A 70,152-nucleotide genomic window follows, 5' to 3' on the forward strand; every position below is an offset into this window, starting at 1 on the left:
TTGAAGGGTGTTCTTTTAATTTGAAAATACATTAAAATATGACGTATATATGAAAACAATTTTAAACATTTTAGGCACGTTTGATATACATAATAAACCATTTAGAATAATCATTCATTTTGTTTGGTGCACATAATTCTTTGAAATAGTCTTCCCCAAAATAAAGGAATATACTATGTTTTCCAAAAAAAAAATACCCACGTTATTATTATTTTTTTCCTTTTTTAAAAAAGCTAGTTGATCCATCCACCTAGGTGGTCTGCCATCCACACACACACACATATCTATATATAGGGTAAAGATCAACAGCACGCGGCGTGCATTGCACGCCCGTGCTGTTGATCTTAAAAAAAAAAAAAAAAAAAAAAAAAAAAAAATATTTTTGCACTGGGCGTGCCACGCCCGCGCGTGCTGCCAATCAGTGCTCCTATATATATATATATATATATATATATATATATATAGAGGGTTTTGTTAGGGTGGTTTTCCTTTTTTGAAAAAGCTAGTTGATCCATTCATCCTAAGAGCATTCTCAACGCTTAAAGCTGCTTCCCTTTCTTACACAGAAAAAATTTCAAAAAAAAAAAAACAAAAACTCACCTAGAGCAACTTCCTTAAATATTCTTCTCTATAGATTAGGATTGCTTTACATTAGGTTTAACTGTAGCAATCCGTGTTGTTTATTATAATCATAAAAGGACATTCTCTTTCCTCTCACACTTTCCTATGCAAAATAAATGAATATAAAAACAAAAAGAAAGTAAACAAAATAATATTTTAATGTTATAGGGAAATATAAAGAGAAGCTATTGTGGAGCATATTTGAATAAAGAAGCAAAAAGTAGTTTTTGTTCCTTAAATTTAAGGAAAATAAGAGAGAAGCTGCTGTAAATAGGGCTGGGCGTCCATGTCGGTAGAAAAAATTTGGGGAAACTTCACTAATCCCCCTTGAACTTCCGGCTGATTTTGCAGACCCCCCTAAACCTTCAAATCTCTCATTTTGAACCCCTAAACTTCTATTTTCTCTCACTTTATACGCCTCTGTTAGTTTTCAACGTTAAATGCCCATTATACCCTTACCCAGCCCACTTGAAATTTTGAAAATGCCCCAGCCCAGCCCATTATACGGCCGGTATGGGGTGGTCCGGCCACCCCATTTTGGCCAAGGGGTGGATGGAGCCACCCCGATCCTTCTCCCCCCCCCCCCCCCCTTTTTTTTTTCTTTGCTTAAAAAAAAATTAATGCCCAAAACGACGTCATTTTGGGCTGGGTGAGTTTTGTAATTTTGAAATCCAAAACGGTGTAGTTTTAACGAGGGGTATAATGTGTATAAAAAAGTCAAACCGTTAAATCTAACGTTGAAAACTGACGGAGGGGTCCAAAGTGAGAGCAAATGGAAGTTCAGGGGTTCAAAATGAGAGATTTGGAAGTTCAGGAAGGTCTGCAAAATCGGTCGGAAGTTCAGAGGAGCTTAGTAAAGTTTCCCCAAAAAATTTTGTTTCGCCAAAATGTCGGTAAAGTCGGAAATTTCACCGACTTATTCCTCCATTTTTTTGTCCTGACACCGATAGGCGGTCGGTAAAGTCGGTATGTGAAAAAATTGAAAATTATCGGCGAAGTCGGTCGGTAGGCGGTTGGTAAAGCCAGTTCCGTTATCAAATTTTATTTCACATACCGAATCGAATTTGTCGAAAGAAAAAAAAAAATGTTTTGCCTACTGCCCATTGGTTAATCGGTGTCGATAGAAGTTGGTCGACTATCGGTCAGTACGCAGTGAATTTGTCCATGCCTAGCTGTGAATGCTCTTAGATGGCTTGCCATCCATCGGATTCAATATTTTTCAAAAATATCCATCTTTTTTTTCATCCAAATTTTCTTCACGGCTTGTGGAAAGCTGCTTTTACCAATAGATAGGCTATATGCCATATTTGATTCCCTCCTAGTATGCAACACTTCACATGATTGGAGAGCAGAGACTATGCATAACTAGCTTTGAATCATCTATCAAATTCTCATACTTGTTCCATAATTGATATTATTTACGCAATGCATGTATTATCTCCAATACATTATACAATAACATTGTGAAAACACATATCTCTGCCAAAAATCACAACCTTTCTTGCTGCATAAGCCTTCGCCACGGTTGGATAAGTGATGAACCTAGATCCTGGAAGAACACATATATAGTTGCTATCACCTTTCTCTCATAGTCTTTAACAATAACACTCACGCTCATCAATTTCTTTTTCCGGTCAAGAGTCGGATCCCATTTAATTTTGAAAGCACCATAGAGATGGACTCGGATCCTCTCCATTTCAAGGGAAATGGAGAGGATCTGTCTCCTATATGAAGGAGCCACCTAATGTACATCATTTCGATCTAGTTGTCGTATTTTCTTCTTTTTTTTTTCTTTTACAGAACTCCTCCATAGCCTCCCTCACATTTTTGATAATTTAATTAAGGTGTTGGAACTCTCTACCAAATACCACTATGTTTCTACGTAGCAATATCTTTCTTGCCATTGTGGCCTTCAAACTCTTCCTTCTCCTGTTTACCCATTGTTACTCATTCTTTTTCTAAATGAATGACCATTTTATTTACCAAATTTAATCTTTGTGTTTTAATTATTTCTTAATATTTTTTATTTTGAAAACATTATAATTTAACAAAGAAAGCCGGATCTAATTTTGACCCTTTGATTCAATAAAGTGAGCCTTTTACAATACCCCACAGCCACGTATAATAAAACCCCTGCAGCAAGCTGCCACCTCTTCACTCACTCTGCCCGCCAATTCTCCCCACGTCAACCCCGAAACTCTTCATGCAGCCACCGGCCCACTGCGACATAAATTACCCTCACAGTCCCAAAATACTCTCCTTTGGGGTCCCTAATTTCAGGGGTGTTTAAACAGTTATAACTCTCAATTATTGGCTATAACCGCAATCGACTTAGATGGTTATTGGTTTTTAATAATCACAACCGCCGATATGGTTATCGGTTATTTTATAACCGCGGCAGTTATTCAATCTAATAACTGCGTGGTTATAACAACTTTTTTTTAAATAAAAAAATAGGCTTTTGGGCTTGTTAAGTGTTTTGGGCATTTAATTGCTATTTTTTTGTCTTATTTTAAAGGTTTAAGGCCAAAATGTTCCAAAAAATATGAAAAAACATGGCCAAATAAATTCTAACCAAAAAACATGGCTAAAAAAATATAGCCGAAATCCATTAATTCAAATTCAAATGAAAAAATTAAAAAAACATACATATTACAACATACAAACCAAATGGAAGCAAAGCAAATATAAAAACAATAAATATTTAATATATATATTTATATTATTATATATAAATAAAGGCGCCTTTTCCTACCCCTAAAAAATCAGACCGTAAACGACCTAGTCAGTTAGCGATTCTTAATAACCGACTACCGAATGGGTTAGTTAGAGCATTTTCAATGGAAGAGCCAAATGTTACTTTTATCTAAAATGACTCTTCAAATGTTTAAAAACCCTACATTAGATTAGCCAAAAGAAAATGTAAAATAGATATTTGATTAGAAGAGCTAAAAAAAAAAAAAGCTAAATGTAGCAGTACTTTTTAAGGGAGCCATTTTATTTTTTATTGTTTCTCTTACTTGTTTCTCTTTTTTTCAAATCTTTTCCTACTTTTTTCTGGTATGTTCTATTTTTCCCAAAACTTTTCTCACTTTTAATAATATTTAAATAATATAAATACAAATATAACTAATTGGATGTATAAGACCTTTAAAAATACATTAGCTAAACTAAATAAAATACGCATTAAGAAGCTATTTTGCATAAAAATTTAACTCATTCATTAAGAATGTTCTTAACGATTATCAATTTACGGTTATAATTAGTTATCGGTTAGCGGGTCAGATAGGAAGACCCCTACCTAATTCACCCCGAGGACCAACGGTACCCACGTAAATATCATCTAATTCAGTCCCACTTTTTTAAACTCAACCGCCCATCCCGCTCTAGAAACGAAATGATCAAACACTCCAGAACCCTCCAGCACACTCTCCTACTTGTCACTCACTCTCTTTCTATTCTTCTAGTCCTCACTCGAATTTGCCTGAAATTTCTCAAATCTCTCTCTCAGAATCACTATAAATTCTAGCTTCCTCATCCAAACCCATCTCAGATTTACATTCCCTTACCGCTCAAACAGTTATTTCACAAGCTCTAGGAAAAAGCTTTTGTTTTTTTTTTGTCCGAATTCTGAGGAAATGGCGACCAAGATCGAAAAGGCTATCGGCATCGACCTGGGCACGACCTACAGCTGCGTAGGGGCGTGGGTAAACGACCGTGTTGAGATCATCCCGAACGACCAAGGCAACCGCACCACCCCGTCCTACGTGGCATTCACCGACACGGAGCGCCTGATCGGCGACGCGGCAAAGAACCAGGTGGCAATGAACCCGGAGAACACGGTGTTCGACGCCAAGCGACTCATCGGCAGGAGATTCACCGACCCTTCGGTGCAGAACGACATGAAGCTCTGGCCTTTCAAGGTGATCCCCGGCCCCGGCGACAAGCCGATGATCGTGGTCAGGTACAAGGGCGAAGAGAAACAGTTCTCGCCGGAGGAGATATCCGCCATGATTTTGACGAAGATGAGGGAGATCGCCGAGGCTTTTCTGGGTCAGACCATAAACAACGCGGTGGTCACGGTCCCGGCTTACTTCAACGACTCGCAGAGGCAGGCTACGAAGGACGCCGGAGTCATTGCCGGGCTCAACGTGTTGAGGATCATCAACGAGCCCACCGCTGCGGCCATCGCTTATGGGCTCGACAAGAAGGCGTCGAGGAAAGGCGAGCACAACGTGCTCATCTTCGACCTTGGCGGTGGAACTTTCGACGTCTCTCTGTTGACGATCGAGGAGGGTATCTTTGAGGTGAAGGCCACGGCCGGTGACACCCATCTCGGCGGTGAAGATTTTGATAACAGGCTAGTGAACCACTTTGTGGCGGAGTTTCGTAGGAAGCACAAGAAGGATATAAGCGGCAATGCGAGGGCGCTGAGGCGGGTGAGGACGGCGTGCGAGAGAGCCAAGAGGGCTCTGTCTTCCACCTCCCAGACGACGATCGAGATTGATTCTCTCTACGAAGGGATTGACTTTTACGCGACTATTACCAGGGCGAGATTCGAGGAATTGAATATGGATTTGTTCAAGAAGTGTACGGAGACGGTGGAGAAGTGCCTGCGCGACGCCAGGATCGATAAAGGCGGGGTCGATGAGGTCGTTCTCGTGGGCGGGTCGACCCGGATTCCCAAAATCCAGCAGCTTTTGCAGGATTTCTTCAACGGCAAAGAGCTTTGCAAGAGTATTAACCCTGATGAAGCTGTCGCTTACGGCGCTGCGGTTCAGGCTGCTATTTTAAGCGGCGAGGGGAGCGAGAAAGTGCAGGACTTATTGTTGCTCGACGTCACGCCGTTAAGTCTTGGGCTTGAGACTGCTGGCGGCGTTATGACGACGTTGATTCCGAGGAACACGACGATTCCGACGAAGAAAGAGCAGATTTTCTCGACTTATTCCGACAATCAGCCTGGGGTTTTGATCCAAGTGTACGAGGGGGAGCGAGCCAGGACAAAGGACAACAACCTTCTCGGAAAGTTCGAGCTCACCGGCATTCCTCCTGCGCCGAGAGGTGTCCCTCAGATCAACGTTTGCTTCGATATTGACGCCAATGGGATTTTGAATGTCTCGGCGGAGGATAAAACCGCCGGGGTGAAGAACAGGATTACTATAACCAACGACAAGGGGAGGTTGAGCAAAGAAGAGATTGAGAAGATGGTTCACGAGGCGGAGAAGTACAAGCAAGAGGACGAGGAGGTGAAAAAGAAGGTGGACGCGAAGAACGCGCTGGAGAACTACGCGTACAACATGAGGAACACTGTGCGGGACGAGAAGATCGCCGGGAAGTTGGACCCGGCGGACAAGGAGAAGATCGAGAAGGCGGTGAACGATGCGATAGAGTGGCTGGACAGGAACCAGTTGGCGGAGGTTGACGAGCTCGAGGACAAGATGAAGGAGTTGGAGGGGCTTTGCGGTCCGATTATTGCGAAGATGTATCAGGGCGGCGGCGGAGGCGGAGATGTGCCTATGGGTGGCGGCATGCCTGATGGTGGCTATGGTGGTGGGTCTACTGGGCCTGCTTCTGAATCTGGGCCTAAGATTGAGGAGGTTGACTGAGGTTGAAGAAACGGTGTATTGGGTTGTTTTTGTTTTTGGTAATCTTTTGTGGGCTTTGTAAGTGTAGTTGTGTTTTTGGAGTCTTGAAGTTTGGATGTCTAGCTAGTTTTGTTCATGTTTTTTTTGTTTTGTTTTTTTAAATACCTTTTGTAAGCTGGGGTTTTCAGGTTATATAGCCCCCTTGTAATAAATAAAACTGTTTAGTTTCGATACCCAATTCCAATTGGTTCAAGTATTAGCTTCTTTCAATTTTTACAACCAAGCTAATGAATATTAATATTTATTTCATTTTCAATAATAACTATTATGTTTTCAATGAAATAGTTCTTTCAATTATTAAACATGTCTTTTGGATAAGCGATGCTTGAGTTGTAATTGTCTTATTGCATTTCAATGACATGAACTTTACCTTGAGGAACATCATGTTTATCTTCAACATCAACCTTCAGATTGCAGATCACCATTTGTAAGAACTAAAGAACTCACATTTCCTATAAATTATGGCCAGAAAAAGGAAAAAGAAAAGCTTGTACATACAAAGAGAAGTTCAATAATCAATTGTTATCTCCAAGGTTGGAACATAAGCAACCTATGTGTAGAGCATATTCTTGAGGTGGAGAGACAGAGACAGAGACAGAGAGGAAGCAAATGTAGTCAGATTTAGGGATAAAGTTCCTCTGCTTTCACTCTAAAGTGATAGATTACACACCACCGAGTAAGCAGATTCATTAAGGTAATAGATTGCATAGCTCCTTGTCATATTGCTACTTTTGTATACTCTGTACTTGCAGTAACAGAGGAAAAACAGCTATTTTAGAGGAGTTAAATAAAATGTAGTTTACTTTACAAAAATAAAATAAAATAAATAAATGTAGTTTGAGCAGTTCCCCTTGCTATACCGTACATTCAAAACAACCACCTTGTTGCAGTCTGTACAATTATGTCCACAAATCCATTACATGTATTTCACAAGCTCATAAATCAAAATTACTTTGAAGATAAATATATCAAAATCTTGAACAAATCCCAGCTCCATTGTAATTGGTTCACTTATCAGACAGCATAAAGCCTCACAACCTGATTTATTTTGGCTCGGCATACAGGGCAAACACCTTTCTTGGCTTTGATCTCATTCAAACAAGACATGCAACCAGCCATATGACCACAGGGAATGCATGCTCCCTCTATTGGAGCTTCCCAACATATCACACATGAGGAAGAGCTGTTTTCATCTTTCACATCATTTGTTACAGAACCTCCATCCTCTCTGGCTGGAATGGACCATTCCACTGGGCTGAAATCAATGGATGGGTAGTGGATTGGCCCTTCGTCCAAAACTTCATCAGGAATAGGTGGAACAAATGGAACCGAAGCTGACAAAACGGGTGTAGAAACGTCATTGTTTGTGGGAACAACAGGGGAAACATTATCGTTGGTCCGTGCAGAAACTCCCCAACCATTTGTGCTAATTGGTTCAGAGCTCTGGTGAGTATTTGGAGGAAGTGGTCTATCCGCTGCAGCAGACTGAATCGAGGCATTTAACGCCATAGCCAATTCAACAGCTTCTGCATCAGTTTGAGTTGCAGCTCCTGGAGTTGAGGTTAAGGTATTGTAAGGCACTGGACGAGGCATAACCTGAAAAGGAAAGAGCTTATAACATACACTAAGTAGTAATCTCGTGAGATCTTTAGGCTCCAATTGGATCTTGAAAAGAATGAAGCAAAAGAAATCATTAAATTGCTTAAGGTTCCTTCTCCAAGTACTTCTACACTTCCATTTACTTCCTTCAATCTTCTAAATATCCAACCCCAGGCTCAATTACAAAAAAGGATAGTATCGCTGCCAATTCTTTTGCAAAAATACACTAAGAAAGCACAACATACAAAACCTTTCTGAAGCATAAGCTTCCCCGGTTCCACAGGTCTAAACCAAGAAAACTCTGGATTTCTTTTAGAACAAATTGTAAACCAAAGATGAATTTCATAATCCATCAGTGCTTTCAGATTTCTATTTACAGGAAGATGCTCACGGAGCAAACAAAAAATAAGAGTTCAGATTTGGGTATAACCAACTAGGGGTGAGCAAGCCCCCACGCCCCATTGTTTGGTTCAGAAGAGATTGGACTAAGCTTACTGTTATTTTTCACACTGGGCTGATCTTGGTAAAAGAATGAGCTAGAACTCGAGTTCATTCCAAACCTGGGCTGGGGTTAACTCACCCAAGAGGAAGCCCACCCGACTTATCAAGGATATCTATGTATGGTATCCTTATAGATATCTAATGAACAAAAATTGTTTTCGCTGGCTGGTCACGAAACATAATCTATGTATGGTATCCTTACAGATATCTAATGAACAAAAATTGTTTTCGCTGGCTTGGGAGTCAAAACACTTTGCTAACCTTCATGAAAATCTAAAACACTTTGATAGCATTACTTCATAATTAAATCTATCTTAACTTTTAGTTGTATTAATTACAGACCAGCCCAAACTTGGCCCGAAGCATTTCCAAACACAACGGGCTGAGCTCAGGCTGTACACTTCAGAACTTATTTTGGGTGGGGATGAGCTTGATGATGAAGATTTCCAAACACAAGTAAGTTTCCCCTGCACACATCAGAAGGCTGAACTGAGGAGAGCCACCAGCCAGCCCAGTTGACTGATCTATAACCAACCCATCATCCTTCCATAAAATTAGCTACTGTTAATGTGGAAGCAGATTATCCCATAATTTAAGCTATCAGCAATTTCTAGTATTCAAATTAATTTGTCATTACCACGTATCAGAAGAATGTTTTAAAACGTACTCCATTTCCTATCATTTTAACTTCAAAATCCACATCATCATGCAATATATGCTTTTTTTTTTTTTTGATAACGCAAGAGAACTTTACTCAGATTAATTGCACGTATATGATCATGCAATATATGCTTATCTTGGTTAAACAAGTGCCTGAAAGAAATAACAATATTTTTTAAACCATACAGGACAAATTATCCTTAACAAGCCACTATGTTAAGGACAGTACACATTAAACATTTTACCGTGAGCAGGCAAATGGTTTCCATTTCTCTAAGTACTCACCCATACCAACAAATTTTTTTAAAAAATTGCTTCCTATCTTGTATGACATGTGAATAGTGGCAAAATGAACAGACCATAGAGTTGATCAACAATCTGTGAACACTTTTTGATGGCGTACCTGAGGAATTCCTATGCATGCATTATATGACTGTTGCAGTTGCTCTTTATCACCCTCGATGGCAGATGCAAGTTTATACCGAGTTCCTGATAAGAAAGATAGGATCATTAGACATAAACAGCTCAACAAGACAAAAAGGAAAACAGACATTAAATATATAGTATTACAAAACAAGAAGAGTAAAATGGTGTTCAGTAGAACATGTCTCTTTACTATTTATATTTTAATTGTTGCAGACTCAACTAACAATGATCTAGGACATCCACCTCAAACAAGTAAAAACCCTGTTCTATCAATTTAAAGTTGCTAAATGAGCTTATCATGATACCCCCCTTTTCCACTTAAGAAACCCAATGATAAAAGGAGACTGTAAAATCAGGAGTCAACAAAGAGAACATTAAAACATAGTATAAAATTGTTCATGAACTCTTTGCACGCTTGTTCATGAACAATTAAAAACATAGTTCACCAGAAATAATTCCACGACTATTCCTAATGCTTGCAGTAGCACCTGGACGCAATCCAAGATTTTTCTCGGCTTCTGAGTGCATCTCAGTGATGGTTTTGGCTTTCACCTACAAAAACCAATATCATAGAGAGATGATTAGAAATTACAAGTCAACACCAAATTTATATTTATATTAAAATTAGTTGATGATCCATCTAAAATAAAGATGAAATTAGGATGTCTACCTCTTCACGGCTAGGAACCCAATTGTTTGACCTCAAATCAAGAACATTGCGAAGCATGAACCTTACATGTGGGGCCAGTTGAGGGTTTATGCTCAGATCCTTCAATCGACTAAAATAAATATCATTTATACGCCGTGATTTTGGGCTCTCATCAAGCTGTTCACCAATAGTGTTAAAAAATAGGCATACGGGTTCAACATTTTCTTCATCAGGACAAGACTTACTATCAGGCCCTCCTAGAAGCTCCTGTTGCACATATACAAGTAACCATGAAAAAATTGAACGTACATTTAAATCAAGCCTCAAAGAGAGAGTTTGAAATTAGAACCTGAACAATGTGATGGACAATCTTTTCAGGCACCATCTTCTGCCTCAGGAGCTCTCCAATTAACCGCATATTTCCAAGAGTGCGACGCTTGATCAATCTTTCTTTATATCGACGCTCCGTCTCTTGCTCAGGCGCAGTCATCTGCCTTGCTTCTTCTTTCAATTTGTCAGCACCTTCAAAAGCCTCTTGGCAGTTATTCAAGAGGACTCGCTTCAAAGTAATATCTTTACCATCAAGTTCATCAGATGGGAACGGAGGAAGCTTTTCATTAAGATCAGAATACAGAAGAGCATACAAATGACAAAATGTTGGTTCCAGCACAGCCTTATCAAATATTAGCGATATAACCCCCTGTATAGCAAATCAACTGTGAGCGTAACTTAACATGAGATAAAACCAAACAAAAACAATATCTAGTAGAAGCATTTGGATATAGATTATTAAATTTAAAAGTCACCTTCAAGATATCAGCCGATGTAATGCCAGAGTCAATAAGTTGACCCTTAAGCAGATCAAAATTTTTAGGGGTAAGCTTGTACAGAATCCTGCATAAGAACAGAAAACAATCATTTCGACCTTCTTTCATTGGCATGCACCAGTTGATGATTGACATTTATATTTACTGACTTAAAATGCTATCATTAGTTTCAGGTGAAATTATTGAACAAGTTATCTTTACTTAGGTCAAACTCCAGGATAGACTGCAACCAACACAATTCATGATTTAAGGACACATAAATTTGATCTCATTATAACGCATCGCAAAAATATGCATAACACCCATACAAAGAAAGGTAAAAAAAACTATTTAAAAATTAATCTAATTCATTTTGACGCAAATAAAAAATGCATGCATGGTCCCCACTGTATGGTAAATTTAAGCATTATTGCGGGGATGCAGTTTATAAATGTCAACGCGAAACTAGCATATGATCATTAAATATAACCTTTTTAAAGAAGAATGTTTTCAAGTCTCAAGACCCTAAAGCATTTTCCACATTAGCTATGATAATGGAGATATTTAATGCAGAAAACTAAGTATCTCTATGATATAGTACCCCTTTACAGTCTTCAATACACGGTCCTTCTCAGAGAGAGTTCCCCTTCTTGCTGACCATGGCATCTCAGCCTTGGCTAGAGCAGGAGCAGGTCCTCCCTATTAATGAAAAAAAAAAAAAAAAAAAAAACTAAAACACCAAGGAAATAAAGAGCCACACATACAAAAATCAGACTTTTAAAAAGTGCAAAAGAAAAGCAGCAAAAATTAGATTATTAAGTACAGATCATACATGATCAAGTTATCAACCTATCATGTAGGTGTAATAAGTCAAGACTTCATATCAATATATTACCTAACAAAGATCCAAAAAATATAAATATACCATGAAAGCATACTCTTAACAGCTTGTTGAGATTTTAAAAATGATGGTAAAAGGGAAAAACACTTAGCCTAGGAAGCAACAATATTGCAGAAAGAAGCCAGTACAAACACATGAACGAGACCAACACTTCCCTAAGAGGGCTCATGTCCAACAAACTACTGACTTGTTCACAATTTCAAAATAAAACAGAACATGTGACCGGCATTATATTGGTATTCAAAAAACAGCCTTTCTTTGTATTGAGAATATAAGATATGGCTGAGAGCAATGAAATAATAGTTCATTGTCGGCATCAATGTCAACTTTGGCATGTGTCCCATATTTTCTTCGCACTGCTCCAAAAGGCCATTTACAATCTTTTTCATATGAAAAGCTTTTAATTGAACTTCATAAAATGTAGCTTCAATTTAAGAACACGCATCTTGTTCCTAGTACGAGAAGAACTAACATATTGTAGGAGTACTTTCTATACAGTACCACACATTACATCATCAAGGAAAACTAAGACTATGTATTTATGTGCAAGTAAATGCTCAGAGAGGTACACGGTGAAAAGTTTCTATCAAAAGCTTTTAAAACTATTGAGGAAAAAACCAAAAAAAAAAAAAAAAAAAAAAGAAATCTAGTGACCAGCTTATTAAGTTCCAAGTATGTCAGCAATTCTCACGGTAATAGTTGCAAAGTGTTTGAGCTGTACTGTAAGGCAAGAAGTAATCAGACAAAGATCGCATGTAATTGTTCCATTAAATAAATATATGTTATATCAGTAACAAGAGTTGCATGAGTAGTAACACAACAATACACACTTTGAACATACTATACTTATAATAATACCATAAGTTTTGATATGCAGGCAGATGTCAATTCCAATCAGACCTAAGTATAAGGAAGTGTAGAAATATAATATTATTAATTACCCCTTGGGCCCTTGCAAATTGGGAGTTGAGTAGGTCTTGGCGGTTAAATTGAGTGTCTTCCTGCTGTCTGGAACCAAAACAACCACCAAACTCCTTGGTACCTCCAAAGGTACGAAACTTTGCTGACCGGCCACGCCAGTCACGATTATCTGGCTCAGAATAACGGCTCTGAGATTGAGGTGGTGGCTGGAGAAGGGAATTAAAAATAGTTACACATGAAAATCTAAAACACTTTGATAGCATTACTTCATAATTAAATCTATCTTAACTTTTAGTTGTATTAATTACAGACCAGCCCAAACCTGGCCCGAAGCATTTCCAAACACAACGGGCTGAGCTCAGGCTATACACTTCAGAACTTATTTTGGGTGGGGTTGAGCTTGATGATGAAGATTTCCAAACACAAGTAAGTTTCCCCTGCACACATCAGAAGGCTGAGCTGATGAGAGCCTCCAGCCAGCCCAGTTGACTAATCTATAACCAACCCATCATCCTTCCATAAAATTAGCTACTGTTAATGTGGAAGCAGATTATCCCATAATTTAAGCTATCAACAATTTCTAGTATTCAAATTAATTTGTCATTAACACGTTTCAGAAGAATATTTTTAAAACGTACTCCATTTCCAATCATTTTAACTTCAAAATCCACATGATCATGCAATATATGCTTATCTTGGTTAAACAAGTGCCAGAAAGAAATAACAATATTTTTTAAACCATACATGACAAATTATCCTTAACAAGCCACTATGTGACGGACAATACACTTTAAACATTTTACTGTGAGCAGGCACATGGTTTCCATTTCTCTAAGTACTCATCCATACCAACAAATTTTTTTAAAAAATTGCTTCCTATCTTGTATGACATGTGAATAGTGGCAAAATGAACAGACCATAGAGTTGATCTACAATCTGTGAACACTTTTTGATGGCGTACCTGAGGAATTCCTATGCATGTATTATATAACTGCTGAAGTTCCTCTTTATCACCCTCGATGGTAGATGCAAATTTATACCGAGTTCCTGATAAGAAAGATAGGATCACTAGACATAAACAGCTCAACAAGACAGAAAGGAGAACAGACATTAAATATATAGTATTACAAAACAAGAAGAGTAAAATGGTGTTCAGTAGAACATGTCTCTTTACTATTCATATTTTAATTGTTGCAGATTCAGCTAACAATGATCTAGGACATCCACCTCAAACAAGTAAAAACTCTGTTCTATCAATTTAAAGTAGCTAAATGAGCTTATCATGATACCCCCTTTTCCACTTAAGAAACCCAATGATAAAAGGAGACTGTAAAACCAGGAGTCAATAAAGAGAACATTAAAACATAGTATAGAATTGTTCATGAACAATTAAAAACATAGTCCACCAGAAATAATTCCACGACTATTCCTAATGCTTGCAGTAGCACCTGAACGCAATCCAAGATTTTTCTCGGCTTCTGAGTGCATCTCAGTGATGGTTTTGGCTTTCACCTACAAAAACCAATATCATAGAGAGATGATTAGAAATTACAAGTCAACACCAAATTTATATTTATATTAAAATCAGTTGATGATCCATCTAAAATAAAGATGAAATTAGGATGTCTACCTCTTCACGTATAGGAACCCAATTGTTTGACCTCAAATCAAGAACATCGCGAAGCATGAACCTTACACGTGGTACCAGTTGAGGGTTTGAGCTCAGATCCTTCAATCGGCTAAAATAAATATCATTTATACGCCGTGATTTTGGGCTCTCATCAAGCTGCTTACCAATAGTGTTTAAAAATTGGCATACGGCTTCAACATTTTCTTCCTCAGGACAAGACTTACTATCAGGCCCTCCTAGAAGCTCCTGTTGCACATATACAAGTAACCATGAAAAAATTGAACGTATATTTAAATCAAGCCTCAAAGAGAGAGTTTGAAATTAGAACTTGAACAATGTGATGGACAATCTTTTCAGGAAACATCTTCTGCCTCACGAGCTCTCCAATTAACCGGATATTTCCAAGAGTGCGAAGCTTGATCAATCTTTCTTTATCTCGACGCTCCGTCTCTTGCTCTGGCGCAGTCATCTGCCTTGCTTCTTCTCTCAATTTGTCAGCACCTTCAAAAGCACCTTCAAAAGCCTCTTGGCAGTTATTCAAGAGGACTCGCTTCAAAGTAATATCATTACCATCGGGTTCATTAGATGGGAACCGAGGAAGCTTTTCATTAACATCAGAACACAGAAGAGCATACAAATAACAAAATGTTGGTTCCAGCACAGCCTTATCAAATATTAGCGATATAACCCCCTGTATGGCAAATCAACTGTGAGCGTAACTTAACATGAGATAAAACTAAACAAAAACAATATCTAGTAGAAGCATTTGGATATAGATTATTAAATTTAAAAGTCACCTTCAAGATATCAGCCGATGTAATGCCGGAGTCAATAAGTTGACCCTTAAGCAAATCAAAATTTTTACGGGTAAGCTTGTTCAGAATCCTGCATAAGAACAGAAAACAATCATTTCAGCCTTCCTTCATGGGCATGCACCAATTGATGATTGACATGTATATTTACTGATTTAAAATGCTATCATTAGTTTCAGGTGACATTATTGAACAAGTTATCTTTACTTAGGTCAAGCTCCAGGATAGACTGCAACCAACACAATTCATGATTTGAGGACACATAAATTTGATCACATTATAACGCATCGCAAAAATATGCATAACACCCATACAAGGAAAGGTTAAAAAAAACTATTCAAAAATTAATCTAATTCATTTTGACGCAAATAAAAAATGCATGCATGGTCCCCCACTGTATGGTAAATTTAAGCATTATTGCAAGGATGCAGTTTATAAGTGTCAACGTGAAACTAGCATATGATCATTAAATATAACCTTTTTCAAAGAAGAATGTTTTCATGTCTCAAGACCCTAAAGCATTTTCCAGATGGCATACCAGAATTTCAACATTTGAAGGAATCTCAAAAGGCCAGTCAATAAATACTACCGAAATCAAAGTGTAATAACTTTTGTCTCCATTTTATAACAATGTGTTAACAATCCACATTAACTATGATAATGGAGATATTTAATGCAGAAAACTAAAGATCTCAATGATATATTACCCCTTTACAGTCTTCAATACACGGTCCTTCTCAGAGAGAGTACCCTTTCTCGCTGACCATGGCATCTCAGCCTTGCCTAGAGCAGGAGCAGGTCCTCCCTATTAATGAAAAACAAAACAAAAAAAACTAAAACACCGTGGAAATAAAGAGCCACACATACAAAAATCAGTCTTTTAAAAAGTGCAAAAGGAAATTAGATTATTAAGTACAGATCATACATGATCAAGTCATCAACCTATCATGTAAGTGTAATAAGTCAAGACTTCATATCAAAATATCACCTAACAAAGATCCAAATATATATATATATATACCATGAAAGTATACTCTCAACACCTTGTTGAGATTTTACGAATGATAGTAAAAGGGAAAAACACTTAGCCTAGGAAGCAACGATATTGCAGAAAGAATGCAGTACAACCACATGAACGAAGAGGGCTCATGTCCAACAAACTAATGCCTTGTTCACAATTTCGAAATAAAACAGAACATGTGACCGGCATTATATTGGTATTCAAAAAACAGCATTTCTTTGTATTGAGAATATAAGGTATAGCTGAGAGCAATGAAATAATAGTTCATTGAAACTTAGCTCGCCTCAAGCGTGCTTCTTTTGCAAAGCGGTGCTCAAAGGCGCACTTCTATATTTTATATAAGACAATTTAATTTAATAAAAAGTAACCATTGTATTTGATACGAATTCAAGTTTACAGTTGATTAATTATAACAATCCAATTCACTACATTATGCACAAATATTTTTATTTTTTAACCTTATTTAAAGTGTAGAAGAAGAAGAAGAAGAAGAAACCAAAAGCTTTAAGAGAACGCATAAGCATAATCAACCCCACCCACCCCCCCCACAAAAAAAAAAAAAAAAAAAAACACCACCACTACCCATTTAAACAAAAAGAAAGATGCAGTTTTGTAAGAGAGCTTTGTTTCACCCAAAAACAGAGCACTGATTCTTCTTCTATTTTCAATTTTTAGTAGTCTAACAGATTCATTGTCCTTAATATTGAGCACCTTTACGCTGATCATTTTCTTTTATAAGTAATCAACAATGTAATTAAAAGCGTAAGGCTCCCTTACGTACACAAGAAAAAACACCAAATTAAAAGGGGTAAAAAAAAAAACAACGAAATCAATATAACTAATTGACAAAGGAAAAACATACTAGCTGTTCAAAGAAACAAAGTTCTGAATAATGAATTATTCTCCTTCAAAATCCTCACAAGGTCCTCAAAACTGTAGTTATAATGCATTCTGATAACCAACGACACAACAAAACAATTATGCAATGTAGCATGCCTATCTAGTAAACTCAAAGAACAAAAAGGATTTGACATATCTTTAAAAATGTGCGCCTTATTTAATTAAACACATTATTGAACTATGCACCTAGGCACCATAACGCCTAGGCACTTAAGTGCACCTATTGCTTTTAACAACATTTGTCATCACTGTGGAAAAAGGGAGGGGCGGAAGATAAGAATTCAAAGTTGGACATAAACTTACGATGGTTTCTCCACTAACAACACCAACCCAATGATTATAAGAACTAATCACACCCGCGATAGCATTAGCAACAAATGTCTTATATGCCTTTTTTTTTTTTTTTTTTTTTTTAATGTTTAGGAAAACATTTTAAAAAATTACAAAAACCTACTTGCATCAAATTTCTTATATTTAACCGTCCCTCAAGGGTTGCTACAGTATTTCCTAATGTGTAGGGAATCAAAAGTAGTTTCCTATACATTATTTTAATATAAACATTTTTCTTTTCTCTTTCGACTTTCAACTTTTTGTCTTTAATTAAGGATTGTTTTAAGATTTTGTGAAAAAAGTGAGGGTAAGTAAGGAACTTGTATTTTGTAAATAAATAATATTTTAATAGTATAGAGAAAGCTAAGAGAATCTATTATGAAATATATTTTCATAGGGAAGCAAAAGTAGTTTTATTTCTTAAACTTAGGAAAAATTAAAGGGAAACTGCTGCTAGTACTTTGACACCCTTCAAAATTTATATAATATTTGAGTAGTGATTTTTGGCATACCAGTGTGATTGAATAATAAGCACGCCCATATTAAAATATTATAAAATATTATTAAAATAATAAAAAAATATATATATATATATATATTTTAACACCAATATATTACTATTCAAACACCAATATGCCAAAAATTACTGCTCATAAGATCCAGATCAAAAATTTCACACATCCCAATCCATCATTGCACATAACCCAATTCAAAGCCACAAAACCAATATCTTTCTCGATAACAACTCTGCCCCAATAAAAAAAAAAAATTAACAAACTAAATCATATTCCCATCCATCCCAATCCAAAAAAAAAAGAAAGAAAAAAACACAATAACAACCAAACTAAATCAAAACCCACACACGTATACATCTATTTATCAAAAAGATATGAAAAGCCCAGATAGGGATTGGATAAAGACCTTCAGAGAGAAGGTAGGGAGATCGAAGGAAAAAGAACCGAAAGCCGGGACAGAATTTGAAGAAGCCGAAGACAACGAAGAGGAGGGGCCAAGGAGTCTGCCGCCGCGGCCGCCTCCACGTCTCAAGCTATCACCCTGCTGCATACCTCGGATCTTTAGTTCAGCGAGAACACGAAGAAGAAGAAGAAGAAGAAGAAAAAGAAACAAACAATCTCCGCCGTCCGATTACGAACTAAGAGAAAGAAGATTCAGCTATGGGATACGCTGAATCAAGGAGGGAAGAATATGGGCTTTTTTAAGCGATTTATAGAGGGAGTGGCTATGGAGGGCTCTCTCTCTTCTGCAGGAGAGCAAAGAAGAGAAGAGAAAGAAGCGTGAGAGGCCGGTGGAGAGGCAAACAAACCGTTCTTAAGAGCATCTCCAGCAACAAGGAGTTTTAGTTTTGCTGCTCAAAATACCACTTTTTCTACTTTAGCTACTACTTTACTTTTACAATCTATTTTATTTAAATATTATGCTTTAATACATTTTTTATTATTTCTTTAAACCCAGATTTTTCTCTCTCGTATCTATCTCCCTACCAGCGGAAGAACAAGAACCAAACAAATCTCTCATTCACAGATTTTCTTCTCTCTTTCTCTCCCGTTCTACCTCTTTCTCCCAATTTTTTTTTTTTTTTTTTCTCTCTCTCGGGTCTCTCTGCGTCTCAGTCGCTCCCTCTCTTTCTGCCTCACTCTCTCAGCATCTCATCCTCTCCCTCTCGGACTCCACTCTCGGGTCTCTCTCCCTGTTTCTCCCTCTCTTCTTTTCTCTCCTTCCCTTCTCTTTCACTCTCGTTCTCACAGATGCAGTAGCAGAGGGATGGGTTGGAGAAATGGGCTAGAAATGGGTTTGGAATTGGTTGAGACGAAGATGGGTTGATTTTGATTCTTGATATTGTTTTTAAAAAAATGCTATTTTACGATATCTGCTGGTATATTTAACTAAAAAGCTATCTTACAGCAACCGCTGGAGATACTCCAAGGTGAAGGTGAGTGAGTGTGGGTGTTGGAATTACTGTTTTCTCTTTTTTATATTTCCTTTTTCTGTTGAGCTTTGGCTCTCCATTCCTTGGCCAGTTTGGGTTTTTTAAGGTACTGTCAGGGTTGGAATCGGAATTAACGGATGCTGTAATAAAAGCAATCTCTCAAAATCTCACTTTATTTTTTCACTTATTAAAATTTTTTAAAATTCAATTTTAATCATTTTTTACTGCAATATACATGTTGTTATTAAAATAAAAGTATATAAGCTAGATCCATTTTTTAGTTGACAAATCTGTCCTCGTTTTTCTGTTTACATGAATATTCTTGTTTCTACCCATTCTTAATGGCTTTTTTATTTTTTGCAACGCCATTAAAAAAACAACCTATAATGCTTGTAAAAAATAATGCCATTTTGATTAATAGTAGTTTCTTTTTAAGGCCTTTGAGGTTTATTCTTGTGAGTTGTGACAAATTTAGGATACAAGTTTTCTAATTAGGACAATTAAAGGTTTAAGTTTTAGCTTTATAACAAATAAGGTTAATTGTCTAGTTTTTTGTCGGTCTCTTAATAGAGAGCATGGTAGCTATCAATAGACTCGTATCGGACCAATTAAAATGTAGCATGTGATAAAAGATCATATTACATGTCTTCACTTGCAACACATAAGCGATGCATCCCGTTACTGGAAAAGTAGATGGCTAATCTTACTTGTTACAAGGCAAAATTTTAAGCCTTTGATTATCAAAATTAGAATTTTGAACTGTTAGTTCTTGTGTTGGCTTAATTCAGTTCCAAAACGTAGAGGCTACTGTTCATAGGCTCAAACACTGATATAAAATGCTCAAAATCCAATCTCCACCGTTCATATGTAGATTCATATGTCATAAACGTCCTTACAAAATTTCAGCTCAATCGGACCACAAACGCCCATCGATCGAAGCTGTTGATAAAGATTGAACAGCATTTCCATAATGCCTGTCCGGACGGCCAGAAGCTAGGTCCAGACCCAAGTTCCAGAAACAACAGTTTGAAGAGGAGGTCCGGACCGCCAGAAGTTGGGTCCGGACCCCATTTCCAGCAAGCCCTTTTTATATGGGCTGTCCGGACACAAGAGTTTGATGTCCGGACACCACTAGGTTACGCATATGTAACCCTAGCCATGTCCGGACACCAACTTATCCATGTCTGGACATGGCTGCCGATTTGTTAGTTTATTTTCTATTTAAACAATCTGTTTTGTCTATTATACATATGTATTTTAAGAGCAAAAACAAAGAGCTTAGAGAGAGATATTGTTTTAGTTTATGTGAGTAAAGATTAAATACGTGAAGCCAATCGGGGTTCCAGTGAAAGGAAATCTTATAGAATAATTGTGCCAGATGTTCTGGAAATAGCTACTGCGGTAGAAGTCAAGTGGGTCGCTTGTTGTGTACAAGGAAGAGTAAATTGCAAAGGTTTTGTAATTCTTATTGTATTCCTTATTCTTCTCATAATAGATTGATTTTTTGGGTTTAGCTGCCTCGGAGAGGTTTTACATTTAGAGAGTTCTCTAAATGGTTTCCTCTTCGTAACCAAATATCTTTGTTCTTGATTTTCATTACATAGCTGTATTTGGTTGATTATTGATTGTTAGGTCAGATCTTATTCCGCTTAATATTTGTGAATCACCTAAACATTTGAATAGGTGTCGTTTGGAGTCGTTTTAGAATTTTCATGAACCCTTATTTTTAGTATGCTTATGCCGAGATCTTGGAGTACAATGTGTAACTTTGGAGGGAGATGCCAAGCAAATTGTGGAGGCTATACAAAATGAAACAGGCTTATGGAGTCGTTTTGGGCATCTAATAGAAGACACAAGACGGATATTTCTCACTCTATCAAGTTGGAATTGTGTTTTCGTTCCTCGCGAAGCAAAGGAGGCGGCTCATAAAATGGCAAAAGCGGTTACCATTGATATCAGTGATAGAATTTGGAGGGATACCACTCCCAATTGTATTAGTGATATTATTTTGATGAAACAATTAGCTCTATCTCGATGATTGTTTATTGAATGTTTATACTTTACTGACGATTGATTATCAATAAAGTTCACCAAGTTTATTATAAAAAAAAGGAAGGTGCATTTTGTAGTTATGATTATTTATTTTATTTATAAAATATAATATTTTCCTCCTTTTAGAGTTGTAACCTATGATTAATCATAGTGAGACATGATAGGTTTCTCTTTGTGATTTTCCTGATCTTAGGTGGATTTTGTTTTTTAAAAAAGTAAAAAAAAAAAAAAAAGAAGTTATTCTTACCAAAGAAAAAACGTCAAAAAAATACTTTTAAAATTTTTTACTAAACTTGTAAGCTTTGTTTGACACAACTTTTTAGGTAGTAAGTACTTTTTAAACTTTCTGACGCAATTTTAATCAGGCTCTAAGAATTCTATAACTATGAAATTTTAGTTGTTGACAATAGATTGGATAAAAGTAAGTAGCATCTCTATAATTCATATTTTATAAAAAAAAAATTCATATTTATTAATTAAGTATTTAACAAATTTTTCTTTACATTAAATTGAAAGAATTTTCTTTAATTTATTATATTAAATGTGAGAATTACATTCATTTTTAATAAAATTAACAAAACATATAATTATTAATTCAATTTATTAAGAAAATTATTTTAATTTGGACCAAAATTTTGTAATAATAAAAATTCGGTAACCCGACCCGGTCTAGCCCATTCCAATCACCCGCACGCCAAAAGTCAAAAAATATTGTGGATAAGAGCGTCTCAATTATGCGCCAAACTCCCGGCGTGGAAGTCTCACACTCTCACCCAATACGCCATGGCTGGGATTACCAGCAGCTTTCCCTTCAAGCCACTCCCGACCCGGACGTGCACCAAAAAGACACCGTCACCACTCGAATCCAAGCTCTTCGGAGTCCGCCTCGTCTGCAATCTTAATGCCATCAAGTCGAACTCCATCTCTGTCTCCTCAAGTCTCAGTCACTCCATCACCGCCCGCTACGGAGGTGGTTTCCGCCCCTCCGGCTCCGGAAATTCTAAGCGGTTCCGGAAGAGCGACTCCGAGGAAGATCAAGCCCTTGACATCTCCACCATTAGGTACTTACGGTTATGTGTATGTGTGTGTGTGTGTGGTGGAGTTCGATTGAATTGAGATTGAAGCTGGGCTGTTTGGTTTTGAAATAGGTCAGATATTGTGAGGCTAATTGATGACAAGCAGAATATGGTGAGTGGGTGTATTTTTTTTTTTTTTGGTTTTTGTTTTGTGTATGTTCGTTTGGTGGCTGAGAAAATGCGGGAAAGCGGGGGAAATTGCAAAATATGATCTTTTGTGGAGCTTTTAAGCGTAATTATAGTTCTTGATTACTGAGCTTATGTGATGGTTGGGAGGTTTTTTGTTGTATTCGTAGGTAGGAGTGGTGCCTAAAAGTGAGGCTATTCAAATGGCTGTTGATGCTGAGCTTGATCTGGTATGTTGTAATCTCACTTGAACTTATTTCTTTGCTTGTTAAAAAGTAATTTTATTGGCAGAAAGTTGTGGAAAACTATTTTTTATTGTTTTTTTATATATTATTTTTTTTGCGTTTTAAATTAAGATTTTGATGTTGCGGTCACATAGCTTTATTGAATGACCAATTTTTGTGGGTGGAAAGACTCATGACCACGAGTTTCTATGTGTTTGTGTTAAGTGAATGTTTATGATGGCGTGTCTCAAGGATCATTGTTAATAATTTGTATTTTGGATGAGTTAATGGTTGAAGAACCATTGCATTTGTCCTGTCTTCTTCTTTTAATTGAGGTAATGGTTCTTGTTCAGTTTCAGGGATGTTAGCCGTTTGGGTAATTGGGTTGCTATTGTTTGGTTTTATGAAATGCCCATGTTCTTATTAATTTAACCTATGAGCTATAGCTCAAATGATAATTCCTTCTCCTATAGAAACATGGTGGAGGGTGAGGTTGTTGGTTCAAGGCCACTAGGTTTATGGGTATCTTAGCAATTAGAAAAGAAAACAAAATGAATCTTAATCTTAATTTGTTCTCAACCATTGATTTTTTTAGAAATTATTGGCTAAAACATGAATGAGGATAGTGAAATCCATCACGAGTTACTTCTAGGATTCACATGTAATGGCATCACCATGTCTGTGATGGAATATTGCTTGATAATAGATTCTCCTTTCATCTTTGTGACATGCATCAGCTGATCAGGTCATGCTTGGCCTCCAATATTTACTTCTGGTTTGCTTGTCTTCAGTATAAATGTACGGAACTTCAATAACTTTGTAGAACGGAAACCTTTAAGTTGGTATAGGAACCATGAACTAGGTATTCTTGTTTACTTATTGAAATACGGAGTCAAATGTCATCCTCAATGAATTAATGTTCTCCTGAAGCCCATACTGCTGGTCAGCTAATTTACTGAATGTGTGACACACAGCAGTGAAGGAATACGGTTTTAACTTATTTCAATGTGTTGCTTTCTCTGTAGGAGAATGAAGGTTTTCTTTTTGAGCTTCTGGAGTGAACATATGGATATTGTTATTCATTTATGCAGGAACTTATTTCTACTTGTATCTTTTGCAGGTTATATTGTCCCCAGATGCAGATCCTCCGGTTCTCAAAATAATGGATTACAAGTACGAAGTCTTTCGCTATACATATTTGGAAGAAGTCTTATATTTTATCTTTGTTTTTATCTTTTTATTTAAGAAAGACTTATTTCTGCTTTTATATATCCACTAAAAAAAATTCAAGTTATATTTGTGTGTCAACCTTATGGAATGGAAATAAGTGGATTTAATTCATGTGTGTTTATAATTTATCTATAGTTCAGAAGGACATTGACCAATATTTCAAGTGCTAAGCAGTAAATGAAAATAGGAAGCCTTGCATATCTACATGATGGGTGATTTATGGTTTGCTAAAAAACCAAGGTAGCCTTCATTAGTGTAGATAATTGGAAGATTCTCTTCTCTGTTCACATGAAATATAAACAGTCTAAGGGCGTGTATGCTCCGTGGCCCATGATTTCTCTGCCCTGTTCTTATGATGGGAAGAATTGCCATTTGTTGCTTGGATTTGCAAGGCAGAAATAACATTAATATCGGAAGGGCAAAAGTTAAAAATGGAAGATTATTACCCTTGGACTCGGATGTCATGTCTTGGTTATCACCTATGAAGAAATGACTGTTCAATTTCTATGCATATATTTTAATTCAATTTTTACCTCTAATCTTTTTTCCTTTTATGTTTATCTTGAGGGTTATTGGACATTAAAGTCTCTTAATATTTTTTTTATCTTTTATCTCTTTTCAGTAAATATAAATATGAACAGCAAAAGAAGAAAAGAGAACAGCAGAAGAAAAGTGCTGGTGAATGCCTTCCCTAATTAGAGTTTGCTGATTTTCTCTGATTTATGTTTCTCAGATTTCAGAAAAGTTATTGACCTAAGTGTGCTCTTAAATGCTAGCCAATCGTATGGACTTGAAGGAGCTGAAAATGGGGTATGTGTTGTCAGTTTCATTTATGATTCTTTCAGTTATATCTTTCTTTAATTTCTTTTTTTGGTGGTTGCTCACTAAGGTCTGTATTTATCTATATTCAATCTTTTTTATAAGATCAATAGTATTCAATATTATAATGGATTTATATATGCAGTTCTATTTCATGAAAATTCTAAAGGCACATTTTCACCATGATTGTCTAGTTATCTAATTTTAATCAGAACACCAAAAAGTCATGGCTGGAATTCTGTCATGCAAAAAGGTTTATTACTATGAAGGAAAGGCTCATCTAAGGTGGGTGGATGCTACACCCTATCTTTGTTTTGGATTTTAGGTAGGTTGAGATACCTTAAAGGTATAAAGGACTATTATTCCTTCTGTCACTCACAGAATGACACACACCAACTCACATAACGCCTCCTTGTAATCTATCCCATATGTTTGAGTAAAGCCTTTACTACTAGCCTGGCATTTTCCTCCTTTCTTCCATAAAGCTTCACTTCAGGCAGTCTCATAACTAATTAGAGAGATCGGGCGAGGGAGACTCATTGATTCTTACTTAACGTACTAGGACTGAAACTCCTAATTTGTTAAATGATTTTCTTTGCAGTTACAATATTGATCAACATGACTATTCTGTGCGTTTGAGAGCTGCAAAGAAGTTTTTGAACGATGGTGACAAGGTTGCTGGAATTTTCTTATGATGTTAGTGTGTGGCTATGCATATTAAAATTGTCTTTATGATTTGAACAGTTTGAGATATCAAATCATGCAGGTTAAGGTTATAGTGAACCTGAAAGGTCGTGAAAACGAGTTCAGGAATATGGCCATTGAGCTTATTAGACGATTCCAGAATGATGTTGGGGAGGTACTCATAATATAGGTTTATATTCTGTCTTTTTTTTTTTTTTTTTGTTAAAACATAAGTGGGCATATATTCTGTCATGACCAAGTATATTATATATTGTGTACACCGTGTTTATCACTGGAGATCTAGTCAAACAGTTGACTATTCTGTTTAGTTTGGAAATCTTTAATGTCTAAAATTCCTGAAATAGGCAAGACCAGGTCTACCCATCTCGGCTGTCTACTAAAAGTGGAAACCAATTCAAAGTTGCTTTCAACTACAGTGCCTTTTGGCTGAAATTCTAAATATATCAAATCGCTGATAACAATTAAGTACTCATCAATTAGAGTTCTTTTCTTTTATTATTTTTTGTAGATAGCCTGGTGGAGTTCAGTTGGAAAATCCAGTGCATTTATCTGAAATAGGATGTAATCTTGAGATTTCATTATGATTTGACCTTAGTTATAGGATCGATGCAGTAAATTAGTACTTACCTAATGTTGGTGCAACCCTATTTCACATACGGAGCACTAGGTGATCATTATTCAGAAATGGTTTCTTGTGTAATAGTATAATTTTATGAGTGAATTATTTTGTTTTTTTCATGCTTCATGCTGAAGCAATCATGCCCTTTTTGTGCAATTTGGTTCTGCTCCTGATCCAGAGTTTCTTCCTTAACTTCCCACTGTCACAATATTAGAAACCGACTTTGGTGATTGGCATCAACTTGCATCATATATTGGCCATGTTTGGATACCTAGGAAGTCAAATAGTTCCCCCCCTCGGATTCCCATCTTGTTGGAATGAACCATTGCAAAAGGCTTATGTGATGTGGTTCAGGATTCCATCTTGGAATGAACCATTGCAACAGGCTGATGTGGTGTGGTTTTTGCAAAACATTGGAAGACGAAATCCCAAAATGTGATTTTTTCAAATAAATGCTTGACCACCATGTATTCAACAAATGTTAGTTGAAAGTAAATGTGGTGTGGTTTACAGGCAAACTATGCTGCACACATTTTCGAATGCTGTGCCAAATGAAATGGGCCTGTTCAGGTTCAAAAGAATATTCAAATGGTGAAGTGATGGATAACTAGAGTTGGCTTGGTCTGATTGGCTGGGTTCAGTCTTCTTTAAAACCCTCCCTTTAACTCCTTCCTATTGTGCCTGGTTCTTTTTCTTGGGATATTTGCTGAAACTAAAACTTCATAATGAGAAGGTTCCAGTTAGCCTGTTGGTATGGTCCCAAGAGATTGTACTAGACCTAGTTTTGATGATTACTTTCATTAGGGTTGGGGGAATCTATTGGTAGCAGCAGGACTATCACTGGGGTATAGTCATTTTTCGCATTTTGGACCAATTAAAAACATAGTAGAGTAAATGTGGCTTAAAGGAATGTGGTTTTAAGAATCTTTTTTTATTTTTATTTTTTTTTAATCTGTGACCTTGAGCAGTCTTCTTTTGTTTGGATATTTTTAGTTTACTTATTTGTCGTGATTTTCTCATGAGTAATACTATTTTTCACGCTCATTTCACACCGGTTGATGTAATGTGTTTTAAGTGGCTAACATGAGAAGCCACTTGAAAACACTTTATGTCAGCCGGAGTGAAATGAGTGTGATAAATGGGTATAAAGAGTAACATTAATTTTCTCTCTTAGTTTCAGACATCTTTAACCCACTAGCTTCATCTCTTTCTGTTTTCACAGTCTATGCCAATACTGTAACTTTGGTTATATATTTTTTTTGAGGTTATTGTAATTTCTGTATCTCCTGTTTGGTTGAAATGCAGCTTGCAACTGAGGAGGCGAAAAACTTACGTGACAGAAATATGTTCATAGTTATGGTTCCAAATAAGGCTATTCAACTAAAAGCTCAAGAACCACCAAAGAAAAGAGATAAGTCAGCAGTAGATGAAGTCTCGGCTAGTGTTTGAGTGCGTTTGAAAGTTTCTTGTGGGGTTTTAGAGATAGAACAGGTACTCTGTGATCTTAATTTTTATTCTTCAGCTAGATTGGGGATCCCAGAAATCTTGTATAGCATTATTGTAGATCATATAAGCTACCTTTTCAGTCTATCATAAGTTTTGGAAGCGAAGCAGTTGGGTTATGTGCAATTAATGGGCTAATCTCATCCCAAATATTTCTTATGGAGGCTGGTTACCAAGCTGTTAGGTGCATGTCTCATAACAGCATGTTGTCAATATCACAACTACTGGATAGGACTAATAATTTTTGACATAATCTGTGAACTCAACATGAAATTAGCAGGTTGAGGTTGAGGAGCTTGACTCGCATACTTAAATTGGTCGGATTAGGGTTGACTTATATAGTTTTATACTTATGTCTCAACATGATCTGAACTCGACATGCAAGATTTAGAATTTGGCAATTTTTGACGTAACTCATAAACTTGATATAAATCAAACATGAAATTAGCAGATTAGAGTTGAAAGGTTTAACCCGTTTAATTAAATAAATTGAGTTATAGATGATTTAAATAGTTTTATACTTGCATTTTAGCATGATTTATACCTGACACTTCAACATGAACTGCCACTCTTAAGATATTAACTGTGGCCCTTAGATATTAACTATGGAGAAGGACCTTTAACCATAGATGATAGATCAACCGCCAATTTTCAGGAAGAGGGTCACACCTGTAGGATGTAGAATATGCTGTTGCTTTTATGTCACTTAAAACGTCTCCTTATTTGGTGGCAATCAATTTTTTAATATTTTTTCAATTTTAGTGTATAAGCAATTTGCACTTCTGCAGCGGTGGCTATATTTTGATAGTTGCCATGTTCTTGAATAATTCTGGAAGGAGAACACGTTTGTAGGGGAAGGAGATTGAGATTTTTTTCTTCATCTATATATGTGGGTACTGTTTGCTATCGTGTTTTCCTCTTGTATTCTTCGAAGTCTTTCTCTCTGGTTAATCCTGTTGGAGCTTCTTTGAGGTCTTTCATGTCAATGAGCTGCTGTAATTTATGTTTTGACAGTATTGGCTCCATCTTGGCTCATTACCAGAGTGACGCCGGGTAGAACACTTGATTGTGTTGATGTTAATGGATAATATATCATTCTTTTGGCTGAATACAGAGGATCGGGATCTCCTATAGTTGGAGATTCCTTATAATTGCCTTTTTCTCTGCCCTCGGGTAGGCGATTGTGAGAGGCTCCGATGGGTTCTTGCTTAGTTGCTTAATTTGCTCGGGCAAGTAGACACCATTAGGAGCCTCTTACAATCCCCTATGATGTAGTGGAAGCGTTTGATAAAAGAATAATCAAATTTAAAAATGAAACAAATCATTTCGAAATTAGAACGAAATTTGGATGGAAATTGAGGTGGAATTCTTGTATGTTTGACGATTCTTTCCTTTTCATTGTTGAACACCGGATGAAAGTCTGCTCAAGTGGTGTTGATTGGACAATCGCAATTGCATTCCCCCAATAGAACGTGGTGCGTCCAAACATTTCGGCTAAAATTCCTGAATGGACTGTTTGCACTCCCGTTAGAACAAAAGTGTGATTGGACCATTTTGACTTCTCTTAGAAGGGGCGGGGGGTGGTGGTCACTATCCTATATCGTTCTCCACTCCTTGCAATCCGGGTAAAAGATTGTAAGAAATCCCGACCCGAAAGGAAAAATAACTTCCCCATTTTCTATAGTGACTATAGTATCCTAGCTAGTTTGGACCGAATAAGGTTCCTTACCTTTTTCAAGGAAGGCATATTTTAAATCCCATAGGAATTAGTCCATTCCAATGAAAATGTAAGGACAACTCTCTATTGTGCCAAACCTTTTGCACGTGTATGTCCAAAGATTTGGAAGTTATATAGAAATTCATAAAGTCACGTATATTACATGTACAAGTAGGAGCGGCTACTCTTTCCAGATAGAGAGACTTCAACTTACCTACCTAACGATTTGGCTTGGCTTCGTTTCTAAGTTCTTACATTGCAAGCATGGTGGTGTTTCATATTCTTCTCATGTCACAAATTCACTGCTGAGGCTTTGAAAGCAATGGATCGATGATGCAATACTATTTTCTATGTATTTCGGTTGGCAGATGGTAGAGTGTCAACTAGGCATTTGGCTGTCATTTTTTTTTTCATTGAGCGAATGATACACAAAAGAAAAGAAAGAAAATGAAAAATGAAAGGGGCAAAGCTATCTATGGGGGTTGATTGATATCAGTAATAGAAACCACAATGACGGGCGGAAAGAAATGAGAATGCTTTTTATTTTAGTTAGTAGAGGCAGACCATCTGGCAAGGTTATGTGCAGGCCAATTAGTACTATAATTAACTTTATAGAAAGGCTAAATTGGGATGGGGTTTAGATGAAGGGGAACTTCAGAGATGAAAGGTTTTAATTGCCACTCTATAGGTATGCCCTAATTGAACGAAGGCAGACGCGAATGATCCTCTAAAATAACATTGTTGAGGCCCTTTGCCATAGTAGGGTTAGTAATTTTTTATACAACCCATGAATCCGACACGAAATTAGTAGGTTATAATTGATGGATCTGACTCGTTATATTAAATGGGTGAGATTAAAATTGACCTATATAGTTTCAAACTCATACCTTGACATGATCAACCAAATCCTATACGCGACATAAGGACTGACAATTTTTAATATAATCCGCAAATCCAATACGAATTCAATATAAAATTAGCGGGTTAAGGTTAAATAGGCCAAGTTAGTGGTGACCCTATATAATTTTATACTAATACCTCAATACGACTCAAACCCAACACCTAAACATAAATTGCTACTAGCTAGAATGGCAAATAAGGCAGCTCTTTGGCCTCTCCCATCGAAGGATCTCTGTGTCTCTCTCCCATGTGTCTAATTCAGCTATTTCTCTTTGCACTAGTTCATTGGGACCTATGCTAGGACAGGAGGGATAGGCAGCGGAAATGTAATTCCTGGAAAATGTTTCACTTTCCAAATATTGCAACTGCTTATCCTAAAACAAATCAAAGTTTGTTGACAATTTAAGGTGTCACGGTTTAGGTAAGAAACGACCGAGGCAGGAATTCAAAACCCCATGATTCTTCTAGAAGAATCATCGTCCACCCCAAAAAAGAAAAACAAAAACAAATTGCAATAGCTAAATAATAAAATCAATCACCTCCAAAATTTAGAACAAAGTTTTCTTTCAAATTGTTATTATTTAATTCTCACATATATTTGTAGTAAGCATGTGATTTTTTCGTACTTTAAGAACTGATGTCAGTTCAATAGACTGTATTCGAAAAATTTCTTTTTATATCCAATTTAGAGAAAACTTTGCCCCAAAATTTATAGCATATTATTAGCATATAATATATTTTCTGGAAAAAAAAAAAAAAAAAAAATTCATAGGTGTGGTATGTGACCACAACATATTTGACCCGAGTCTAATTAGGAATTATTGCTTTTGAGTGACTCCACTTGGGATAGCCGATTGTTTTCATTTGATGTGAAAGAAAAAAAAATCCCGTTATCTCAAAATTATAATCAAGAGAGGGGAATGTTGATAGAAATTTAATTATTCTTTGAATCTTCATGTTCAAGAATTGCAAACAATGAGATTTTTTCTATACTTTCAATGTACTTGGGAATTTCTTCAGCATATATTGAGCTCCCTCCTGCATGTCACCTCCTGTCAACTAGCTAGCTGTGAAAAGATTATAAGATATTTTTAAACTAATTAATCAGCTTGCGGTACGTAGCTCATTTTGATATTTGTGTGCAATTATCCATCAAAAGAAAGAAAAAGAAAAAGAAAAGAAAAAGATAAAAGAGATTTTTTTTTTTTTTTTTTTTTTTTTTTTTTTTTTTAAGTTGTACTCAAAATACAAGAATGTTTCATTTTTATGGAAAGTTTTCTTTTGAAAAGGTTAAAGTAAAGTAGGATTTTTGACCCAGTAGATTAAAGTTTCATTAGAAGTCTATCTTTTTCCACACAATTTGCATTATTATAACACAAATTATAAGTTTGAACTGGGTAATGCTACGCACTACACTTTTATTTCATTTTATTAATGTGACACAGTTAATTCTTTAGTTTTTTTTTTTTTTTTAACATTGATCGATTGAATGTTCCACGTCAACAAAGTATAATAAAAGTGTAGTTTCTAACATTTCTCTTTTGAGGATTGAGATTTCTTAAGATTTTTTAAAATATGAGATTAAATTTGAGCCCTTAATTACATTCATCCAACGGTCCAAATAAATGCAGATGTTTGTATGTTAACGAGGCAAGTGGATTTGACTTTGACATGTTGAAAATTAAAATTATTTACCTCGATAACGTAAATCTCTGCATTTATTTAAACCGTTAGATGTAATGAAAGGAAGTCTGAGAAGATTATAATCCATCTTTATAATACTCCTTTTTAATTGTAATTTTTTTAAGCCATTTGACTTGTATTAATTTGTCAATAATACAACATACTTTTACAACAATTGAGTTCTTCCACACAATTACAATGATTACACTAGCATTTAGTCTGGTCATAATTTCCCCAAGTACAAAGTACAATTAGAGTTATTTGGCTTAATCGAGGGATATAATCATATAAATATGAATTAGTATGGTGCACATGCAAATATGCAATGCGTGTATATATGAAAGAAAATAAAACCATTTAAAAATTAATTTAAAAGAAAATAGACACCAAGGTGGTCGTTGGAAAAAGCCTGAAGGATGGTAGTTGAAAAATAGAGGAAGCTTAACTTCAAGGCAATGGAGACCCTGCAACCAACAACACACACCACCTTTATGTGGACACATTAGGTGAGACGACGATCACTAAGCTCTCTCTCTTCCCCTTCCCTTCATTCATAAAAAAGAAACCCCCACTCCTCTCTCACCACCTCACCTCATCATTCTCTCACACACCATGGAAGCCAGCGCCGGACTTGTCGCCGGATCTCACAACCGCAACGAGCTCGTCGTCATCCACGGCCATGAAGAGGTAAATAACGGTTGTAGTTTGTTTGTTTGTGTGTGCATGTGTTAGACTGATATATATGAATCGTGGGTTTTTCGTGGTTTTGGTGTACGTGCAGCACAAGCCTTTGAAGAACTTGGATGGCCAGGTCTGTGAGATTTGTGGCGATGACGTCGGGCTAACGGTTGACGGAGATTTGTTTGTGGCCTGCAATGAGTGTGGTTTTCCGGTGTGCCGGCCTTGCTATGAGTATGAGAGAAGAGAAGGCAGCCAACTTTGCCCTCAGTGCAGAACCAGATACAAGCGTCTCAAAGGTAACTGACTGTCATATAATGCCACGTGATACGTACAATCGTGATTTTCTTTTGATTTATTTAATGTTGTTGGAAATGTTGTGAAGGGAGCGCAAGGGTGGAGGGAGATGAAGATGAAGAGGATGTGGATGATATTGAGCATGAGTTCAAGATGGAGGATGAGAGGAACAACAAGCATAACCATATTGTAGAAGCAATGCTTCATGGGAAGATGAGCTATGGAAGAGGACCTGAAGATGACGAAAATGCCCATATCCCACCAGTTATATCCGGTGCAAGATCCCGACCGGTAAAGAAAGAAAACAGCTTAAGAGTACTATATATATATATATCATCAATGTTATTAATATGATATATGTTGCTTAGATTTCAATCCAACGTACACTTCCTTCTTAATTAATTACTGTACGTGATTTGCATGCACGCATGCAGGTGAGCGGTGAATTTCCAATTTCATCTCATGCTCATGGAGATCAGCAGATGCTTTCTTCTTCGTTGCATAAACGAGTGCATCCATATCCAGTTTCTGAACCTGGTAGGTCCATCGATCACTCCTCTTTTGGAAAAATCTGGTGAACTTTTTGGATATTCATTCATGAAGCTGCTTGCAAAATACAGGGAGTGCAAGGTGGGATGAAAAGAAAGAAGATGGTTGGAAAGATAGGATGGATGACTGGAAAATGCAGCAAGGCAACCTGGGGCCTGAACAGGATGACAATGACCCTGACATGGCCATGTGCGTCCATTTGGATTTGCAATTTCAAACGTTTTTAAAAACAACTTTTTTTAATGTTTTTTACGTTTTCAAATCTTAATTTTTTAATAGCGTACTCTCAAACAATATATCTTTTACCATTTAGTTTAAATTAACATTTTTAGTTTACGAAAGTACAATGTCAAACGTTTTCTAAACTGATGATGCAGGATTGATGAAGCTAGACAGCCATTGTCGAGAAAAGTACCGATTGCTTCAAGCAAAATAAATCCTTATCGGATGGTGATTGTAGCCCGGCTTTTTGTTTTGTCCTTGTTCCTCCGATATAGACTTATGAATCCGGTGCATGATGCCTTTGGGCTGTGGTTAACGTCTGTGATATGTGAAATTTGGTTTGCATTTTCATGGATCCTTGATCAATTTCCAAAATGGTACCCTATTGATCGTGAGACCTACCTTGATCGTCTTTCACTAAGGTATACCAATTTGCTTAGAAAAGTATTTAAGTTTGCGATTTTAAAATGTGTAATTTAAAAATAACCATTTAATTTAAACGTACACTTTGGTTTGTGAAATCACAGTGTCAAACGCAATCTAAGACTGCAAACTTAATCGTGTTTTGGAAACAATTTTGACCTCTTTTCACTGTTCTCTAGATCAGATTAACTTTTCCAAAAAGTTCTATAAGCAGGTACACCAGTTATTGAAGAGAAGGTTTAGTATAATAATAGCTTCAAAGGGATTTATTAGAAGGATAAAGGGAGAAAAGACAGAAAGAAAAAAAGAAGTCATTATTAAAAAGCTTCAACGGGGTTTTACAAGTTTCTTTTTGTTTCTTTTTTGGGCTAGCCAGAAAGTGTTAACTTGTACTTTATGCCTAACAGCCTAAGCCACCATGAAATCATTCTGGTAGCTAGCCATATAAATCAGATCCAGATTTCTAATAATTTTAGAGAACTTTTATGGATCTACTTGCTTAACAAGTGAGCGGGCTTTTCAAAAACTGTTCAGGTAGGTAGGTTTTATAGGGATTATCTCGCATTTGTTACTCAAATTGCTAACAATTCAGACAATAAAATTGCTAGGATAATGGAACCCAAATGAGGGCCAAACTGACTCCAATGGTTAATCGGGTGTTGATCCAATTGAATTGGATCCATGACACAAGTAATCGCAAATTGCTAAAGTTGTACAATTTTACATCTTTCAAGAGCTTCAAGGCTAAAATTCTGCAGCTAAATGTGTGAAGATGTTTTATCATGAAGGTTTAATCATATGTAATGCAGGTATGAGAGGGAGGGTGAACCAAATCAGCTGTCTCCAGTAGATCTCTTCGTCAGTACTGTGGATCCCATGAAGGAACCTCCTCTTGTTACAGCTAACACAGTTCTTTCAATCTTGGCCATGGATTACCCGGTTGATAAGATCTCATGCTACATTTCTGATGATGGTGCTTCCATGCTCACCTTTGAAGCCTTGTCTGAAACTGCAGAATTTGCACGCAAATGGGTACCTTTCTGCAAGAAATTTTCTATAGAGCCTCGAGCCCCTGAAATGTACTTTGCAGAGAAGATTGATTATCTCAAGGACAAGGTTCAGCCTACTTTTGTTAAGGAGCGTCGAGCTATGAAGGTCTGTACTACACAACGTCATCAATGCCATTCAATTCTGAAGTGTTCAAGTGTCGGTTTGGTTTAGCAGTTTCAAAATGAGTGGCTTGAAAAAACAACGATTTCAAAAAACAGTTAATAAAAACGTAATTTTTAAAAATACCGTTAAGCATTTGGTAGAACTTTTTCGAACGCAGTACTCATAAACAGGCACTTTTCGAGAGAAAAAACAATGGTAAGGATTCAACACTTTCCGCGATTTCGTTAAACATACTAAGTTATGGTTTTATGATGTTTGGCAGAGAGAATATGAAGAATTCAAGGTTAGGGTAAATGCACTTGTGGCCAAAGCCACGAAGGTTCCTCCAGAGGGGTGGATCATGCAAGATGGGACGCCATGGCCAGGAAACAATACTAAGGATCACCCTGGGATGATTCAGGTGTTTCTCGGTCACAGTGGAGGAGTTGATGCTGAAGGAAATGAGCTTCCTCGTCTTGTCTATGTATCCCGTGAGAAAAGGCCTGGTTTTCAACATCACAAGAAAGCTGGTGCAATGAACGCTCTGGTAACAAAATTTTCAAGCACCCTCTTGCCTTCTATTTGATCAAAATTCCCTCACCTTTAGAAATTTCATATTTATGCGATACTTCTTTTGATGCTTTGTGATTTTTCAGATTCGGGTCTCTGCTGTGCTCACCAATGCCCCTTTCATTCTCAACTTGGATTGTGATCACTATATCAACAACAGCAAAGCCGCGCGAGAGGCCATGTGTTTCTTGATGGACCCCCAGACTGGGAAGAAGGTCTGCTATGTCCAATTCCCTCAAAGATTCGACGGCATTGATACAAACGATCGATACGCCAACAGAAACACAGTCTTCTTTGATGTAAGCCACTGCTAGAATCTCACTGTTAAAATGACATTTTCCTGCTCATATTATTTCCTGCATTGTGCAAATAGGAGATGAGATAAGGTTCCTTAATTACCTCTTTGCTTATGCAGATCAACATGAAAGGTCTAGATGGAATTCAAGGTCCTGTATATGTGGGCACAGGATGTGTTTTCAGAAGGCAAGCTTTATATGGATATAACCCTCCCAAAGGTCCTAAGCGCCCAAAGATGGTAAGCTGTGACTGCTGCCCATGTTTTGGACGTCGCAAGAAGCAAAAGTATGCTAAGGACGGGGCAACTGGAGATGGTGCAAGCCTACAAGGTTTTTGGAGAGCTCTATCTTGTTAAAAAAGTTGAAATCCATTAAATTGACATGCGTCTCGGTATGAATTTGTTCCCCCCTAGCAGATATCTTTTCTTCACTAACTTGCAGTCATATTTGTGTAGATATGGACGATGACAAGGAGCTATTGATGTCCCAGATGAATTTCGAAAAGAAATTTGGGCAGTCAGCAATTTTTGTAACTTCAACCTTAATGGAACAGGGTGGTGTGCCTCCTTCCTCGAGTCCGGCAGCCCTGCTCAAAGAAGCCATTCATGTGATCAGTTGTGGCTATGAAGACAAAACGGATTGGGGTCTTGAGGTAATTTTAACAATTCTATTAAATGTGCCTCCAGATTTTTTTTCTATGAATTCCAAGTGCTTGCAGAGATGGTAGATGTGGTTGTATACAACTGAATTGAGTCACTTTCGTATGTGCAGCTTGGTTGGATCTACGGATCAATCACAGAGGATATCCTCTCGGGTTTCAAGATGCATTGTCGTGGTTGGAGGTCTATATACTGTATGCCAAAGAGACCTGCATTCAAGGGTACAGCTCCCATCAACCTGTCAGATAGGCTAAACCAGGTGCTTCGGTGGGCACTTGGTTCCATTGAGATCTTTTTCAGTCACCACTGCCCTGTTTGGTATGGCTACAAGGAAGGGAAACTCAAGTGGCTCGAGAGATTTGCCTACGTCAACACAACAGTCTATCCCTTCACCTCCTTGCCTCTTCTTGCCTACTGTAGCCTCCCTGCTATCTGCTTGCTCACTGATAAATTCATCATGCCACCGGTAAGATTATAACTGCCATTGTTTTATAACAAAGAATGATAATTAGTTAGAAGATATTTAGACCTAAGATGATTATGAACTTCCTAATGGCATCTAAAGGCACAGAACATTACATGAATTATAACCGTCTTCTTATATATAAGAGAAATTAACAGATTCCTTAATCCTATGAAAATCAGAAAAATGGAATCATTAAGTTTGTACCTCCAGAATGAGTTTCAAGTGTTTTTGCTATGTCTGCTGATAAAATAATTTCCCAATGTGCTTCATAATCCAGATAAGCACTTTTGCGAGTCTCTACTTCATTGCCCTGTTCATGTCAATCTTTATTACGGGCATTCTTGAGCTGAGATGGAGCGGAGTTACCATGGAGGAATGGTGGAGAAACGAGCAATTCTGGGTCATTGGTGGTGTGTCAGCACATCTCTTTGCTGTTGTGCAAGGTCTCCTGAAGGTTTTAGCTGGAATTGACACTAACTTCACTGTCACATCCAAGGCAACAGATGATGAGGATTTTGGAGAATTATACACCTTTAAATGGACAACCCTTCTAATCCCTCCAACTACAATCTTAATCATCAACCTTGTTGGAGTTGTTGCTGGGATCTCAGATGCCATAAACAATGGATACCAATCATGGGGACCTCTATTTGGGAAGCTCTTCTTTGCATTCTGGGTGATTGTCCATCTCTACCCATTCCTTAAAGGTCTGATGGGGCGGCAGAACCGGACACCAACCATTGTTGTCATATGGTCAATCCTTTTGGCTTCCATCTTCTCCTTGCTTTGGGTCCGAATTGATCCATTTGTGTTAAAAACCAAGGGACCTGACACCAAGCAATGTGGAATTAATTGCTAAAATTGCCACATCTCTGAAAGATACATATAAAATCTTGTTTTTATGTGCATGGTGTATGAATTGACATAGGGGAAATGCACAAAAATGAATAAAGAAAGAGTGAAATTTTTTGTGTAGTGTAAATGAAGTTTGTACCCAGTTTTGTAAGTGAAGTAAAGCCCCTGTACGTTGCTTATGATACCGAAACATTGCCAATTTATTCACAATTCATGCATCAGAATCTTTGAATTTTTCTTATCTAGTAATTTTGCACTACTGGCGTTTAGCTCATGAAACCTAACACAAATAGAGAAACAGGAAAACTAATGCAGTAAGAAAGCTGAAAGAAAGAGGAAAAAGAAAAAAAAAAGATGGCAAATACCGTGAAGAATAGAAAACGAGATAGACCGTGAAGTCTATCTTGGCAACAGATTTCTGTTTCATTGTCAAACACAAACTACTAAAATTGTTTAAAACTCCATCATGCTAATTCGAGTGAAAGTTCAAATGACATGTATTGTACCTCATATGGTTTACTTTCAGTGCTTTCCCGGGAACAAAAGTGTTCCACCATCATTTTCCTCAGATGTGAAGCTTTATTTGGGGACCATCCGAGGAAAAAAAGGAAGAAGAGCAACTGCAATAAACACTTTCTATCTCCTTACGAAAATACAACACATGCACATCTAAGGAAAAGATCGCACAACAGTTTGACATGTGCAGAACCATCTAACATCTTAAAACATCACCTATATTTCCTGCAAGATATTAAGAGGATTTAACCTATTTCAATTTGAAAGAAAAACAAATTCCTTTAACACACAAAAATCAACATATCATCAGAAGGTTTTGAATACACTGAAGCCCAACAGGACTAAAAAATCCATCAAGTCACAATCTTCTAACCATTATTATGATATTCCAACACGATTGTATACTAGAAAAATAAATGAATTCGGGGTTTGATCTGTTCACAAAGATAAGGATATAATAATCAGAAACCGTGTAAAACAATTTTTTTTTTAAGAAAAAAAAATTATCACTCAACTTTTTAGCGTATTCAATTATTCCAAAAATAATTCACAGAAAAGAGAGAATATTGCAGATTGACTAGTAGAGAAACTGACTCCCTAATTTTGGGTCTGGCAGAATAAAATTATAATGAACACGAGTATATACACATAAAGAACATGCAATAAGCATGAAAATAGTCAGGTGTTCTTATAGAACTATTATTTCCCAAATTCTCCATGAAATGAAATCAAAATATTTCTACAACGAAAATAATGGAGCAAAAAGCATGATAAGAACAATTAACCTGATCAATATAGCAATATCCTGATGTAGCTTCAAATTTATACAAAGAAAAAATGGTGGCTTAAGATTCATATTAAAACCCAGATGAATCCAAATTAGTGGATAAAAAACATAAAGCTGAAAGAGCTTGCCAATTAAGGAGAAGTGTTGGCTTGGAGTGAAATTAGTCTTCCTCATGCTTTGGCGTAAGGAAATTACACGAATGATTACTTATATGCTGTTGTCACTTTCCATATTAGAGCATGAGTAATAACTAAATTCTTCTATTTTTCGCTAGAATTGTTTGAGTATCCTAGTGAACAACTGGGTGTGAGATGCCATGATGATGCATCTTAGGATGAGGTCTAGTTTCTTTTACCGTATGAAACTGGAAAGGTAGATGCTTGTTCGGTCTTACATACCTTGACCACTGTAAAAAACAAAATTTTCACCAATAGTCTCCACAAGAACAGATGCCATCTTTAAAATGATGAAATCTATTAGCATCTCTAACCACAATAATTCTCCCTGTAACCTTGGATATAAATTTAGTTGCATTATGGCAATCTAAACAAACCCGGAGATTCTTAATAATTCTGATTTCAGTTCCAGGTTCAGTAGCGATAAGGCCAAAGGCAATGGCCAACTTCTCACTGTGAACGTTAACCATTAGCTCCTTCTCTTCCTCCTCCACATCATGCAAAGCAGTGACAGTCTGTGATTGAAATCCAGCCTCCCTCATCTTTCCAGTCAACTTCTCTAGCATTTTGTAGATTGCCGTTGCTTGAGGATGGGACCGATCACCAGATGTAAAGACATGGGGTGTCTCACCAACCTCAATTAGAGTGCACCCAGGAGTCTTTGCCAACTTTCTTTTCTTGACTACTTGTCGTACTGAAGCAGCCTTTAGAAAACTCCTGTCAGCCGAGTAAATATTAGAGAGTAAGACATGATATCCAACATTTTCTGGTTCCAATTCAAATAGTCTTTCGGAAGCCACACGGGCTAGGTTTGTGTCTTTGTGAATCATGCAAGCACCAAGTAAGGCACCCCAGATTGCAGGACCTGGCTCAATCGGCATTTTCTCTATAAATTTCAAGGCCTCATTTAATCGTCCAGCTCGGCCAAGGATGTCAACCATGCAGGCATAATGCTCAGGTAATGGTTGAACCCCATAATCATGGACCATAGAATGGAATATGTCGTTTCCTTTCCTCACCAAGCCAGCATGACTACAAGCATACAAGACAGAAAGAAAAGTAACCCCAGTTGGGGAAACTCCAGAATGCAACATCTCATTAAAGAGCTTTAGCGCTTCATTCCCATGCCCATGGAGGCCATAACCAAAAATCATGGCGTTCCAAGTTACCACATTTTTATCCTTCACCAAGTCAAATAATCGCTGAGCCTCCACAATGCTCCCACACTTTGCATACATGTCAATTAGAGCAGTTGAGACATATACGTTAGACTCGAGATTCTCGCTTTTAATCAAGCCATGGACCCATTTTCCAAGACTTAAAGCTCCAAGCTGAGCACAAGCGGAAAGAATACTTGTAACTGTAACAGGATTTGGGCGAAATTCGAGCATCATATCCCGGAAAAGAGAAATTGCCATCTCCGTTAATCCATTTTTGGTATAACCAGATATCATAGCATTCCAAGATGCCAAACTTTTCTCTGGAGTTTCATCAAAAAGCTGCCGTGCGAATTCAATTTCATTTACTCTGCTATAAACAGTAGTTAATGCAGTTGAAACAGAAGCATGTGAAACAACGCCAGATTTAATACCGAAACCATGAATACAGTGAGTGAGCTGCAGATGCCCGAAGGGTGAAAATACAGGAATCAACCCCACCAATGTGCTCGAATTGGCTTTCTGCCCAGAAGCAAGCAGTTCCCCAAATAGCATCACTGAAGATTCAGTCTCGCCATTGCAAGTGTACCCAGAAATCATTGCATTATAGGATATCAAATCCGGCTGACCAATCTGCCCAAACAACCACTTCACCTTGTCAATATCCCCACATTTTGAATACAATGAAACCAAACCCGTAATCACAAACACATCACGTTCAAACCCAACTTTCAAAGCCAAGCACTGAATCCCCATCCCCACTTCCAACTCCTGCAACTCCGCTGCAGCTGGAAGCACAGTCGCCACAGTCGTCGAATCCAATTCCACACCTCCCTTAACCATATCCCCAAAAAACCCTATGGAATCTCCGAAATAACAATTTCTCACCAACCCAGATACCATCGTATTCCACAGAACCGTATCCTTCTCAGGCATTAAATCGAACACCTTCCTCGCCATCTCAACCCGTGAAAACTTGAAGTAAAAGTCAACCACCGCGGACCCAACAAACAGATTGAATCCCAACCCATCAACAATCGCATTTGCGTGCAATATAATCCCCAACCTGTCGGACTTAAAATCCGAGGCGGCCGATACCACGAATGAATAAGTATACTTATCAGGCTTAAGACTAGTCCCTGTTCTCAAATGGGTATAGAGCGAAATGGCAGACAAAGGCAAATCGTTGGTGACGAAGCCTTTGATGAGGACATTGAAGAGGAAAAGGTCGGGCTTGGGGGTGGAGAGAAAGAGGTGGCGCGCGTGGTGGATGGCCTTAAAGTCGGAGAGCTTGTGGGTGAGCTTAGTAAGAGTGGCGAGGTCGTGGTGGAGGCCGTGGAGGGTGATCTGGGCGTGGGTTTGCGAGAGGTGGGAGAGAGTGGTGGCCTTGTTCAGGAGGTCCAGGAAGAAGTTGCGGCCGCGTGGTGCTGCACTACAGGCCGTCGCTATGCTTCTGCTAATCATTATCTGTCTGTGGGCTTCGGAATGTGTTTGATAGTTTTCGTATATCGAGAGTCTCAAACAGATTAGAGCGGGAAACTCTTGCCGGTTTTTTCCTTTTCCTTTTCTCTTCTAACGGGAAATTTTGCTAATTTCAAATATTAATTCCTTATATCTGACTCAATACTTACGGGGCTCGGCTTTCCTCTGGTGGTTATCTTTTCTTTTTTCTTTCTAATGGGAAATTTTTCTAAGTTAAAATGTTAATTCATTATATCGACTTCATAGTTATTACTGGGTTCGGCTTGCCTCCGGTGATTCACTTCACATGAGATTTCTTATTATGGTTACCATTTGCTAAATGTGAAGATTAAAATTTAGGAAAAAAAAATGCTAAATTAGTCGTTATAGTTTGGAATTTTGACAATTAGCTCTCCAAAGTTTAAAAAGTGACTAAACACTACCTAGAATAAGCGCGCACAAAAAAAAAAAGTCACTATCATTAAAAAAGTTGACAGAATTTGATAATGTGTTATATTAGTACCAATCATATTATGCTATGTGTCACTTACAATAAAAAATAATTAAAAACTAAATATAAAAAATATTATGTATTTTTAGTGATGGCTATATATATATATATATATATATATATATTAAATGAATAATAGCATATAACCACTGTCCACAATCTCATAAGTTTATGCTTATGATTAAATTATGATGGCCTGAGCATTCAGTAGAGGAAATGGGGCGTGATTCATTTATTAGTTCAATATAGTAAGGCTTGATGGTTATTGAGCTCATGAAGTGAAAATGACTGGTAAAATTAGCAAAGGTGGTTATGAAATTACTAGTTAAGCCATGCACATGGAGATCTGAGATGGAACTTTGAGCTCTCTTAGGCATCGAGTATTTGCCAGGTCCATCCCTACCAATTTCACTGGGTGATGAAAAGCCTTGGGGGCAATGAAGGCCCAAGATTATGAAAATGGAATTTGGATCAGGTGCAATAAGTTATATGTATTGCATACAATATATGTGAAGAGAGGATTATGATAGAACCCACCTGTCCAAGTAGATATCAGGCAGTCCGCAGTGCAAGGCCACCTATTCGGACAAGTAGGTCCTATACAATATGAGCAGCTAATTACAAGAGCTTAGAACCAGAAGCCACATCCTACATGTCATTATTTCTCTACTATCATAATACCAATTTTGCAGTTCACGAATACTTAGATGTGCAATGCCATTGTGAATGTTATAATACATTAGGGCCAAGGCTTATCAAAATTTGAAATGTGTAAACCTGCATCCATTAATAAACAAAAAGATATTTGCTTCTAAAACAATTTCTTTGCTAATCTTCCCCCCTTTTAACTCTACTTCTACATTTAATTTCAATCTTTTTTTGCTTCCTTTGCATTTTCTTTTCATTTGCATAATACAAAAATTACAAGTGGAAGGATGGAGCCAATAGCTCTTTTGTAGTGGAAAGAAAATAAAAAGAAAAAAGAAAAAAAGAGATAAAACGCAATAAAAATTCTCATCGAAGATTAAAAAAGAAAATAAAAATAAAAAATAAATATACATTCGCAATGAACCAAGGCAGACAAGGCGGTAAGTCGTATCTGCGGAAGAGACAAGGCGGTAAGTTGTTAGCTTAGCGGCGGTCAGGGTCAAGGAGGTGTCTTGATTGCCAAGATCAGCTTACCCTTCTCCCAATCTTGTTCCATTTGTATGAGATGGGTCCTAAGGCTGTATTCCTCAACCTGCTTCAAGCCAAAAGTGCTCAGAAATTCTGCTTTGCATGCAATGTTGAGGAACAAGGACAACGTGTATTTGAAAAACACTAGTATTAATTCAAGTTACAAGCTCTATTACGAGTCATAGTGGGTTCAGAATGAAATTTCCAGAGGGATGAACTTCCTACTAAGCCATGGCAATAGAAGACAATCTATGCCAGCCAATTTGATAGAAGACATTCGCATGTTTGGGACTTCTTCAATTGCTACATGACAAAATACTAATGGCACTGCAATTGCACTTACAAAACCAGTGTCAAAAGGACCAGAGAAACCTGATTCACCACTTCTGAGAAGATAATATGTTCTGAAAATTTCAAATCGAGAAATGCTACTTAGCATTCTCAAGTGTTCATCTCTTAGCATTATCTTTTTTTTTTTTTTGGTGAATGTGCCACGTACAATAATGCTAGGAAATGGATACTTGAGAATGCTGAATAGCATTTCTCTTTTAGATCACCATGTAAGATTTCCCCCCAAAGATGTAAGGACTTAACAAAAGCAAATAGAAGTAAAATGTAGCAAGAGATCATTGAGAAGAAAAATAGACTGCTATGAAAGAAGGTAAAATAAGTTCATAAGAAAGCTATCCATCCCGTGAGACGAGTGATCAGTATTGTTTTCAAAATAATTATTTAACGTTATCTGAATCCTTTGTTTTGTGACTTCAGAATGAGGGCTTACAACACTACTTGCTGATTTTTGAGAGCCCTGAAGCATAAGGTTTCAACTTAAAAAACATTGAAATTGAAGCACTAATACTAATGAAAATGTGAAGTAGTGGCAATAATTGCCTCCTTATATTCTTTTCATCAACAAGACACCCAGAAGATATTATGGGCCCAAGCAAGAAGATTTGCATTTTTAAACATGCAATCATATATCATTATCTCACCTGCATAGCTGCCATTGAAGCAAGTAGTGCTTCACATTCATCAAGCGTGGCTTTCTCCTGTGCTGCCACGACAGCAAGTTCATAAACCAGACTGTTCATGCCCTCCACCTAGAACACACCAATATAAAAGGTAGCATTCAGCATCAAGAATTAAGCACTGGATGAACACATCTTGACGGTAATAGTTTGGACTTTGTGTACCCCCTACAGTAACAAAGGCCTCGCCACTTGGGAGTTGGCTCAAGTGGTGAAAGAGGGAAATGCTGTTGAGGTAGATCTAATAAATCTTTCTAAAAAGTGGAGAGGGAAAAAATGGAGCAGCACGGTCCTAAAACTCAAAAGTGATAATGAAAAGGCTCAAATGGAAGTAGACGTGCATAAAAAGGAATAAAGATGGCAAGCAAATGAAAATCTTATCCATCGACTTTCTTCCCCTTATTAGAGCACTGTTACCCAAAGAGACTTGTTGAGCGACAAAGAAGTGGGGGAAAGCTAAATTTATGTTATGCATTGCACATGCATTACAATATAAGCAGCAAAAAACCATATCAACACAAATCTCACCCTTGAGAGCAAAGAGCATATAGATGATCCCATTGCTTGCATCACATCAACTGCTGAGCAAATAGCAGCTTTCAAAGATTCAATATCTGCCTGTAAAAGTACAAATGTAAAAATGAGGGAAAAGAGTTGTCTTACCGGAAACCAAACCCAATTAATTTCTAGAACCTAACATACCCGTGCCCCTGCAGTTACCGGAAGTCGGAGAGTGCTTGCCTCTAAATCTTCTACAGCCCCAGATAAAGAATCAATATGATCGCTTTCAAGTAAAGCCCAATTGTCAAGGTAGGCCATCTGAACCATTAATCATACATGCAAGCACTTAGAAAAGGCATCACTTAATAATAGACATAATAGATAAGTAACAAACTACATTCAGACATAAATAGGACATGAAAATAGAACCACAAGTTCAAAGAACTTGAAAGCTTCTAAGCTAAGCAAGGTATCACTGGAAATTACATTTTACATGAACAACTTTCTCAGTGCAACGGAACTATCTTATATGTTGCTGGACAGAACATGACTTGAAATATAGTATCAAGACAATTGTTTTGGCCTTTGGCATCAACAATTTCCTCCACTTCTTGAACAGATGGGTTGCTGTCTAAATTAGTTCTGTAATGCTGGAAAAACAAGACCAGCTCAGGACTCTAAAACATTGTAAATTGACAGGGCAGAAACTAATTTCATCTAAGGCATCCCATTTGCATAGTGCACCGACTAGATGATGGTTTAAGCAGAATTTCGTCAGCAACACAAAACTATATTTCTCCAAAACTGCACAAATTTAGCACTCAATGCCACATATGACCTCTTACCACAAGAGGTAAGCCTGAAACCTTAGTAAGGCCTTTCACAGGAAAGTGCTAGATATGCATGTTAGCGCTATCCCTTGACAGAGCCACATACTCCAGTCTTACTCTTCCTGGAGTCCCGTCAATGTATTAAGGCTTTCCACAGGATGGTTATAAATATTTTTCGTGTATAGGCTTCATAGAGTTGCGTTTTTTGAAAAGAAAATCATTTTAACTTTTAGCTATCATAGGAACTGAAAAAATATATATTCTGGACAAAAAGAAAACAGTGATTAATTCGATTAAATAGAAGTTGTTAATGAAATAATAAAATCAAAGAGAACAAGAGGCAGTACTTGATCATTCAAAACTGAGTTCAGCTTAAGCTCTAGCTTCAGCTGTTGGAGATTGATCCGTTTCCTGATCACTGAATCCCACAGTTCTAGTGTAGCGTTCCAAACGTTAAATAAAGTTCTCTGCACCATCAGGTAGAGTTTAGATCAAACATATAACGTAAAATAAAATTATGTTTTAATCCAAACATCAATGCTTAACAAGTAAAGACAACTAGACAAGTATGGCACAGTGGCACTACAAATGTTAACTTCACTTTGTGATAACTAAAACATTTCTTATAAAACCCTCAGAAAGTACTCTAGTCTTCTGTAGAAGACTAAACCGCTTAAACTATCACAGCAATTTTGTTTTTCTTTATTTTCTAACCTTCTATACCACTAATGTGTAAATCATACAAAAATACTCCGTTGCAACATAAAAACAAAACTAATGGTTAGGGACTGCCAATCAATGAACAAGAGAATCTGAAGCAAATGTGCGTTTTCACAAGGGCGTGTGTGTGTTTACAAGTCATTGGGATTATTTTTACTGAAAACATGATTCTGTAAAATAGAACAAGAAAACATTATTAAAGAGTTTGCTAATAACACAAAGATCAAAATCCTACCTCTGTTGTTACTTTCTGAATATAAAGTACAGCCCCTGCCCGGGCATTTGCAAATCGCCATTGCAAATATCTATTGTGTAGCAGCCGCAGCTGATGAGCATCTTCTACGTAGCTTGCACTCTTTTTTCCTTTTTTAACATCCGCAATAAAACTGAGCACAGAAGTAGTAGTATGGGATTGACCAGAAGAATTGGCAAGGCGATTCCTAGATGGACTAATCCCCCGAGAAGGAGGAGTTGAAGGTCTTGTCCGAGATGGACTGACACCTTTACCAAAAGAAGATGACACCACTAAGTTCCTACTAGGTGATGGTCGCCGTGCAATAGGAGTAGGCAAAGATTGAGATCTAACTACAGGTGTTATTAATGTAGTTCTATCTGATAAACTTGTAGAAACAGACTTGTGAGGTCCAAGTACCCGAAGTGTATTATCATCAATTGAATTTGCCTCAAATCCTACTCTAGAACTTCCATCAAGCGATAATAGCCTCGCAGCATCACTAGCAGACTTTGGTAAAAGTTTTCCCATACCATCAGATGCAACCATTCTCCTCATCGAAGATAACCCAATTCCCGGAACTGGGTTACTGAAAGCCTTGACTGCCCTGTCACCGAGATCCACGCTCTTAGTCATTGCATTGGAAGATAAATTCCCACCAATTCTACTTGGCCATCGATGCTGATCCATCACTCGGATATGTAAACCATCAACTGGCCTAGAATTCTCAGACTGATCAGGCGCATTCTTTCCTTTAAGAGGACTCCTCTTCCTCTCTGGCGTGGGTTTTCTTGGAACGGTAGGTGTTTCCACGTGCTTGTGCGCCACATTCGATGACGGCCGTAGAGTGCGGTCTGATGGAGTACTTACTGGTTTCTCCTTCTTGCTGATAGGAATTGATATGCTATCAGATTGAAATGAAACACTCAAACTACGCATTGTGGAAGGCCATAAGCTCTCCGGTGACCGACCATTCCCTATCCTTCTGGATGACAATTGTATATCGGCAGCTGAATCATGGACTGGTGTAGACGGCCTAGATGATGGAGAAGGGGGTGTGGAGGGCCGCTTCCTCTCAGCAGACTGGGCTCTCTTAGGTACCAAATGGGAAGATATAGGAACTGTTCTTGTGACGTTTGGAGAAGGGAAACGCCGGGGACTGGCAGGCGTTGCCGGAGCAGGTGACTTGTACCTAGAACTAACTTCCCTCGTCCGAGGGCGCCGGGTGGTGACTGCATTGTTCTTTTCCGCCGGAACCAACGGTGGTCTTGGGCTCACCACCGCCGTGTGCTTCCGCAATGCTTGCTCTGACTCACATACATCCATCCACACTACATAAATTAGACCACATTGACACAATTTTTCACATAGCTAAAGCACATTTGACAGCCTTGGCATTCATGTACACCCCAAAATTCAAAGGAATAACACCATCTCCTCAAAAAGAAAGATCCTTTTCTCTGCAATAAATCTGCCACAAATACACAACCAAAAGTAAGAAAGATACTAAAGCAAAGAATAACAAACCCATATAAGAGAAAAAAGAAAAAAAGAGAACTGGAAAGCATACATCTTTACAGAGACCCAGATCTGACTGAGAATGAATACGAGAATCACAGCTAATAAACGCAAATGGGTCTTGTGTTTTCATCAAAATAAGCCCAAATCCAAGCAGATCAGGGCGTAAAAAAGCGGTTAGAGAGTGAGAAAATAACATCAGGTACAAATGGGGTCAGAAATTTGTGGAGAGTGCCACAACGTGCCCTTGACGGTTATCATGAGAGGTTTGCATTGCAAGGGAGGGTCCCCTTCGGAAATTGAGGAGACCAGGGAGTGAACAGGGGTAGTGGTAGGTGTAGGATAAGAGAAGGAAGGGTGCGCAGGATAAGGGTGGTGATTCTTTTACTATTAATATATATTTTGCCTTTTGTCCCTCTCACGGGAGTGCCATGGTCGGCTGGGCTGGAAATGGGGCTTCACTCACAACACAACAACACTATACACCCCATATCAATTCAATGAAAGTGATTTTTAAAACTTGCACTCAAAAACCAAAAATCAAAAACAAAAGCACACAACTTTCTCTCTCATACTTTCTTAAGAAGAAACACCCAATTATCTTGGGATCAACTGTGACTCCAGAGATGAATTACACAATTACTTTACTACTAATAACTATTACTGGGTTTTCAAAAAAAAAAAAAAAATCGATTTTTTTTTTCCAAGAAATAGAATAAAATAGTAAGAAACTCCGTGAATGATGTATTTTTGTTTGTATTCTTTGATTGGGAGAATAGAAGTTTTGAATTTGAAGCCAGCAAGTGCTAATGTTCTTAGGGAAATGGAAAGAGACAAGGAGCTCCACGTGCAAGGGAGATCACCATCCCCATGAATTTACATTGCGAGCACTGAACAGAAATTGCAATTAAAAATTTAACAAACCAACAGCAACAAAAAACTAGCATTAAAAATTATTAACGAGACATCATTATTTGCTCGGTGAAAGTCTGAAAGATTTGATTAAAACCAAAAAAATAATAATTTCCGTTTTGACCATATCGGATTAATCTGCAAGATTTAGGACCGGAAATCGATGAAAGACACGTAAACGAGGTTTTTGAATTTTGAGACGGTGGATATGCTTGACAGGTTGTGTCTCTGGTATTGAAGACATGCTCAATGTTCGACTGCTCTTGTACTCTCTCTCTCTCTGTAAAGTCTCAGAAATTCTACAGAGAGACAGGGGGGTCACTGATTCTCTCTCGTAAAGTTTCAGAAATGTTCCTAAAATAGCAACAAATTCGATTCTGTTTTGTTTTTATTCATCAAGTATAAACTTGAATCATTTTCATTCAATCCGAAATAAGTTCCAAAAAGAATATCGAAAAAATTGAAATAACACCGACAAAATCAGATCGATAATTAATTTAGTTAATCCATTTTCGTTCAAATTTATGATCTTCATCACTAGAAATCAAAATAAACGAATTCAAAAAAAAAAAAAAATTCTCACCTTTATCGATTGCCAATGCCAAATTTATCTCCAATCAGAAAAAGCTCCGAAACGCTCTCAAAGCAAATCATCCAAAAAAACGCAAACCCACATCAAAAACCCTAAATTTACCAATAATTTCTCAAAGCTTCGATCTCTTCCAAATTTGGATTGAAACGACGCGCCGAGGTCTGGGAGGAGTTGCGAGGTTTGGACAGAAAGTCGACTTGCCGGCGCCGGCGGAGAGTAGAATATTCTACTTTTATTTATATATTTAATTATTTTGGGGAAGCGGAGAGCGAGAAGGCATGTAGCCTGTAGGCTGTAGGCGATGAGTTTAAAGAAGAAATACAAAAGTAAATTAAAGAAATTAAAGAAAAAAGGAAAAATAAAAAACGGTTTGATTCAGTTGGGACTTTGGGAGGGAGGGAAGGCAGTCAAGGCACCAGGACGTTGTTTTCGCGCCACCTAATTCTATTAATCTCTTATTATTATATCAATCAATGTGGCTTATTTTTCTTGGAGATTTATTTAAATCTTAATCATTTTTATTTCTTAAAGAATACCAATATCTAGGAATTTTTAATGTTCATTAATACAATAATAATAACATATTCAACTACACTTTTATTACAATTTTATAAACCCATCTTTTGTTTAATTGATTAGAGGGATGATATATGATTTGGATGTTAATGAAGATTTAATGGAGCATATTTGCTTGTAATAATAAATAGAACAGTACAAATCTGCAACATTTATTCTTACAAGAACGTTGCGGCTTAAGTTCAAAGCATTTTAAGAAGATTGTATTAAGCTTATTACTAAATAATTAAATGTAGTAATGGCATTTATAAGAGAATTGATTGAACTTGTGGGGAAAGTTGCTAGTACTGCTTCCATAAAATCCCTTGAATTGATGGGACTTGTGGGGGAAGGTTAGGTGAGTCTCGAAATCTTTAATAACGTTATAAAGAGAATTAAAGGCTTATTTAAGTCTTTTTAAATGTATTATGTTAATGAATTTAAGATGATTAGTTTTTAATTTTGATAAGTTACATTACATTTAAAAAGATTCAGTAAACTCTTTGCAGCATTACCATGAAATCTTTATTAAACAAGTACGTATAAAGAAACCTTAAAAAAAAAAAAAAAAAGTTGTCCCTAAAAATTGGATTTGAAGAATTTTTCTTAACAAAATCTATTACATGTATTTAGAACACTTGATTCTCCCATTATTTTTTTTAAAAAAATAAATAAATGTGATAATCACATATTCTATTAATCCTATTAAAATTACAGGTGATAATTACATGTTTTAAGAACATATGTGAAAATTGGAAGGAAAACTTGGTGGAAAAAGAAATGTATTGAATAAGTTCCCTTTAATCACAACTAACTAATGGATAGGACAACTCAATTAGCAAATTTCTTTTGCACACCCCTTCCAAGAACATCTTTATTTAATTAAAAAGTGTGGTAAACTAGTCCAATCCTAATTTTTCTTTATATATATATATATATATATATATATATATATTGACATGTCCGCATAAGAGTGGGGAGGAGGATTCAAACTAGTAACATTCGCTTAGCCAATTGATCTACTTCTTAGGGACTTCTTTAGATTTGGCATGTAATTGCAAGACACAACATAGCTTAACATTAGTGACAAAGGACAAACACAGTTTATTTCATTAATATGTCTATTTTTAGGCGCAAATGCTCCTAAACCTTAAGGTGGAATAGGTGTTTTTATTTATAAGCCTATCATTTTCACCATTATTTGTAGTATGGTATAAGCATAATTAAGGTGACAAAGTGTTTTATTAAAAATATAAAAACATCACTATCTGGTGGTTTGACCTTACTAAAATAGTTTTCAAAATATTATAATTCAGATTTATTATTTTAATAAATTCTAAAGATATCATATATAGAATTGGTGTTTCACTCATCTATGAAGGGATTCATGTAAAATAATAGGATTAAGTAATATAGTTTTTACTACAATCTCTTTATAAACTCATGTGGTAAGTGCATAAAAGTGTCTTGTGGCTAATGTGAGTGAAAAATTAGGCAACAAAATTTGACAAAGAAATTTAATTATGGAAAAATTATACTTTACCCCTTCAAAGTTTGGGGCGATTTTCAATTCGACCTTCAATGTTTCAATTTTTGCAATGCACCCCCCCAAACTTGCAATTTTTTTTCAATTCGACCAATGTTATCCCAAAATTCCCATATTGCCCCTAATTTTTTTTTATTATTTTTTATTTAAAAAAAAAAGAGAGAGAGAGAGAGAGAAAATTTGGCGGTGAGAAAATGGCTCCGAATTTTTCTTAAAAAAAAAAAAAAAAAAATAGGGGCAATATGAGAATTTTATGATAACATTAGTCGAATTGAAGAAAAAAAATTGCAAGTTTGGGGGGGTTCATTGCAAAAAATTGAAATATTGGAAGCCGAATTGAAAATCGCTTCAAACTTTGGGAGGGTAAAGTGTAATTTTTTCTTTAATTATTTAGTGACTGACTGACATAATAGGTGTTACATAAACTGACACATTAGTTTATAATAAAAACTATAACACTCGTAACATATTTAAGCATAAAATAAAATTTTGTCTTAGGGTTGAAGTATCTTAAAATCTTGTAGATCCCTTTTATATATGGTATGAAAGAAGTACAAGTGTCCAATAATACGTGACATCAACTAAGAAGAAAATTCATGGAAATCTCACCATTTTTTTTTTTTTTTTTTTTTTTGAGGTCATAATTCCTTGTCATTTCTCCTTTAAGGGATTGAAAAATCGTATCAACATCCTTCATATATGTTAAAAACGTGTCTCATTATGAATCGCAAAAGCATCACTTAAATTGCATTGAAACACCATCCTTGATATGCAATTGACTTTAAGAGCATCTATCAGAATTAGATCTTCATCCAATGGTTGCTTTTATGACAATCCATATATATATATGCAATTGCCTTGAAAAGTGACCAGGACAGATTTTAGAAACTGTAGATTTGATTCATATAAATGGATCAAGAAAACAAGCAATTATGTTGAGGTCTCAAAAGAAATGTGGTACCCACCTAAAGTAAGAGAAAAAACTATTTTTCATATTTATTTTGACGTATTTTAAGTGGTTATTTTTTCAAGTCAGCTATTAAAAAAAGTCACTTAAAACACGTCACGTCAACCAGTATGAAATGAATGTAATAAATAGGTGTGGAGAGTAAGTACTCATAACGTTGGTCTTTTATTCGCAGAGTAGATTTTTCATATTGAGTGAGTAAATTTTAAAGGTGTTTGTAGATGTCAAGTCATGAAAAATACTACACACATGACACACCCACGCCTATACTCTCATCATTGAATACAAAATTTAATAATGATCCATCCAAAATCTAATAATAATTTTCACAACCACATCAAAAAGTGTATGAGTGGAAGTATGTCTAACATTTCTCATCAACTGATATATTGATTTTCTACTGAGTGAGACAAAGGTTTATAAGTGATTTTTTTAAAAATTAATTATAACTTAACTAATTTATTTAGAGTGACAACGGTGCAAATGTAGCTGACCCTTTTCTTGATCATTAAAAAAAATATCAAAGTATTTAAATGCAGACCCTAATTAGCACTCTAAATTGTGATTCTGAATTTAAGAATCACATAAACAATAATTAAAAACTAATTATTTTCTTCTTCTTTTTCTAAGCAATAATTAAAAACCAACATATCGTAAAGGACACTCTGGAATATTCTGTCGTTTTACTTTTCTGAAAGATTACATAGAAAGAAATATTATTGTTGAAGTAATAGAAGAAAATGTAGTTATACCCATGGTCGTGTAATTCATGAGCCAAAAAAGAGACCAAGATCATTTGGAATTACCATGCGTCACCATCATAGGACTAAAATTCTCTTCTCTTGCTGGAAGCAATTCCCTTTGTCTTGTCTACTTCTCTTTTACACTACCAACTTTTTTAATCATCAAGACTTACCAATTTTTTCTGTACTTTTTTTGTTTTAGGCAATCCTGGAAAAGGAGAAAAGAAAAAAAAAAAAAAAAAATTACACAGGTGATGTTTCCATTTGTTAATCTTAGGGTATGTTTGGGTGTACATTGAAAGGGCTTATAAATGTATTTAACACTCAAAAAGTCCGTTTGAAGAAAAAATACAGGTTTAGTAAAAATAATTAAAAGTGCTTTTAAGGGTTAAAAAAGCATAAAAATGACCGAAACACACTTTTGGCAAAAACTTCATTTTTTTTAAAGCTTTTTGACTTAAAAGCTATATTTCTTAAATATGATCTTAGGAATGTTTTCAAAAATTATGTGAAAAGCAGTATATTTTGTAAGCTAATGTGTTATAAAATTAACACTAGAGAAGGTCTTTAAAGCGGTACATCTTTAAAAAAGTTAGTGGTAATTTCACTTATTCCCCATAAAATTACTCGTCTTTTGCAAACACCCCCAATGTTTAAGGTCTCTCACTTGATGTATCGAATTTTGATTTTCTTCCATTTTTTCCATTCCGTTACATATTGCAATTAAATTAAATGGTGGAATAAGTAATTTCAGTAAGGATATTTTAGTAATTTTACACATTTCTGTTAGGATTTAACAGAAAATCCTAACGAAATGAGGAAAGTAGAAAAAAATCAAAGTTCGATACACCAAAATGAAAGACTTTGAACATTGAAAAGGTATTTACAAAATGCACGTAACTTCATGAGAGTAAGTGAAATTACCCCAAAAACTTAAGAATAGTTGTTGAATGTCTCTAATGATTACAGTGAAGTTCCAAAAGGAAATTGTTAGGAACAAAACAAAAAACATATCAAGGTAAAGAACAAAGTTATTCTCCAAATTAGTTGATTTTTTTTTTTAATTTAATCTATTAAGTTAATATTATCTTAAAGTGCGTAATTCTCAAATGCATTTTTTTTTAATTAATAAAATTAACAAATTACATGCATTTTCATTTGCATTTTAAAAATATACGTATGAATTATATGTTTTAAATATATATGTTTTTTTAACTCAATTTTGAAGGGAAACTTTGTCCCTAAATAAATTGTTTAACTTAGGAGAATGAGTCCCAATTTGACCGATGAGATGGAGAAGGTTTTGGGGCTCTTGTAATTAACTATTACTAGTTTGACCAAATTAATAAAAATAATAATGTTTATATAAGTAATAAAAATAGAAGAGGAAACTAAAATATGGATTGTTTTCAGTTAATTTATGGAAGCTATGGTTGACAATTATACCATCCGGTGTTTCCGGAGCCGTGCAAGGATTTTTATTTTCGTTGAATTAAAAGTAGTTGTTGGATACGGAGGCCCACACCTATCCATAGGCTGCGACTCAATGATCATTCAGCAGGTCAACAACCCAGGTGATGAAACAGTGTAATCCCACAGAAAAGATCGGGTACGATTAGTTGTATATGCAATTGGTGCAACCCCGTAGAGAGGCTAGATGTAAAGCCTACTTGTTTGAACAGCTTGAGATTTGCAGATAGTAGATGCAATACGAACAACTGATTGCATCCAATCTCAATCTGTGTGCATGTGTGTTTGTTTGTTTGTTTTTTTTTTTTTTTCATGTGAAGTTAGGGTTAGTAATATTTGACATGACTCAATCGACATGAATGCAACATGAAATTAATAAATTAAAGTTGAAATGTATGATGCATTTAATTAAATGAGTTGAATTAGGGTTGACCTGACTTAAATTCGACATACCTTAACATGACTTAAATTCGATATGCAGCATAAGACAGGTTAATAGTTTTTGACACGACTGACAAATCCAACGTAAATTAAGATTAAAATTGACATATATACAGTGGCGAAGCCAAACAATTCATATTGGGGGTGCCACTAAAATTTGTTTGGCGTCTTAAAATTTTTTCTACCTTAAAAATTTGGTAATTCACATAATATATGCATTATAAAAAAATATCTATAAAAGTTCATAAATATGTGCTCAAATTGATATATTAGAAATGTAACATATCGGCACTATATATATCAAAAAGACAGAAATACAAAATAATAATAATAATAATAAATAAATAAATAATGTCTAGAATTGCACTTTACAGTCTAGAAGTATAAAATCATTAAGTATCGAATCTAAATTGAAACTCTTAGCAAGTTAAATCAATCAATTCATAAACTTAAAGTTTATTCATGAACCTAAAATTTTTAAGTTAAATCACAACCTCGTAAGAGACAATCAAAGTTTATAAACATTAAACAACAAAATAAACAATCATATATATGAATATTAAAGTTTATCATACATATGTATTAAATAAGCATTTTTTTTTGGTTACCATACATATTTTTTTAAGTTTCGACATTATTAAAGTTTACCGTGCATAGGCAGCATGCTTGGAATTTTTTTATTTCTTTAATTTTTGGGGAAAAAATCTCGGCACCCCCAAAGGCCTATGTCCTCCACTATATATATATATATATATATAATATTATATGGTTATATTCATACCAACACAACATGAACCCAACGCCAATGCGAATTGCCTACAATCATGTGTCTAATTATTACAGGCTAGTGTTTGGGACCTGTGGAAAGGTTAATGCTGGAAAATTCTGAACAATTGACCAGAAAAAACAAAATAAAAAACAAGGAAAAGTCTGAAGAATTCATAGATAGCCAAGGTTGGACGTTGTTGTGATTAGACTCTGGAGTTTTTCTTCAATCCTTTTCATACGCAATGTTTCTGGTTGACCAAACTCAGACGGCTAATAAGCCTAATATTATAAAATATTATTAGGGTTTATCACTGTGCTTTTGGAATTGTCAATGGCTGTGCTGGCAAAGGCTGTGAGTCTTGGGTGGCCTTATGGAAACCCTATAGCTGTAGTGAATAGACATGAATGCGAGTCAGCTTGCTTTAACTTCTACTTAATTTTATATTTTTTTCTCTTCGCATTTTCATTGGTTAGAATGTTGTTGTCAATTAGAACTCAAACGATAAAAAAGATGAATCAAAATTTGGATAAGTTATCTTGAAAAAGAAAAAGAAAAACCTATTCAATAGGGTGCTACAAGTGGTTGGGCTGGTGTTTATACCTCAAGATAAGGATCCCGTACAATGAGATTGTCTGTTGCATTGAGCAATCAATAGCTTTATTGTACGAGATCTAAATCCCGTACCTCAAAACATTGTGATTGCTAAAGTGAATATGTTTACTACAACTTTACTTACAATCTTCTTACGAACTCATGTGTCGGTTTACAGAGTATCTCAGAGTGGTATTAAGGTAACAAAATTAGGCAACAAAATTTGGCCGTTAAATTTAATTGTTTTGTGGCTGACGGGGTAAGTGTTATTGATTGAAACATCTATTTGTAAAGGACTTGTAGTGAAAATTATAGTACTTATAACCGCACTCATATTATATTAGGAAAAGAGGAAATTCCATAATTTTTTTTGTCTTATTAAATACAAATACTAATTCAGAAAGAAGTGGTCTAGGTAGAAGAGGGGTAGAGCCATAAAAGTTTGAAAGTGAAAAGAATGTTCCTGACCCTCCCACTTTCGGCAGAAAGGTGGAAGACCCATTTACAGCTACTAAACGTTGGTAGGAAAGTGAAGTTTGGGTCCACAAAAATGATTTGAAAAGTTTGAACCAATGACAAATTCATAGAAAGCTGGCCGTTAAAGCCAACTGGCCCAACCCACCTCAATCAAGAGACCACTAACACAAGATCTACCAAGAACTAACAAAGCTCAGTTGCAAGCTTGGGATGTCTCATTGTTTCAACATATAGCAAAGGTTGAAGTTATTGTGGCATTATTAGAGTTAGCTGGAAGAAATTCTTTCAATTTAGTCTATTTATACCGACATTTGTTATTAAAATATGTGACAATTATATATTTCTATTATAAACTGGCACTTGTTCTTAAAACATGTGATTCTTACATACATTTTTGTTGAAAGGAGAGGCATCTATAGTAGGCGTGCCCCTCCATTTGTTTTTAAGAAGAGAACGTTATAAATTAGGTGTGTAACTTCAAAGTTGATGTACGCTATGCCCGTCATATTGATTATCTGAGGAATAGCCCTTGGGGCGTTACCTGCTGCTCCTCCTCCCCATTGGATGAGTTGAGATATTTACAAATTATAAAACTCTCTCTCCTTTCTCTCTCTCTCTCTTAGTGTGTTTTGAGTGCTCTTAGACTGTGGGTTTTGTGAGTATTACTCTAGTAATTCTGCTAGTGTATTCCACTGCCAAGAGAAAGAAGAAATTCATTGGAGAATCATGTGAAAATTACATGATTTGAGGACATATGTGAATTTAAGCTAGCAAATTTGGAACCTACCGGAACCTATTCTTCTTGACTTGTAATTTGCTTAAACCTAAATTGACTAATTTCCAATCAGCAGCCTGCTCTTTGTCTGTGTCCCATGTCTCATTTTTCTATCATTTTCCTTTCTAACATAAAAAGTGTACAGAAACAATGAAACAAAGCCGTCCTTCCCTTGGAGTAAAACCTGTAACATCATGAATGTTATGTGATGTGCATGTAGAGCTAATACAAAGAGCCAACATTTATGCAAAGTATCCCAAAGGACAAGTCTCCAAATATTGACCTTAATAATTTGAAGATTGAAGGAAGGCTTGTCTATGGATTTGTCTTTATTGCTGCCACATGAGATGATTGGATGTATGGTATGTCATATAACTCTCAACACCACATTGTGGGCCTTCGTACCCATCTTATTATCAGTGTTTTCTAAATTTTCTTTTTCTCTTTCACAAAAGGAATTTATAGATGCATTGGATTTGAAGCATTGAAAAGATTGTTCAGGATAATGCAAGGTAAACCCAATTGGAGTTATATAAGTCTAATGACTAATGTATTTCACTTCTCCCTAATTTTGGATTTGAATTGAGTGCAATTAACTGGTCATATTTCATGCAATATGGGCAATTAATGTGAGAAGGCAGATGGGCTCCACACTTACTTGGGTAGCCCAAGTAGGTGGTGCTAAGCAGATGTCAGGCCTACCTGTCCTCTCACATTAGTTGCCTATGTTGCATGCAATACAGATAACTAATTACAACTGATCATATTTCATAATTTAAACACTAGAATTAACAAGATGTTTCCATATGTGAATATGTAACAAAATGTTTTGTCACATTGCATCTAAAGTAGTTCTACTAGATAGAGTTTATTTAATAGGTAGTAAAGTTTTTATCTAGATTAGGTTAGAGAAATTCCTTCAACTTAATTTTGTTAAATTGATATCCATTCTTAGAGCATATAATTTTGACATGCTTTAAGGATAGACGGTTTAATAGACTGAATTTGAAGAACAGTTGCAAGAAACTTTTTCCTTAAAAGCATAACTATATTATATTGCCTAGCTAAAAAAACAGGTTAGTATAATAAGGAAAGGATGGTAATCAAGCAACCACAGCAATTTTAATAATTACCCTGGCCTTTCTACAGTATCAAAAAACAGGTTGTTATAATGATTTAACTTCCACTGCTAAATAATATGATAAGCTTGAAATTATGTATGAACATTTGGGAAAAAAAAAATTGCAATTTTAAATTTAAATTTGGATTAAACAACTCAAGACCAAATGATGGGCACTCATGTGCCGGTGGATGGAACACAATCATGGTGATCAAAGCCCATGCATATGCCATACCCTTTTTCATGTCCCATTGCCTCTCCAACATGTCTTCTTTATTAGTTTTCTAAGAAATTTTCAAAAAAGATCTCCTAAAGGGTCCCAACTACTCACCCAAATCTCGGAGCTCAACACATGTCAAGGTGTCCCCAGGTCCCAAATTTCATGTGGGTATTATTAATTGTTTGGGACAGTTTGTGGAGACCAGAAGTATTTTGTTTCAGAATGATGTTTTTGTCCTTGTAATAAAATGATGAATGATTCTCACCGATTCTAGTTTTGTTTGTACTGCAGGATTATTGTACCTCGGAGACCATTATAAAATGGACATACCATAATGGAAGAAGAGAATGGCTCAGAAGTTTATTAGTTTATATATGAGAAGAGAATGGCTCAGAAGTTTATTTGTTTATATATGAGATTAAAAATTATATTTTACTTTCTGCCACATGGTGTAATATTATCAATATTATCCTGGAAAAAGGGTCTTCCTTTTTCTTTTTTCTTTTTTTCTTGGATCAGGCCAAGGCGTATCTAAAGGGTCTCCATATTCTTCTTCTAGTTATTTCAAAATGAGTTCCCTTAGTCTTATTTCTCTTCTATTGTTATTATTTTATTATTTTGAGTATGAATGAAGGGAATATTTGTTCTATATTCTCACATTTTAAGGAAATGAATAACGTGGACTACCATAGTAAGTGCCACGTAAACTGCCTCAAGTTTTTAAGAAACTTGCAGAAAAACTACACATCTCGCTCGCAGCACTCTATAGGTTAATGGGAGACAAAGTTAAATCAAAGACAGAATCTGTATCATTGATCGGCAAAACTTGACCTTGACAGCATCTAATCAAGGTTTCCACATGAACAAAATATGTCTTGGTTAAATGTCACTTCCGAAATTACAAGTATTAATAATTTGATCAACTGTAAAATTACAAGGTCAAATTTTACAAATTGCTTTCACAAGTCCAGGTTGTTTGAGATGTTCCTTGCTATGTAACTTCCATGGGGTTAGAGAACAATGGATGTCTCAGGCTAGCGATCAGCATGCTACTCTTATAATACACCCTTCCATCACTGATTCCAGGATCCACTCCAGCAGTAGATACTCCAAGCAAACAACACAATCAACTGACTTACGAAAACAAGATAATTGTAAACTGTTTCGTAGTAACTAAGCAGTATATGTTGCCGTGTCTAACGGACACGAAAAGACATTGTTCTTCAACTTTGCTTCCAAGGTACACCGTTCGGTTCAAATTTCAGAGTTCTGGCTCTTCCAAGCACAATTATAGAGGAGATTTATCTGCTGTGTAAGGATAACAATGAGAGGTCATATTATTAACAACATGAGAAGTGATATTATTAACAACATGAGAGGTTCTATGTTAATATAAGGAGTTAAATTTGAAACCCAGTCCTTTACCTATCTTGGATATTTAGAACCCATATGGATGATTATTGACCTTGTTCTTGTGGTCTGCATCAGTTGCCGGAGAAACGGCCAATTTCTCCTAGTACCTCACAAATCCAGCGCCCTGAGCCTTGCCCAAAAAGGACTCTACACAACTGTCATACAAATCAAAGTTTCTTGCCACAGCAAAACCTGCATGCATGCCATCAACCGCAGCACTTACAATTCCTCCAGCATACCCTGCTCCTTCACCAACTGGATAGAGTCCTTTCAGTGACGTGCTCTCATAGGTGTCAATGTTGCGGGGAATCTGGATGGGAGAGCTGGTTCTAGTCTGGGAGCCAAAAGAACAAAAAGGAAAAATGGGGAAAAAAAAAAATTCATTGCAGAAGAGAATCATGTGATAACTGAGAGCCTCGAGCAATAAAACATGTGAAGAATCACATTTGTACAAAAGAGGGAAAATGAAATAATATACAATCAAATGAGATTACCTCCACTCCATGCAGAAGGGCTTCACTGGATATAAATCCTGGCAACTAAAAGTTTCAAGTTTGGAGTGTGAATACGTTGTTCCACAAATATATCATAAAGCACAAGTGAAGAATAAACAGTTTTGAGGAAAGAGAAGTCTAAACCTCTTTGTCAAATGCTGATATTGAACGTTGCAAAGCCTCTGTAATATGGGTTGGGAATAGCTCATGGAGATTTGCTGCCTTCACTCCTAATCGATAGCTTGATGGTGGCACAGATGTTACTGACAAAACCATTCAAGATAAACTAGATGAAGACTTGAAAGTTAAAAGGTGAAAACAACTTGGGGAAATAAGATTATGTATCTACCCGATAGCTTGTTTTCCAGAAAATCAGTTACTGTCTGTACAGGCACCACAAAATTTCCCCCACCCATTATTGCTGCTCTTCTCTCATATTCCCTCTGAAAGTAAAGAAGAATATTAAAATGACAATTTAGATAACATGTTGCAGATTAGAGTGATACTATCAAGGTTTTATGTAAATGTATGAATGTTCCAACAGAAAAGATCCTTCGATAGAACATGGTGTAATTTGATGTATCATCTATGGCAGCATAAAATAGCCGTTAAGGATGTTTTCTAAGAGTTAAGTTTATCATGCCACATGGATGGAAAAGAGGTATTTTCAATCCTAAAGTTGCCTATTTCTATAGAAGTTGGTTGGGGAAAGAAAGGACTATCAGAGTGCAAAAAGCCAAAGAATAAATTGTAAACAGGGAAGGAAACCACTAGAATCAGAAGGTAAGGACTGAAAAGATACCTGAAATTCAACCCCTGCAAGAGCTCCATGGCAACTATGTGCATCAAAATCCTTGGTTGAGACAGACACAACAAGTGCTGCATTTGCCCACTTTGATGCACGTCTAGAGAAGGACATGCCATTGATACAGAGTTCAGATGGGTTTGTACTAGTGAGAACAACCTGCAGATATATTTGAATTGATTCAGTGTAATATTAAAGTAACATTTACTATTAGCAATGATAACACCATGCCCCTTCACATTCCAACTCGCTTAGAACCTAAACAAACTGGGCCTATCTTTTTACACAAGACAATTTGGAGAGCTGAACTGTATTACACAGACTCACCTTACCAGATGATTGAAAATCTTCAACAGTTATTGCAACATATTACACAGACTCACCTTACCATATGATTGAAAATCTTCAACAGCTATTGCAACTAATTCAATTGACCACCCTGAATTAGTTTTTTTCTTTTCCAAATAAGATTTTATCACTTTTTCCATTGTGAAAACAGCCCGCCAAAACCAAGGTTGACAATTGGGTGACTACATATGTTTATTGCATCAAGAGGTAAAAATATTGCAAAAGAAATTAAAAGAAAAACATACCTGCCCACCAGGACACATGCAGAAGGAGTAGCAGCTGCGACTTGGTGCCCGTGAATTGGAAGGTAGGTCCCCATCCTCTCCATTAACATACTTGACGACCTTGTAATCTGCCACTGGTACTTTTCCACGTCCTTTACAAACCTCAGTGGCCAAAGTGGAATACTACAAATTTGTACAAATGAGTTTGTTTACATCTTTTGTCACAATAAACATCAGATGATGATGTTTATCAAAAAAAATAAACATCAGATGATGAAAACAAATTATTTACATGACAGCTCAGAAAAAAATAAAATAAAAAAAATGATTTACATGACAAAATCAAGCAGTAGAATCAACATACTTAGACCTTGTCCAAGCTCTTGAAGAACAATTTGGCGATTATATTGTATCAAATCATAGAGAGGATGAAACAATCGAGTTACCATCTATTAATGAAGAAAAGAAAAAGGTAAATACTTCCCTACTAACACCAAAATATCGAAGCATTAGAACACACAATTCATATATGCTAAATAATGTCTCTAATGCTTCAGGGAATAGTCTACCATCTATTATTTAAAATCTGCAGTTTTCTCTAAACCTTCTGAATAAACATTTACACTCGTATTTTCTTCTTCCTCACATAATACAAATTTCTTTCAATGCATCCTTCTACCAAATTCACTATCTCTGCACTCTACCAACTTTAAGGGCATTTTGAATCTTTGATATCAAATTAACCATTGGGAAGCACTCTTTCTGAGCTTCCCCAATTGTTTCCTGCAGATTATTGCTTCAATTGAGTTTTCTATACTTTTGACATTTTTTCGTGAGCCTTTCAAATTCAATGTCCACTCTTGAATTGTATTTCAACATATTTTTTTCTGATGCCACCTATCTGCAACAAGGACGTCTGATGCCCAAAAAAAACCCATCAATGCATTAACTGTAGTCCTATGTGGCAACACTCATTCAATGCATAGGCTAGGAATAGCATAAATTAATCTGCGGACTCATGTTCTTCTCTCAACAATTCTATGACACTAAACCCTCATCATATTTCCCTGAAAATAATATTGGTTGGTTTCTGTAACTTAATAAATTTGAGGAATGTAACTGCATAACTATAGCAAATTAAAAATGAAGACAATATAGCTAAAGATATTAGCCAGGGGAAACTACATTTACCCTCTCTAACTACCATAATTTTTGCAATGTTCCCCCAATCTACTATCGGGTTGTAGTAGAGGACATTGCAACCCATTGGTAGAATGGGGGTGTTGCAAACATTGAGACATTAGGGAGAACATTACAAAAAGGATACTAGTTAGAGGGGGTAAATGTACTTAACCCTATTAACTAAAATTACTTTGCATCTACGAGAAGTGTAGAAACATATATGAATCGGACCAATAGTTGATCAATTTATTGAAAAAAATTAGAGAAGACAACCAACCTGTATTCTGTTCATTAGTTCTTGAGGATGCTCAATCCGCAAACCAACCTGTTGAGACATACACACATGACCCGATGCATACATATTGACATTATAAAATTGATTAATTTATCCAAACATAAAAATAAGCAGAAACTTACAGAAAAATCTTTTGGTATCAACACCATATTATGAGAAAGAAGCATATGATATATATCACGGGCAGAATGCCCAACAGCCAGAACAACCCCATCATATCCCAACTTCTGACCATTGAACCGCAATTTGTCTCTTGAATCAGAGACTTTAACCCCCACAACATGTCCATCCTCTACAAGCAGATCGTCTACCCTTGTCCCAAACTTGATTGTGACCTTAAAAAAAACAAAACATTCTTATAGTAAAATCTGAAATAAGTTCTAGTAATCCCAAGGAAACCCAATATATTTATACATCCATTTGTGTCTGTTAGAAAGAAGTTAGCTATGTTACTCACACCAAGTCCTTGTAGATGTTGCCGAAAGTTGCGAAGCAAAGGAATCAACCTATCCGTCCCCAAGTGAGGCTTACCATCGACCAAAATATTGTTTGGAGCTCCAAAGTGTACTAAAGTTTTCATAACCTGAGACAACAAATACTGAGTAAACTAATAAAGGAAATGTTAAAAAATCTGCAGTTTCATGGTGGCAGAACAAACTGTCAAAAGTTGAGATAGAAGATTAATCCTACTAATATCCTTGCCAATGGAATGCAAATTGTTAATTTTGAGAAAATGATGTGTCAATCAAGAATATGAAGAGCAAAAGACAGCATCACATTTTTATCAAACTGTCCAGGATGTGCACTATGACACTTGAAGGAAGGAAATGAAGACATTTACTTAATCAATATGAAATCACCTCCATGTTATCACCCGTAGCTATTAATTTAGCGACAACAACATCTGTCAAATTCTACCTGCAAATCTTTCTTACTTTTTTTTCCCAATATTTGGCTGAGTTTTGTTTTCTTTGAGTTCAAATTAATCAAAATTATGTGCTTGGAAAGATGGCATTGGAGGCTCAAGGTTAAACTAATAATAAAATGATCGCATTTAACAGTAGACAATGGCTCTGTTGTGTCCTGGGAGAGGCAAAAGAGTTCACTAAATTGGCATTACTCATTTTTCATGAACAGCACTCAACAATTCAAAGAAAGTAAACCAATCAGGGCTAAACTCTGAGTTTACCTATAAACTAATATGTTATGTTCAATCTTACTGAGCATCTTCACTGAATACACCATCTTGTCAGTTAAAGTACAGATTCTTATACAGAACAGTGGACAGTTATTCTTTATCTACATGCATGACTTACTGAAAACACTGCCGGAAAAACTTTATTTCAATTCACAATGGCAAACAACATTTTTACTAATTACCTTTACCAGGAGTATTAGAAGTAGCTATGGTTTCAGCAATGTCACCACAGAAAAGTTTACATGTTATGAACTTACATCTAATTAGATAAAAGAAAACAAAGTACAAGGATAGAAGTGGCGTCGTTACCGTCAGAACACTGCCACTGTTTCTTCCAATTCTAGTTACCAGCTTTCCATCACTCCAGGTACCTGCACCACCCTGCCATGCATAAGTCCTTAACAAATGAATCAAAACTCAAAAGTAAAACAAGTAACGAAAAATCACCAGCAAAATGACCAAGGAAAGAGAAAGAGAATAATGAAATAAAAATAAAGAGATCCATGTGAAATTTATCTTAACTTACAAATAACTAACATGAACTTACAAATAAAATTCAGCTGCAACACAAGATATTGCTCTTTGTGGAATTACAGTTGCACACTATATTTTGTAGCTTGGCATAAGATAAACCCTATGAAAAGCCAAGCTAACTTTGACCATTGCCTACATAAGTTTAGACTATGCAAAAACCAGGTTGCAAATTTTGTTTAACGGATTAATGGTCCAAGATGCCTACCTCTCAAATTATCTGAGCAGGGCATGATTTAACTAATTCCATATGAAAAGGAGAAATAGATGATCTTATCTAAAGAAGTTTGCCGGTGGAAAACCATAGAGTAGTTAACTCATATGACATGTCCGCTAAACAACTAGCGAATAAATTCAAAAGTAAGACTATAAATCAACCCTATTAGAGAAGATTTGTCAAAACTCACCAGGGGGGATCGAGTTTAGGGTTTGCAAGTTTTATCAAATTGACATACAGAGACATAAGCTTAAAAAATGCTAAGTGCTTTTCATCGTCTTTTAACTGTCATTTCCCCTAAGCGAGATAAAATTAGGCATATACTGATGTTGGTATAGAGAATATTAAACCACAAACACAAACAACATTATTTTGGGTTATAGAATAATTAATAATGTTGCTTTAAAACTGAATTTTTTTTGGTAAGTTTTTTTTTTAAAAACAAAAAAGTAGAGAGAAATGAGTAATCCAACTTTTCAGTGGGAATATATCCAAAAGATAGTTCCCTTTTTTTTTCACTGAAAATGATAGGTCTTATTTATCGATCTCTTCAATGATACCACCATTTTCAAAGTTTTCTCATTCCTCAAGAAAGGAGAATAGGGAAAAAGAAATACAAGTACACTCTTTTAGAAACACAAAATCAGTTACTACAATCCTTCTGGAGATCGCAAACAATCTAACTAAGATATGACGTAAATAGCCATAGACTCTCATTAGAATGCAATATAACAATAGATTCTTCCCAGATCACTTGGCCAAAGATAGAAACAATTCCTTTTAAAAAACAAAATAGAGTGCAAAGAGTTGAAGAAAGCAACTGCACAAATTAGAATTAAAGATACTAAACAACCTTCAGTTAAGTACAAAGTGAATCAAGATATAACCTCCCCAAAGCAAAAATTGCTTTCTACTTGTAGAGCACGGCGAACTACCAAAGCACCAATGTCACGCCCCCTTTGCTCAACAGCTTGGCCTCTTTCTATTAAGGTAACATCAGCGCCAAGTTCCGCAAGAACAAGAGAAGCAAACAGGCCAGATGGTCCACTACCAACAACTGCAATTTTGGGCTTTCTGGTTGTCGGGCACTTGTATGATTTTTCTGACACAGAAAAACTGTTAGGTCCATTTTCTCTTGTCATTTTACCTGTGTCATTCTTTTTTCCATCACGTATTATACTAATCAAATCACCAGAAACTCTTGCATTAGGCATATGTTCTACTAGTCCAACTTTAGGCTCCAGCTCGGAAATGAAATCCCAAGTACGAGGCTCTAAACTCAGGAGTTTACTGACATCCATGTCCACAGTATATACAAATTTTGGCTCCTTCAACATCTGGGAAACAGTAAAGAAAATTAATTGGATAAACAGATAATGCATGTCTGTATTCTTTCCAATGTTCTACCATTATCCACAGCCATTAACAACATGCAACAAAGGCAACGAAATTAACAAAAATACAATCAAAGATAAAAAAAAGGAACAAAGATATCATATCACATAGTGCATAAGAAAACAGCTTTTGGCTGACAAAAGCATAAGCATTAATAGGCATCCAAACTAGTTATGCTAATTGAAGAGACCCATTAAAGGGTTTCAGAACATGTTTCACACAAATTGGAAATGAACAACATAAAAAGGCTGCAGCAACTTCATGCATAAAGTTGAATAAAGTGGTAGAGTTTAACCAAGCACTTACATGTGCATGCCACTTATAAGGGGTATCCGTCTTTTTTTTTTTTTTTTTAATGAACTTCAAATAGATATAGCACGACTCATCCCATATCAATGTAGTCTACATTGATGAACTTTATTTATTAGTTTAAGTCGTCACATAGAACTACCAAGGTCTGTTGGAATATATACATGCAATTAGTTTTCTACAGAGCCAATCTTTCATTTTGTTCACGAGTTCACAATATGAAGAATTTGGCAAAAGACAGCTTTAAGGTAAAGCACAATTAATAAAATTTGCCATCTTTCACATGTGAATAGATTCAAAATGTTTTATCATTTTTCGGACCTTCCTTGCATCAAAAGATTTCCGAAAAACAGAGAACGCATCCTGTGGCAGCATCAAAGCAACCTGGCACAATGGAGAAAAGAATTATGGATGAAATTCCTCACAACAATAATTCAAGTACTCATTAATCATCATTAATCAAAATAAACTAGAGTGAGAGGAAACGTGTGAAATAGAACAATGTGAGGAACTTTTGATTTTCAAGTTCTCCATTATTTAAAATCCAAGAAAGCAAGAATTTCCTACTAACTGAAACCAAACATACAATACTTAAATGAGAAATAGCACCAAGCACAACATACATTTAGGCAAAAACAGTTTCAAAGATTATTACTTAATTCTGTTTGCCAGCAAAATTTACCAACGAGGACAAAATCATTTTCTGAGCCTAAAACAAAGGACTACAGCACAAAATTTCTCATTTCCTCTCTTTTGTTATCATTAGCTTTCTCGACAATTAAATATAAATTTTTTTATTACTTATATTCTTTATCAACTTATCCAAATTTCCAAACTTTCCATTTCTATTTTCTTTTCATTTCATTTCTTTTTCCTCAACTTTTTCAATTGTCAGCACCCAAACAAACAAATATCTAAACGCCGAAATACCGGGAATTCAAGCACTTTGGCAATCTCATCCAGCAAGCCCTCAGAGATGCCGAGGAAGTCCTTCCCGGGGTCCTTGTGAACCGGAACTCCGAGCTTGGACAGCCTCCAGATCCCCTCGAACTTGTTCTTGACCTGAACTAGAGTTTCCTTGTGCTTGGATTTCAGCTTCTTCTTCTCCGACGGGTAGCGCTGTTTGCCGGTCCTCTTGGCGCAGAGGACTCGCAGTGTTTGGGGACGAGGATAAGGGAGTCTCCGGGAGGGATAGTGGAGTTCTGGGTCAGGGTACGGAGGGTGAAGAGGAAGAGTACAGAGCTTGGAGAGAAGGAGGGACATTGCTGCAGAGAGCGAGCGCAGGTGTTGTTCAAGTTTGGGTTGGGATAAGGAAAATTTTACGTAAATGAGGGTTTTAAAAATAAATAAATAAATAAATAAAAAGGTCATGATCTGTAAAGGCGACATTGCGGCGAAATTGCGGCGACATTTTCATCTGTAAAGGCAACTCTCTTACACCTGCTTTCCGTGTAGCAAAAACGACACCTTCCCGCCCCAATAAATTATACATAAAATGGTCTAATTACGGTGTCGTTTGCTTCTTCTTGTAGACGTAACTCTATCTGTGTGACGCGCGCGGTTGCTCAGATCACGCTAAATGACTACTTAGAGCAAAAGTTTAACCAAATTGTGTCCTTTTCAGAATTTGATATAATATCATCTCAGATATAATTTTTTTCGTTTTTTTTTTTAATCTTTAAAAGTTATAGTTTGATGACACACCGGAAAATGTTGTGTATCATATAATGGATAATATATATATGATTCCAAATTACTA

At 36.2% G+C, this 70,152-nt stretch overlaps 7 protein-coding genes across 9 annotated transcripts; 3 read left to right on the forward strand and 4 right to left on the reverse strand.

The window, feature by feature from the left end:
• Positions 1–4,068: 4,068 nt before the first annotated feature.
• LOC132183683 (heat shock 70 kDa protein-like) lies at positions 4,069–6,444 on the forward strand. Its single transcript, XM_059597056.2, has one exon. It carries the CDS (start codon positions 4,260–4,262, stop codon positions 6,225–6,227), a length of 1,968 nt encoding a protein of 655 aa, XP_059453039.1. The 5' UTR covers positions 4,069–4,259; the 3' UTR covers positions 6,228–6,444.
• Positions 6,445–7,130: 686 nt separating this feature from the next.
• LOC132183681 (uncharacterized) lies at positions 7,131–18,926 on the reverse strand. Its single transcript, XM_088518147.1, has 15 exons — positions 18,344–18,926; positions 15,879–15,976; positions 15,157–15,244; positions 14,658–15,050; positions 14,360–14,605; positions 14,178–14,241; positions 13,691–13,902; positions 12,750–12,935; positions 11,509–11,606; positions 10,908–10,995; positions 10,451–10,801; positions 10,123–10,368; positions 9,941–10,004; positions 9,430–9,515; positions 7,131–7,862 (listed from the first exon to the last, which is right to left on the reverse strand). The coding sequence occupies exons 1-15, from the start codon at positions 18,485–18,487 to the stop codon at positions 7,281–7,283; spliced, it is 2,946 nt and encodes a 981-aa protein (XP_088374273.1). The 5' UTR covers positions 18,488–18,926; the 3' UTR covers positions 7,131–7,280.
• A 3,227-nt stretch (positions 18,927–22,153) lies between these two features.
• On the forward strand, positions 22,154–27,850 carry LOC132184845 (Translation initiation factor 3 protein). Its single transcript, XM_059598623.2, has 9 exons — positions 22,154–22,483; positions 22,571–22,610; positions 22,795–22,854; positions 23,969–24,021; positions 24,701–24,756; positions 24,855–24,888; positions 25,499–25,571; positions 25,664–25,756; positions 27,527–27,850. Exons 1-9 carry the CDS (start codon positions 22,206–22,208, stop codon positions 27,668–27,670), a joined length of 831 nt encoding a protein of 276 aa, XP_059454606.2. The 5' UTR covers positions 22,154–22,205; the 3' UTR covers positions 27,671–27,850.
• A 4,760-nt stretch (positions 27,851–32,610) lies between these two features.
• Positions 32,611–38,425, forward strand: IRX3 (Cellulose synthase family protein). The gene is made up of 13 exons (XM_059597604.2): positions 32,611–32,711; positions 32,806–33,001; positions 33,088–33,290; positions 33,434–33,536; positions 33,620–33,737; positions 33,926–34,192; positions 35,003–35,348; positions 35,629–35,892; positions 36,002–36,214; positions 36,331–36,541; positions 36,667–36,863; positions 36,983–37,336; positions 37,614–38,425. The coding sequence occupies exons 1-13, from the start codon at positions 32,637–32,639 to the stop codon at positions 38,193–38,195; spliced, it is 3,129 nt and encodes a 1,042-aa protein (XP_059453587.2). The 5' UTR covers positions 32,611–32,636; the 3' UTR covers positions 38,196–38,425.
• MEF29 (Pentatricopeptide repeat (PPR) superfamily protein) lies at positions 38,092–42,380 on the reverse strand. The gene is made up of 2 exons (XM_059597606.2): positions 39,893–42,380; positions 38,092–38,163 (listed from the first exon to the last, which is right to left on the reverse strand). Exon 1 carries the CDS (start codon positions 42,289–42,291, stop codon positions 39,919–39,921), a length of 2,373 nt encoding a protein of 790 aa, XP_059453589.1. The 5' UTR covers positions 42,292–42,380; the 3' UTR covers positions 38,092–38,163; positions 39,893–39,918.
• A 1,223-nt stretch (positions 42,381–43,603) lies between these two features.
• On the reverse strand, positions 43,604–50,706 carry LOC132184108 (AUGMIN subunit 8). Its single transcript, XM_059597607.2, has 7 exons — positions 50,300–50,706; positions 47,290–48,757; positions 46,682–46,801; positions 45,706–45,822; positions 45,532–45,621; positions 44,968–45,075; positions 43,604–44,039 (listed from the first exon to the last, which is right to left on the reverse strand). The coding sequence occupies exons 2-7, from the start codon at positions 48,610–48,612 to the stop codon at positions 43,947–43,949; spliced, it is 1,851 nt and encodes a 616-aa protein (XP_059453590.1). The 5' UTR covers positions 48,613–48,757; positions 50,300–50,706; the 3' UTR covers positions 43,604–43,946.
• A 10,062-nt stretch (positions 50,707–60,768) lies between these two features.
• On the reverse strand, positions 60,769–69,687 carry PDE327 (FAD/NAD(P)-binding oxidoreductase family protein). Of its 3 annotated transcripts, XM_059597803.2 has the most exons (15): positions 69,324–69,687; positions 68,715–68,777; positions 67,882–68,026; positions 67,577–67,791; positions 66,251–66,322; positions 65,201–65,326; positions 64,866–65,078; positions 64,726–64,773; positions 63,288–63,449; positions 62,692–62,853; positions 62,239–62,332; positions 62,034–62,152; positions 61,890–61,934; positions 61,408–61,729; positions 60,769–61,290 (listed from the first exon to the last, which is right to left on the reverse strand). In XM_059597803.2, the coding sequence occupies exons 1-14, from the start codon at positions 69,654–69,656 to the stop codon at positions 61,496–61,498; spliced, it is 2,031 nt and encodes a 676-aa protein (XP_059453786.2). In that variant the 5' UTR covers positions 69,657–69,687; the 3' UTR covers positions 60,769–61,290; positions 61,408–61,495. The 3 variants fall into 3 exon arrangements, with proteins under 3 accessions (XP_059453786.2, XP_059453785.2, XP_059453784.2); XM_059597802.2 differs by having other exon boundaries at positions 60,769–61,287; positions 67,577–68,026; XM_059597801.2 differs by having other exon boundaries at positions 67,577–68,026.
• Between the last annotated feature and the right edge of the window lie 465 nt (positions 69,688–70,152).

This window comes from Corylus avellana, chromosome 7 (genome assembly GCF_965113065.1).
Source record: "Corylus avellana chromosome 7, dhCorAvel1.hap1.2, whole genome shotgun sequence".
Classification (NCBI taxonomy): Eukaryota; Viridiplantae; Streptophyta; class Magnoliopsida; order Fagales; family Betulaceae; genus Corylus; species Corylus avellana.

What these genes read in the sequence shown, in the direction of transcription:
- LOC132184108 (XM_059597607.2), bottom strand. Translation starts at nt 48,612, where the DNA reads ATGGATGTATGTGAGTCAGAGCAAGCATTGCGGAAGCACACGGCGGTG. An exon ending in CGGTAACTGCAGGGGCACGG is followed by an intron (nt 45,622 to 45,705) that starts GTATGTTAGGTT and finishes GTACTTTTACAG; the next exon opens with GCAGATATTGAATCTTTGAA. An exon ending in TATGCTCTTTGCTCTCAAGG is followed by an intron (nt 45,076 to 45,531) that starts GTGAGATTTGTG and finishes GGTGTGTTCTAG; the next exon opens with GTGGAGGGCATGAACAGTCT.
- IRX3 (XM_059597604.2), top strand. Translation starts at nt 32,637, where the DNA reads ATGGAAGCCAGCGCCGGACTTGTCGCCGGATCTCACAACCGCAACGAG. An exon ending in AATGACCCTGACATGGCCAT is followed by an intron (nt 33,738 to 33,925) that starts GTGCGTCCATTT and finishes CTGATGATGCAG; the next exon opens with GATTGATGAAGCTAGACAGC. An exon ending in GAAACACAGTCTTCTTTGAT is followed by an intron (nt 36,215 to 36,330) that starts GTAAGCCACTGC and finishes TTGCTTATGCAG; the next exon opens with ATCAACATGAAAGGTCTAGA.
- LOC132183681 (XM_088518147.1), bottom strand. Translation starts at nt 18,487, where the DNA reads ATGCAGCAGGGTGATAGCTTGAGACGTGGAGGCGGCCGCGGCGGCAGA. An exon ending in TCCCTACCTTCTCTCTGAAG is followed by an intron (nt 15,977 to 18,343) that starts GTCTTTATCCAA and finishes TTTCATTAATAG; the next exon opens with GGAGGACCTGCTCCTGCTCT. An exon ending in TTGTCCATCACATTGTTCAG is followed by an intron (nt 10,369 to 10,450) that starts GTTCTAATTTCA and finishes TATGTGCAACAG; the next exon opens with GAGCTTCTAGGAGGGCCTGA.
- PDE327 (XM_059597802.2), bottom strand. Translation starts at nt 69,656, where the DNA reads ATGTCCCTCCTTCTCTCCAAGCTCTGTACTCTTCCTCTTCACCCTCCG. An exon ending in TTGCAGGGGTTGAATTTCAG is followed by an intron (nt 62,333 to 62,691) that starts GTATCTTTTCAG and finishes CTTTACTTTCAG; the next exon opens with AGGGAATATGAGAGAAGAGC. An exon ending in TCTGGAAAACAAGCTATCGG is followed by an intron (nt 62,153 to 62,238) that starts GTAGATACATAA and finishes TGGTTTTGTCAG; the next exon opens with TAACATCTGTGCCACCATCA.
- LOC132184845 (XM_059598623.2), top strand. Translation starts at nt 22,206, where the DNA reads ATGGCTGGGATTACCAGCAGCTTTCCCTTCAAGCCACTCCCGACCCGG. An exon ending in CTTGACATCTCCACCATTAG is followed by an intron (nt 22,484 to 22,570) that starts GTACTTACGGTT and finishes GTTTTGAAATAG; the next exon opens with GTCAGATATTGTGAGGCTAA. An exon ending in TCCAGAATGATGTTGGGGAG is followed by an intron (nt 25,757 to 27,526) that starts GTACTCATAATA and finishes GTTGAAATGCAG; the next exon opens with CTTGCAACTGAGGAGGCGAA.
- MEF29 (XM_059597606.2), bottom strand. Translation starts at nt 42,291, where the DNA reads ATGATTAGCAGAAGCATAGCGACGGCCTGTAGTGCAGCACCACGCGGC.
- LOC132183683 (XM_059597056.2), top strand. Translation starts at nt 4,260, where the DNA reads ATGGCGACCAAGATCGAAAAGGCTATCGGCATCGACCTGGGCACGACC.